This window comes from Melanerpes formicivorus, unplaced genomic scaffold, assembly GCF_026170545.1.
Source record: "Melanerpes formicivorus ecotype bairdi unplaced genomic scaffold, bMelFor1.0.p_v2 SCAF_2, whole genome shotgun sequence".
NCBI lineage: Eukaryota > Metazoa > Chordata > Aves > Piciformes > Picidae > Melanerpes > Melanerpes formicivorus.
Window position 1 is genome coordinate 19566277 of NW_027142354.1, and position 72089 is coordinate 19638365.

At 40.8% G+C, this 72089-nt stretch overlaps 1 protein-coding gene across 2 annotated transcripts; it reads left to right on the forward strand.

The window, feature by feature from the left end:
• The first annotated feature begins 1312 nt into the window (after positions 1–1312).
• On the forward strand, positions 1313–44809 carry EPM2A (EPM2A glucan phosphatase, laforin). Of its 2 annotated transcripts, none has more exons than XM_068152458.1 (4): positions 1313–1648; positions 18468–18642; positions 39829–40070; positions 42777–44809. In XM_068152458.1, exons 1-4 carry the CDS (start codon positions 1387–1389, stop codon positions 43055–43057), a joined length of 960 nt encoding a protein of 319 aa, XP_068008559.1. In that variant the 5' UTR covers positions 1313–1386; the 3' UTR covers positions 43058–44809. The 2 variants fall into 2 exon arrangements, with proteins under 2 accessions (XP_068008559.1, XP_068008569.1); XM_068152468.1 differs by lacking the exon at positions 1313–1648 and adding an exon at positions 15850–15933 and having other exon boundaries at positions 42777–44808.
• The last annotated feature ends 27280 nt before the right edge of the window (positions 44810–72089 follow it).

A 72089-nucleotide genomic window follows, 5' to 3' on the forward strand; every position in this document is an offset into this window, starting at 1 on the left:
CTTACCCAAAAGAGTCTGAGCTGAAAAGTTAAATCACTGAGTAGAATTAGTTCTATTCTAACTCAAACCACAACAGACCCCAGAGTTCATTGCTACATTATGTATTGCTCATAATACTACAATGAAGGTGTATGGTAAAGAGGTAGACATTTGAAAAAGTTATGAGATAGGTTATAGGTTACTTGACTGCAAGGTTGAGCAAAACCAAAGATTAAAATATAATGCTCTGATCATAATAGCAGCAATGCTACAGTGAGGACTGTGCCAGTAGAAACACATGGAAGAGCCAAAATTCCCTTAGCTTTGGCTATATCAGGCAAACTGGTGGCATGTCACTTACACAAGTTCAATAAGGATCAGTGAAAATGAGCTAAAGCACTCTTAAATTTGGCAGTACCTGCACTTCAGTGTGTCATCACCCCTGGACGCAAGAAACAAGCAGACATCTTTTGAGGCAGGATTTCTTTTGACTCATTGAAAGGCCTTCATCCCATTCCCAAAACCTGACCTAAATAAAACTACCACTTGCCTGTTTCTGTCTTTAAACGCTTCTGAAATGGATGTATTCACACAAGGACAGCTTTATAAATGGTTGGACTGCAGCCATTCTCTTGTCGTTGCCGTGAATATTGCTACATAGGAGCTGCCATGTTACATCCAGAAGGGCAAAACAGAATACCTGCAGTGCCTACCGAAGTTTTATAAAGTTTTCTAACATCCCCAAATATTTCACATTTCTGGTCTCACGACTGGCTGGCTGTCAGCTGAGAAGGCATAAACATCACGGACACTAAAGTGTTATTGGAGGTTAAACCTTGTTTGTAATGCTGCACGTATGGCAAGTACTTAATGATGTGTTCGCCACGCTAAATTAAGCCGGTACTCGCCATAGGAATTGCATTAGTTTCGTTTAACGAAGTAGTATTACTCACTTGCTAAATTCGGTATACATAACGTGCAGCCTTTCGCAACCTGGGCACATACTATTTACCTGCAGAGATAATTCTCCATGCCAGTCCTAATTTTAGGAGGCTATCTGGGGTAGGTATTGTTTGAACACCCAGCTGGTATTTTCGCAGGGAAGTCCCTTCAGCTACATGCGTGCAGACAGGCAGGCAAGCACCGAAAACACTCACCGTGGGCAAAGCCCCGGCGGAACGAATCGCTGCCCGGCCCCCAACAGCCCATGCCGCTACTGCTGAGCCGCAGGCTGCTGGCAGCTGCGACGCACCGGGCGGGGACAGAGGCCCATGCACGGCGTCCTTCTCCCGGCCCCGGCCGGAAGTGGTGGCTAGAAGCGGACCCCTATCAGCGGCGCGACCTAGCGGGCAGGGCTCGCCTGGAGAGGACGCCGGTGCCCGACGCGCCCCACGGCCGCTTCTCGCCATGCTCTTCCGTTTCGGCGTGGTGCTGCCGGCCCGGATGACGGAGGGCGGCGGCGAGCTGCTGCTGGCGGGCTCGCGGCCGGAGCTGGGCCAGTGGGACCCGCAGCGCGCCGTGCCCATGAAGCCAGCGCGCCCGACAGCCCCGCTGCCATCCCAGGAGCCTGCGCTGTGGCTGGCGGAGGTGGTGCTGCCAGACGAGGACACCTCCAGCCCTTTCTGGTACAAATTTCTCCGGCGGCAGGGTGGCGACCTACTCTGGGAAGGTAACGCAAACACAGACACGCGGCAGAGGCCCATCGCCCTGCCCCGCACTCCCGGGCCACTCACACGTACTCCTGCTGCCCCGGCCGCGCCGCGGCTGCTGGGCAGGGCCCTGCCTTTGCTCCGCCCTCCCTGGCTGGAGGGAGCGGCAGCCCGCGGGACGCTGGGTGGCTGCCGCGGGCGGTCGCTGTAGTCGCGCTGTGGGGTGGCGGCTGTCGTTGTGCAGGCAGGAGCGGCCCGACGCCGGGCGGTGGGCTGCAGTGGGGTCGGCGGGTGGAGGAGCTACTCTGCGGCGACTGGGCAGAACTCTCCTCTTTGAGGGATTGCTTGCCTGGCTGGCGGTTCCAATAGCTTCACCTCTTGCCCGGTACTGCGGAGCATCGTTCGGGAACCGAGAGGGGAGTCCCGGTCAAAGGAGCCGTACCCTGAATTTGATGCTTCCGGGCGTTGGCCGCTTTCTATACAGGGAGCCTAAGTCACGTTTGCAGGTAGAGCCTCCTAGGCTGTCGTGACATGGCATCAGCACTCGCTAACAAAAATAGCATTTAACTGTCATGTAGGAGAGTGAATGCAGAAGGAAGCTGCACTTCTAGGTTTCTAGGTTGCTGAAAATTCTTTGAAACAGTTCCACTGGGATTTTTTTGTGGTCTTACTTTTCCCATCCACTATCCTGATGTCTTGTCTTTCTTTTCCCAGATGTAAAGAACTCCGAATTTCCTACTTATGCCTTAAAGTGTGATTTGTTACTTTATTTCAGTCATGGAATGAAATGTCATGATGGCATTTTCAGGCTGGTAAATTTTACTAATTAAAACAAAACAAAACAAAAACTTAAAAATTGGGAAAAGGTCTATCAGAGCTATTTGAGTGTTCTTGCTTCTTTCAGTAGTAATTGCACTGTATTTTTTTCCATATCCTGTGCTAGCGTATTTAAGTCTCTTAAAGTGAACACTCATACAATTGTATGCTGAGTCAAATAAGGCTCTAAATAAACCTCTTGTCACTGAGGAATGGATCAGACTTAGTGAAAGGATGACAGATGACTAGGTAATTTGTGTTTGGGGTTTTTTTTTAACTTACAGTTTTATAATCCATATACTGAAATAGCACGTTGTAGAGCAGTTGCTCATTATCCGTTTTAGGAATACATAGCACACTTTTAAACAGCCATTCTGTCACACAGACTAAAACATATGTGTCATCATAACTCTTGCACTTTTGGGGTTTTCTTTATGCTAATAAAAGAATCCATGTTAATAGTACATTGATGGAAGTTTAGATCATGAAGTGCTTTCTACACCATGTTGATAGGTTGGACTCGATGATCCTCGAGGTCCTTTCCAACCTAAGTGATACTGTGATACTGTAATAGGAATTTTTTTATTTGGCAGCTAAAATGAGTACTATATATTGCCTCTTTTAACCATGTTTTTATTTTGCAGAAATGCAGGGAATAAAAATCTGTGCATCTGTCCAAGGAAGCAAAATTTGGTCTCTTTCGGAGGTGTCAAGCTGTACATAATATACCAGTATCCTGAGGTCCTCACCACTCAGAATGTAGGAATAATAATAGTGTTCCAGTCTATAGAGAGTCTAGACTTGTAAAATGACGGTTACTGCCCAGTTGGGAAATAATGATGTCTCAAGGTGTTTGTCAGTACTGGGAGTGCAGATGTACTCTGAGCAATAAAGATTCTCAGTTTTGGCAGTAATGCTGCTGATACAGTTTTAGGATTAACCTGTGTGGGATTTTGTTCTTGTTGTTTTGAACGCTCAGCAGTTTGAACTTCCCTGCTTAACTACAGTGATAGAAAGCAAAAGGGCATATCAGTTAAATGGAGAGGGGGTTTTTAAATTAGTCAGGTTTTTTTCTCAACTGAAATTTACAAGAAGGAACTACATTTGATTAAGCCTTGAATTTTATTATTCCCCATGTATTAAATGAAGGGAGCTTAAGAATGTTTTTCTATCCAATAATTAAGACATTATCTTGCAGTCCTTTTTAATATAATTTGTATTTTGGGTTTTTTTTTGAGTTTGAGTTGAGGCATCTGTAACCCAAGAAACATCTGTGTAGTTATGGATATCAGATGTTTACATATATTGGATGTGAAATGATGTGCCACATTTTTGAAGATTTCTTCTGATTTGTTTTTTGTCAGTGGACTTTGAGAATTTTGCTAGTAATGTACATGTTTGCTACAGTACATGTCACATCATGTGATTCAAGTGTGAATGTAGCTCACACATTGTAGTTACAGCCATTCCAATGCAATCCAGAAATGGGAAGCTAAAGTGGGGTTATTTGTTTCTGTAGGCCAGAAGAGTCAAACTCACAGACCAGTGTTCTGTGGCAGTTGGGTTCTGCCAGGTGATCTGGTGAGAAGCCTTCAGGGAAGGCTTAGTCTGTGGGAGGGTTCCTGGCTTGTTGCTTGTGCCTAGAGGGAAATAGTTCCCCATGAGGAGAATGATGTGGAAGAGTAGACTGCTCCTGAAAGGTCAGATGCTGTCCCAGGGTGATGATGCTGGCATGCATACAGGGCCTGTCACTTAAAGCTATTGGGCTTTTCTACCTTTTTGGTTTTTTTGTTTTTCTTTTTTAAACAACTGCATCTTATGTGTCTCTCTGTGTAATCTGTTTTTGATGTAGATTCTTCAGAACTGAGATTATGCCTCTCTTTAAGCTCGGAAAGCAAAAGTATGCTGTGCCTACTGTCAAAACTAAATAAATACATAATGAAGCTTATGCTTGAGTGTTGTTCTGTTATGTTTTTTAGCTTATCTTTGAACACATATCTATGCCTTTATCCCCTTTATCCTGGTCTAAGTAAACCATAGGTGCTAGAAAATATAAATGTCCTGTAATAAGACAGTGGAGTTACAAAGGACATGCCCCAAATTGTGTCTTGAGAGAATAGAATTCAGTCTGTTGACACCTTATGTCATGAAAAGGAGGGGGCAGAAACAAACAAACAAATAAATAAATAGTATAAACTTACATTCTGAAATGTTTATCCATTTTCACATAGCCATTAGTTTGATGTAGACTGTGCTTGCTTGAAGCTTGACAGATACAATATTGCCAGTTAAAGCTGAAAAGTCCAATCAACCTACCCTGTAGTAATTTGTGCAGGTCAGCAGAGGTGTATTCCTTCCAAACCCCCCATCTCTTTTTTTGAAGAGAGAAGAGAAGGTGTCTTGTTTGCACTTACCTGCTGCTGTTGTCCTCTGTGGTCTATTGTGGGCCCAAAGCAATACCACATAGTTTTATTTGGAAACAGTCCGGTTACACAGCCTGTGGCTTAGTATGTTGGCTGTCCAGTATTTCCAGTTCATTTCACTGTGGGTTTGTTAGTCACAGTATAAGCCATCTGATGGATGATATGCATGTCTGATGATAGTTCAAAAAGATAGGTACAGTTAGGGAGTAATAAAGGTTTTCATAATACTGTAATACAATGAGTGAAAATACCGTAAGTAAAATCTGCACATAGCTTTAAAAAGTAGAACACTTGATTGACTGAAAACCATGATAGTAAGACACAATAAAATCCTGTTTTTAGGGTGGCAATGTGTTGAAACCTTAAAAACTCAGATCTTGGACTTAGTTCCATGAAAAAAACCCAGTTATTGTTTCTTACTTTGAAAGGGGAGATTCTTTAAAGTCTGTATGGGAAAGTAATACCTAGTTGCCATTTGTGTCAGAGAGACTGTAACAGAGTGAAAAATATTTGGGGCTAAGCCATAGTGGAATAAAGCAAAGTAAAAATTATTTCAGGCCATTCTGGAGTACAGTTTTTTACAAGGTTATTTTTCTGTACCTGCAATACATCTCTTTTTCTTTCTTTTCCAAAGCTAATCTAGAGATCTCCAAGTGAGGTAGCAGTTCTACTACTAAAAAAGAAAAACCCCAATCCTGGAGTCTATTTCTTCAAGCCTCTCTTAATGCAATTTTATGTGGTATTGTTCCCACTGGGTGTCGCCATTTTACTTGTGTATAACCCGCAGCTGCCTTGCTCCTTGCAGCTACTTTTCATCAGTATTTAGTGTGATCTGGTCTGCTTTTGAAAGCAATCCAGGGCTTTACTCGTTTCCCCCATCCTGCTTTTGTTCTGAAAAAGGTGGTGACTAGGAAGGAACTAGTTGCTGATAGTTGAATAATGGTGCATAATATGCATTTTGTTCATGAAAAGCTATTGCTTCCTGGACAGTGCCTTAGTATCTTTCAGGTCCTCTGAAAGAGGATAACTTTTAATTCTACATCCTCTTTGATGAATGGTGAGAAACTTTTCTTTACAAAGTGTGATAGCTCCTGGTGTTTTGTCCCTCAGTCCCCTCAAGAAATATACTTCACGTGAGTTATGGTATAAGTAATTGGTGGCAAGTTTTTCATTGCTTCCTATCTGTGTGTCAGCACTAACCAATTTATGATACTGAGTGTATGTGAGCATACTGCTGGAGATCAATAAAGCAATGGAGTGTTGCCCATAAATCTGCAAAATGAGAAAAGTAAAAATAAGTATGTACGCATGCATTCCTCTGAATTTAGCAGATTTGTATCTTTCCTCACCTCCCTGGTGATAATCAGGGGCTGTCTCTGGCTGCTGTGGGAGCCTAATTAAAGCATTTGTGGTTATATTGGTAAAGTTGTAATAAATTAATTGTCTATGCCAATACTCTATACTGTTTTTCTCATCTCCCACTTTACCGCCTGCTTTCACTTCCAAGAGACAGCAGCATGCAATATGGGACAATAATTTATTTTCAGTGGCAAGAAGTACTGAGAAGTGATTAGTAACTGGGATGGTAACTTTGATCAAGATTTTGCCATGGTTACTATTCTGTTGTAACATGTTTCCTGCCTATAGTTCAGTGGTCTTCTGGTGTGGTAGAAAGTAACTATCAGTCATTTGCAATACAATGCCACAGAGAGTTTTGAAGCAGTTAGGAAGATTGTATTACATTATACATTTTGTTGCTATCAGCTGTTACTCTATTATCTGCATCTCATTTGTAGTTTCTACCATCTGTTTGAGAACTTTATTTTTACATGAGTTGAATTCCCTTTTAGTTGCCTTTCTCACATTTAATCTACATCATTACACAGGGTATTTGGTTAAAAACTCTTTGTATGGTAGCAGTTAACACTGAGAAACACCTATGAAGAGAGAAATAAAACACATTTTTGAAAGTTGCCTTTGAAAATTCTTACTTTCTTGTTTCAGATGTAAAAACCCAGAAACAGACAAACAAAAAAAAAATCCCACAAAAGCCAAAACAAACCAACCAACTAACCAACAAAAAAACCATAAACAAACAAAACTGAGGAGGACTTTCTTGTAAACTCTTTAGTTCTAACTCTGGCATAATCAGAAAAAAAAACAAAGCATAACCCAAACTTTCTTAGGAGTAGACTGATGGACCAAAAAACCCCAAAGCAAACGTAGAAACAAACAAATAAAGCCTCCAACCTGTATTTTCATAGATTTAAAACTTGGCTCCTTGATTATATGTATCAGCCATACCAATTGAGAAACTAGAGCAATCTGCTTTAAATCTGACAAAAGATACCTGGCTTTGAATACCTCTTTTGGGATGGCAAATGCAAGGAATTGCCATGGATTAGTTGTTTAGGTGGGTTGGATTGGTTGATGGGTTGGACGCGATGATCTTGAAGGTCTCTTCCAACCTGGTTTGGTTTATTCTATTCTGAAACATTTCTGAAAATCAAACCAGTCATGAAGGAGTTAGTGAACTAGGTGTGGCAAATTAACAGTTTTGTCATCTTACTATGTTGTGTATTTCAAGTAATAAAATCAATTAATCTACTGCTTTCATAATCTAAAGGTAAGTATACTTTTATTAATCATAGGAGTAAGGATTAGTATATAACATACAAAATTCAAATGTTATTTGTCAGAGGTGTAAAAACAAAGGGCAGGGGCTTTGCTGAGATTTCAGGAAGGGGGACTCCAGTCTAGGAGCTGTTGTAGACTCAAACTGTCAAAATACCTGACCTCACTCAGTGCCAGTGAAGGAAATTCATCCTCTCCTACATCTGCTTTCTAACAATCAACAGAAATTCAACCTTGGTGGGATTGAGACAGATCCCATTTCAAGACATCTGAATTCTGTTCAGACAGTCAGCAGTGAGATTTTCATGACAGAGCATGGTGTATAGGGTACGTGAATTTGAATATTTTAAGTGTAGCGAAGGAAGTGCAGTTAGAGTAATGCCTGATAAGGGCATCATGCAGTAGCATTTTCAGATACTGAGGCTTTTCTTTGTTGTAATATTGATGTGAAAGATAAGGAAGCTAGCAAATACTTCTAACTCCTGCATTTTAGATTTAGTTTATTTGTTTCCTTTACTTCCTGTTGTCCCATTACTTTTTTTCTTTTTAATCAATGCTTCAAACCCTCCCCATTCCTTTGCCCCCAGTACCATGTTACTAAAACTCATCCAGGGGAATCTCTAACTATCAACTGAAGATGTTAATTTACCTTGTTAAAGAACCTCATTTAATATTACAAATGTAATTACTAACTATTTAGACATACTTAAAATTTTGACTTCGCGTTTAAAGCCTACTGGCTCATGCAAAATTGATTACAAAGATTTACAAAGTACATCTTTGCTCTTACTGATTTGTAAGTAGCTGATCTGAAAATTGCCTGGCTGCTTGCTGTTTGTATTTATTAGTTGTTATTGAAGCTTATGTGCTTATACAAGGTCCTCTAAGTACACCTGTGGTTTTTCAAGGATAGCAGTGAACTGGGAAATATGTTAACCTTGCTGGGGTTTAGAGGCTTGGAAGTTTTACACCTGTGTAGAGTCTGACTGCGACAGGCATGAGATGCACAGCACCTCTACAGCTGTTGCTGTGCCCCTGAATTTCTGCATACCTTCCCTCACACAGCAAAAGATAGAAAAAAATTAAAACTTCGAGCAAGTTATGTAACAAGCATCTGGGAGAGCTGTGGCTGAGCAGAACACTAAGTAGCTTTGCTGCAAGGAGCTCTGTGGAGATGGTGGAAGAGGCAATCAGGTTTTAAAATTCATTCATGGGTTTTTTTGTTCACTATATTTAATTGTGCTCAGAAATCTAATTGGCTGAGAATTTGCTTGTTATCTTTTAAGATCAAGCTGATAATTTCAGCAGTGTGACACTTCCAGAACATTATGCAATCTGTGTGCAGTTGTCATCTGCATTGAGATGAGTCTGTCCTATGGGCAGATTGTTTGATTATACTTTTTTCATCCTTGCAGTCAAGTTGTAATAAAATAGTAAAAAAAGCTTTAGTTTGCATCATTACTTTATGTGGCTTGATCAAATTTCAGAAGATCCTCTTCTGGTCTCCACTTTTGTTCTTCAGTCCTTGATCTTTGGACAATTTTTCTTACTTACTATATCTTTGTCTGGTTTTGCTTTGTTTTGTTCTTGTTTCCATCTTTTACTGGTACCATTTATCAATTACGTGGAAATCTTTGAGTTTAATCTTTTGTTTGGTGTTTGTTCCTTCATGTGCCACTTTGATGTCCTTCATATACATTAAACTAAGAGCCATATATGCAGTCATGCAGATTTTGAAAGAGCTCTTTATAAGGCTTTATCTAAGTGAAGCTGCTGGTTACTTTATTCTCCAGCAGTTCCCTACCTGCATCAGTAGATTTCACTGCGCAGCTATCTGCAGTAGAGAGAGCATCAGCTGGGGCATGGGTCAAAAAAGCAATACGAAACTTTAATGCCTAGAAACTTGTTCTTAAATTTCTCTTTTAGGTAAGCATTTTTGCTTTGAAAACTCACAAAGACAGAATTTATGCAGAATTGTTCTGGACCTTAGTGAGGGAAATGGAGCACTACCTTATAGCTTGAAATAGGACCTGTATAATCTAGTACATTCTTTCAAATTCCTTTTGTTCTTTAACTGGGGAAGTGTACATGGTCAATTAGCAGGATGATTAGTACTGTTCAGATATTAAATCTACCCTTTTTTGGGTTGAATTTTACATGTTTTCAAACAATTCTGTATGTGTGTCCCCAAAATAAAAAATTAAACTGATGTTTTGTCACTTGGAACAATATGAATAATAACAAGATTAAGACAAATATTAATTTAGAAGTGGTTTGGGCTGCAAAAACGTGTTTCCTATTGTGCATTGCCCTTTCTCAAAGGGCAATTTGTGCTTCTCTGCAAAGAGGAGCAGGTGAGGACAGAAATGAAGTTATTTTCTTTGCTTTATTACTGTGGTGGTAGGGCCAAACGGGCTCAGCACAAACCCAGACAGGCCCTGATATGTCTAGACACGGTCCCCATCTCCCCTGTCCTTCCTGGAGATGTCAGGGTAATGCGGGAAAACGAATAATGGACAGGACCTAATGTGTCTGGGTAAACACACTGGGGATAAAAGCACATGTGCTGCCCACTGCTTCTCCCTGAGCAGGCCTATGTTTCTGCCTTTTACGGCCACAGCCTGGCAGAATCCCTTTTCATTGTTCCTATTGTTCCAATTGAATCTTGGGCAAGATATATAAGCAGGCTGATTTCTAGTTGCCTTAGCCTTGCTTGGACCTGCCTTGCCTTTACCTCGCCTGCTTGAAGCTGCCTTGCTTGAAGCTGCCTTGTCTCAAGTTGTCCTGTCTTGAGTTGCCTGGTCCAAAGCCTGGGATAGAAGCCAGGAGCCTACTCACTGCAAGCTAGAGAAGCCATGAGCCTTAGGAGCCGGAGCAAAGCCTTGCTTCTCCTCTTGTCATAGTCTGCCCACCGTCCTGCTGGAGCCAGACCAGCCCCAAGACTGCGTGGCATCCCTGCTGGCAACCTGCCAAGCTTGGCACACGAGAGTGCCCCAGAAAAACCTCAACAGCTAATACACAGCAGCAGCACTCCCCAGCTGGGTGGAATCAGCTGTGAGTAATTAATTCATTGCCTCTTTGGCTTAACAGTTCTTACTGAGTTTCTTTCCCTGTGGTTGAGTGCCATTTGCTCTTGGGGATTCTCTTTCCCTGATATTCCTCCCAGTTTGCATAAAATTGTTAAAATTGTTATATTTGCCTAAATACTGTACATTCCCACTGTAAATATATATTTCAACTGTACATCAAACCTATTTATTAAGTTTTGGGGATTTTTTTGTATTAATAAAAAGTTATTAATATTTTTATTAATAGCCATATTTGACATATCTTAATTATAAATTCTTAAATTCCTTAGCAATTACTGGGTGTGGGAGCAGAAAAATTAAAATGCTCTTAAAATGCCCTCACATCTTTGAGGGTGTTCAGTGTTTTCTTGACTATATATATTTTTTTCTTTCACCCAAATAATTGTTTATTTCTTATTAAAACTACCTGGAAGCCTACCCAATTGTCTGGTGTGATGTGCTGTGAGCAGCATCTGAGTTTCAAGACCAGTGCTCTTTTGTGACCGTTTGAGGCTGTGCCTTTAAGAAAGGGACAGCACTATGGCTGAATGTTTTGTAAACAAAGGTCAGGTCTAAACGGATTTCATTGCTGGATTGGTAGAGTGCAGCTTTAAGTTTGAATGCGACTGAGGCTTTCCTCAGTTTTGATTCTGCCCTCCTCCCTTTCCAGCTGGTCTGCTCCTGGGCTCTCTGCCAGACTGACCTTGGACAGATAAGGCCTCTACTAACATATTCTGCTTTAATTAACAATTGCTCTTTTTCTCTCTTTCTAACCCTCTTTGGGGAAAAAGGGGAGAAAAGGGGGGGAACCCTCCTCAGCAGAGAAGGGAATTTCGTTCTTGTATTACTTTGCTGTATATATTTCTGTGTATATATTGTAAATACTGTAAATTGTGTATATATATACCCTGCATTCCCTAAAACTGCTTGTAAATATAGCATTTTTCCTTTTTTTGCTTCTCCGGCTGTGGCTAGCTGTGATTTCTTTTCATTTTTTTTTCCCTTCACTTACAGGGGGGGAGAAGGCTGAGGCCTTCCCCTCAACCCTCAACATCTTTGCTCCCTTGCAAATGCTGGGGAGGAAGCACACAACTGCGGGGCTTGAGCTGAATGTTTCAATAGGAGTTGTGATGAATTTCCACTGTGGAGACTAGTGGGGATGTGGGGGTTTTCTTCAAAATATCTTGAAGTCTTCATACAAGGTTTGGGTCAGCCTGGGGAGCCTAGTCAGTATAAGAGAACAGATGTATTTACATTTTCTTAGGCAGGCTTCTCAGAGTTTGATGAAGTCTTGTAACTCTACCACAGATTAGACACAAGGAAGACGAGACTAAAGCATGTTTTGCTTAGATGTACCTCATACCATGAAGTTGATGCACCTTGCTTCAAACGGGGGGAACTTGTAGGGAAAGATTTAACAATGGGTAGAAAAGTAAGAACTGAGGATTATGCAACTAATGATTTCTGCTCATCACCCGAGCTGTGCCCATTTTCCTAGCTGTATACATTCTGTAACTATGTAAGTGAACACGTAAGTGATGCTAATTGTTTTCTATTTAAAACATGTTTTATGATCAGTTACCTTGACAAAAGCTGGTTTCACTGAATGACTTCAAGGTTTGTGTTAAATGACTGTGGAAGATAAAAGTTGAGAGAATTGAGTCTGTAGCCCTTTTATAGCAGCTCCAAATTCAAAGAGGTCTACATTATTCTTCCAGACTTGTCATCTGGATCTATTTCTGAAACAGTTTCCTTGCATTCTTTTGTGGCATCCAAAGTATAATGGTTTTCCTGTGACAAACTGTGCAAGCAGAAGCATGGGGTGGACTGATAAAACAATTTTTTGAAACTTTTTTGTTAAATGTGTCTTGTGAAGCAAACTGTGGTGAGAAGCACTTTTGTGTCATTTAGATATTACCTGGGTAGTGAGATTCAGATCATTTGTGGTAATTGCCTTCATTCATGACTCTTGCAAGGGGAACAGAGTATTTATCGTCCTGAACACAGTTCAGTGATCATACCGTTCTCTAAATTAGTATTTCTTGGAGATGCTGGCACTCCTCCCTTCCTGTCTGAAATGATATCACTGTGTGTGCTGAATATATATTCAGCAAATATGTGAATATATATGTATATGTTAAATATATTTTTCATAATCATTCTTTTACACAGACATCATATTTCAGTAAGGGGGTTGTTAATTCATAGTTCTGTATATAATGTAAAGAGTTGTGCTATTTTCATGAAAAATGTTGCAAATGCAAGCTGCTCTTTCTCACCTGAGTGTTACAATCAAATGGAAATACCGTGGCTTGGACGGGTGCACTCTGTGCTGGGTTAGGAACTGGCTGAAGGGCCGAGCCCAGGGAGTGGTGGTGAATGGTGCAACATCCAGCTGGCAGCCAGTTACTAGTGGTGTCCCCCAGGGATCAGTGCTGGGCCCCTATCCTGTTTAAAGCTATATTGATGATCTGGACGAGGGGATTGAGTCCATCATCAGTAAATTTGCAGATGACACCAAGCTGGGGGCAGGTGTTGTTCTGTTAGAGTGTAGGAGAGCTCTGCAGAGGGACCTTGACAGGCTGGGCAGATGGGTAGAATCCAACGGCATGAGATTTAACAGATCCAAGCACCAGGTTCTACACATTGGCCACAACAACCCCATGCAGTGCTACAGGCTGGGAACAGAGTGGCTGGAGAGCGGCCAGGCAGAAAGGGACCTGGGGGTACTGGTTGACAGCTGGCTGAACATGAGCCAGCAGTATGCCCAGGTGGCCAATGGCATCCTGGCCTGTATAAGAAACAGTGTGGCTAGCAGGATCAGGGAAGTCCTTCTGCTCCTGTACTCAGCACTGGTTAGGCCACACCTTGAGTACTGTGTCCAGTTCTGGGCCCCTCAGTTCAAGAAAGATGTTGAGTTGCTGGATCGTGTCCAGAAAAGGGCAACGAAGCTGGTGAGGGGTTTGGAGCACAAGCCCTATGAGGAGAGACTGAGGGAGCTGGGGTTGCTTAGCCTGGAGCAGAGGAGGTTCAGGTGAGACCTTATTGCCATCTACAACTCCCTGAAGGGAGGTTGTAGCCAGGTGGGGGTTGGTCTCTTCTTCCAGGCAAACTGTGACAGAATGAGAGGACACAGTCTCAAGCTGTGCCAGGGGAGGTTTAGGCTGGATGTTAGGAAGAAGTTCTTCACAGAAAGAGTGATTGTCCATTGGAATGGGCTGCCCAAGGAGGTGATGGAGTCACCATCACTGGAAGTGTTTAAAAAGAGACTGGATGAAGCACTTAGTGCCACAGTTTAGTTGATTAGCTGGTGTTGGGTGATAGGTTGGACTCGATGATCTCGAAGGTCTTTTCCAACCTGGTTAATTCTGTATCTAATTCTGTACCTTTTGAGATTCTAGTTTGGCAAAGCAAAACCTATTTAAGGGAACAAACGAAACAAATATCTTGTGACAATTAACTCTTGGCCCTGCTTTTGTGTGTGACTAGGTAAGAGAATGAATGATAGTGAAGGCAAAAAGGTTACAGGGCAAGGAGGTTACTGCCTTTTATGAAGGATGATGAAAGAAAAAAGAGACAAGGAGAAAAACTGACAAATGACAGAAGTACATGCATCTCAAGCAGCAGCAGCTGAAAATGGCAAAGCAGAAAGTGTATAGTGGTGTAACTGATACCATGATGACAAAGAAGAGTGAGGCTTTATTGTCTTGCAGGACTGACTAGCACCTCAAAGTAAGAAAAAATTAAGCAGGAAGGAGAGATTATATGTTGTGGTTGCAAAAATTCATGGAGAAACCATGGTGAGAGAGGAGGAACAGCTATGAGCAATGACAGAGCAGTCCTTGAGTCAGAGTGGGTACAAGGGCACCTGTGTACAAGGATAGGCAGAGTTTAGAGTAGCAAAAGAGTCAGAGATCCTGAGAATGTGGTTCAATACTGCCAGATTGCAGTGAGGCCTGATAACTCTTTGGGAGCTGTGGTGAAGGCACATTATGCCCAGGTACTGAATCTTGTCCCAGCATGTGGACAGGTTCCTCCTCCTCCAGGAGGAAGACAAAAGCCAAGGCATTAGCCAGGCTTGCACGCACCCAGTGCATGCAGTGCTCGTGCTGACACCAAGTATGGGCATAATTCTAGCTTCACCCTTTCTATAGACTAGACTGAGGCCAGTTGTTTATGAGAGTGCCCATTGGTCAAGCCCAGCCTCGAGGAATCTATAAGTATCACTCCAGTTGGTAAACAAGTTGCCCCCTCATTCACTTTGTCTCTGTGCTTGCTCGAGAGAGCGACTCTCGAGCTGCAGCCTTTGCCATTGAGCTTATTGTTGTTAGCTTCTGTTATACATGCACTCATACTGAAAGCCTCTGCATCGTGAGAAGCACAGAGGGAGGACCTTAGCGACTGACGTTGAGGAGCCCAGCGTTGCTACAGCCAGTCGTACCGACTGGGAGAGCCCACCGTGCCACTGGAGGACTGGACCGACCCCCAAGGGTAAGATCTGCCCAGTTGCCGGGGAGAAGGGACTTGATCGATACTGAGTCCACGTATGCCTAGCCCCGCCGTAGCGGGAGAGGAGCCGCCACACGTGCCGCTCTGAGCCCTGTGAACCTCAGGGAAGACTAAGGCATTGTTTGTGCCTATACTGCACTGAACCCGGGACCACTCTGAGCGTCCCGCTATTCCTTTAAGCTCAGTAAACGAGAATCCGCCGCCTAACGCAGCCGCATTCTCTCCCCGAGGCTGTTTGCATCAGCCCCGAGAATTGCCGTGGTTGGGCCGACCCCGTAGCTTTGCCTGCTGCCACGTTGTCTGAGCCCACCTACCGGCAACCGTCGTCCCGCCCTGCTGTGCGAGCCGACTTTGAGGGCTGACCCCATGGGCCGACCCTGACCAGGACCGATCCCTGTTGTCTGGAGGGAATCGAATATCTTCCACGTGTTTTCCATCCACTAGCACTCAGTTCAAAGTATCCGCGTCTAGCAGAGTAAGCGCTGACGCATAGAAAGATTATAATATTGCTGTGTAGAGCCAGAAGCCGCCCGCGTCCCGCCGAGTCGCCATCTAGTGGCCAACCGGCGGAACCGCACCCTTCGTTACATAAATATAGAAATAATCTGTAACTAGTTCAATTAAGTTCTAATCATAACATTAAGCCACTTGTGGAATGTATTTCACGAACGTGCACTAGAGCATGTATATAAGTTGGTGATTCATCGGTTATTAATAGTTTGATAATTAATACAAATAATATTTTCATAATTCATATTTCATATTAATATATTTAATGACCTCTTCACCACAGGAGCTTCAGGGACACCTCATGGTCCTGGCAACTGCGGGGCACCAGGGCAGTCCCAGCCCCAGGTATCTGTCTCCCTGGGGATGGGTCTGAGACTGGGACAGGGTGTCTGCCCGTGGGTGGATGAGGATCAAGATCAGACAGCCTTGTGATAGCAGGGCCATAGTGATGCTGTTGTATTTGTTGATGTATACTGCTGCCTTCAAATATTATTTAAAAATGGTCAGTATGTGTGAAAAATTGGAAATGTGAGATAAAAATATAGTTGCAAGATTTGTAACTTCAGGAGATATATACCGATGCTGGTCACTTTATTTGTCAAAAGCCATGTCCTACCATAGTATATGATGCATAATGGTTCAGCACTATAGAAAGAGAAAGTACTTTTCTGTCTAGTATTTTCTTTTTGGTAAATAATACTTCATAATTATGATAAAACCATGCTGCATGTTATCTGGAAATAAGGAGATTGTTTGAGCTTTAGTATTAATGTTAGTCTTATTCTCTAATCATTACATTAATGCATCCTCCAAAATGCTCTTTCTCTAGCAAATTTCCCTAAATGTGGTCATGCATTTAAATGCAGTGTGAAACTGAAGGTATTCTTTGGGGCATATTTTTACTCAGAAATGTTCTAATATCTTTAATACTGTATAAGTCCAATGGACTTACATTAAGAAAAACCATAGGCATGGTCACTTCTAATCTGATAAAAAATTCCTACATGGCAATTAGTATTCTAATAAGCATGTAAAAATTGTGTGTGTGTGTGTGTGTATGTACAAGTACTGATTTTGTGGAGGCTAAATAACATTTTGATTGATGACACATCCTGGTTCAATTCAAGTTGCTTACTCTGGCATGGTATTAAAAATTGTTTTTTTCTACTAAAGCTCACACTATTGAAGTAAGAGAAGAAGGGGTAATGGATATTAGATATGGAGGGATAGATGGATAGTGAAAAATCCTAAGAAAAACTTACTTTAGACAGGGCCATTTTAGGTAATGTTGATCACTTGCCGTTGCAGATATGACCACTGGGTCACTTCAGGCACCTTTTACTGCATATGAACAGACTCTGAAATTGAGATGTGCATCTGAAGAGTACAAAATGTTTTTTATCAGTTAGCAAACTGATCAGGTAGCATTTAAGGAGCTGCTAAACAAGTCATTGATATGCATCCTGTCCCTGGCAGGGCTCATCAAAGGGTCTTGCTGGCCAGGAATCTATGAGTGAGGTGGAGGAAGGCCACCCTCCTCTGCTTCCTGAAACAGGTCTTAGTTCCTGCTGGGTTGCTGTTTGCCACTTGCTTGCTTTTCTTTGGGATTTGCTGCTTTTCATGTTGGTGTTTTCCCTCTTGAATCCTTAAGCTGGTAACAGATCCAGTATTACCAGTCCTGCCTTTGTTTGTGTTTTTGCCTTTCTAGTCTCGCATGGCTGTACTCTTTGTTTTCTGCAGGATCTTTCATCACAGTATCACAGTATAACTAAGGTTGGAAGAGACCTCAAGGATCATCGAGTCCAACCTATCAACACAGACCTCAGGACTAGACCATGGCACCAAGTGCCAAGTCCAATCTCCTCTTGAATGCCTCCAGGGACGGTGACTCCACCACCTCCCTGGGCAGCCCATTCCAATGACGAACAAGTGGCTTGGTGAAGAACTTTCTCTTCATCTCGAGTCTAAGCCTCCCCTGGCGCAGCTTGAGACTGTGTCCCCTTGTTCTGGTGCTGGTTGCCTGGGAGAAGAGACCAACCCCTTCCTGGCTACAACCACCTTTCATGTAGTTGTAGAGGGCAATGAGGTCACCCCTGAGCCTCCTCTTCTCCAGGCTAAACAATCCCAGCTCCCTCAGCCTCTCCTCATAGGGCTTGTGTTCAAGGCCTCTCACCAGCCTTGTTGCCCTTCTCTGGACACGTTCAAGTGTTTCAATGTCCTTCCTAAACTGAGGGGCCCAGAACTGGACACAGTACTCAAGGTGTGGCCTAACCAATGCAGAGTACAGGGGCACAATGACCTCCCTGCTCCTGCTGGCTACACTATTCCTAATGCAGGCCAGGATGCCATTGGCCTTCTTGGCCCTGTGGGCACGCTGCTGGCTCATGTTCAGGCAGCTGTCGATCAGTACCCCCAGGTCCCTCTCTGTTTGGGAGCTCTCCAGCCACTCCAACCCCATGTAACTGGTCATCTTCCTTAGAATTAAACCTGAGGCAAGGTGACTCTGCTGTGCCATGTGAGAGCTAGACCTTAGGCCACAGAAACCTGGACCCCTGATAGGGAGGTCATACAGCAGACATGTTAAATGCTATGGTCACATAAATTAAATGAATGATTCTTGAAATTTTAAGTTAATTATTTGGGAGTCTTATAAAGCTTCTCTTTAATAACTTGCAAAAAATATTATGTCAATGCTGAACATTTGCTTTGTGACAACATTTCTGTTGCAACTATTTCAGATGATAATAAGGTGTTAGGAGAAATGCAGTTTGAACAGGCAGCAAACAGCACTCCTGGCCTTAAATACTTAATTCACATCTGCAAATCTTTCATAAGATTTTTCTAGATATAGTCTGCAGTTTTCCTTTCTTCTCTTCTAGGTAATGGGCCCCACCATGATCGAGGTTGTGTTTACAACCAGAGCAATGTAGTAGATGGAGTTTACTGCCTCCCAATAGCACACTGGATTGAAGTCTCTGGACATACTGATGAGATGAAACATACAACTGACTTCTACTTTAATATTGCAGGACATCAAGCTATCCATTACTCCAGGTAACAGACATGTGCAGGGCTTGGCTGGTGTCAAGTATTCACACAGAAAATCTGTTTTGACATAATGTCAGCAGACTTTGAATTTCAAGTGGTGAATGACAGTTTGTAAATAACAGTAAAGTTTAACAAAGATTCAACAGTTCTTTGCAATTAAATATCGCTTTTGGCATAAGAAGAAGAGATTCTGAGTTCAAGGATACCTGCTCCCTATGCAGGCATGTTAAGTTGTATCACATCTGAAAATTACTAATGTTAATTTATGGATGAATTTATGAGGAGCTATCATTTTCAAATGCTTGTCCAAACACACATGTAAATACACATGTATGTGCTTGGTTTGTGAATATTTGCTGAAGAACATCTCTTGGGAAACAAAAAATAATATATTCCAGCACCAGAACTTTAGGGTCATAAGTTATCACTGAATGTGTAGCTGCCACTGCAATTGGTGACAGCTGTTACAGATTAATTCTGCTTCTATGCATGCATTTTAAAAAAGTACTAAGATAAGTCATAAAATGTTTGTACTTTTGTGGTGGTCACTTGAGTCCACCAATGAAACATTCTGGCCTGAATTAGGAGACAATAAAGCCTCAACAGAAGAAGGCACCTACCCTTTAGGACTCCAGGTAAGGCAAAAATTGTATTTAGAACAGCAGCCTTAGCACTGGTGGTTAACAAAGTTGCATCAAGGAATTTTGAACCATTTGTAAGCTTCCCCCCATCTCTAGTCATGAATATGGCAACAAGTTTGTTGATTATCACAGTATCACCAAAGTTGGAAGAGACCTCAAAGATCATCGAGTCCAACCCATCAACACAGACCTACCATGGCACCAAGTGCCACATCCAATCCCCTCTTAAACACCTCGAGGGATGGTGACTCCACCACCTCCCTGGGTAGCACATTCCAATGACAAACGACTCTCTCAGTGAAGAACTTTCTCCTTACCTTGAGCCTAAACTCCCCCTGGCTCAGCTTGAGACTGTGTCCTCTTGTTCTGGTGCTGGTTGCCTGGGAGAAGAGACCAACCCCTTCCTGGCTACAACCACCCTTCAGGTACCTGTAGAGAGCAATGAGGTCTCCCCTGAGCCTCCTCTTCTCCAGGCTAAACAATCCCAGCTCCCTCAGCCTCTCCTCACAGAGCTTGTGCTCAAGGCCTCTCACCAGCCTTGTTGCCCTTCTCTGCACACGTTCAAGTATCTCGATGCCCTTCTTAAACTGGGGGGCCCAGAACTGGACACAGTACTCAAGGTGTGCCCTAACCAGGGCTGAGTACAGAGGCAGAATGGCTTCCCTGCTCCTGCTGGCTACACTATTCCTAATGCAGGCCAGGATGACATTGGCCTTCTTGGCCCCGTGGGCACACTGCTGGCTCATGTTTAGGCAGCTGTCTATCAGCATCCCAAGGTCCCTCTCTGTTTGGCAGCTCTCCAGCCACTCCGACCCCAGCCTGGAGTTGTTGTGGCCAAAGTGCAGCACCCGGCACTTGGATTTGTTGAATGTCATCATGTTGGACTCTGCCCATCTGTCCAGTCGGTCGAGGTCCCTCTGCAGAGCCCTTCTGCCCTCTAACACATCAACATCTGCTCCCAACTTCGTGTCATCTGCAAATTCTCTGATGACTGAATCAATCCCCTCATGGTTGCATCAATCCCCTTATGGTTGCACCAATGAGGGCAGCCCTGATATGCCATGCACAGCTGGTGTTGGTTAAAGAGCAGTTAATGATCCCTACAGGGTTTGTTATTTTTAAAGAAATCAAACCACATCATACTTTCATCAGGTCTTAGCATTGCTTTGTATTAGTTTTCCCAGATTACCTTTTCAGCTGCACCAACCTCACCATCTTGTCTCCTCTTTCTACTCTTTTGTCGCTACCCTCCCAGAAGGTAGAAGAATTGTCTTTTTCACATTAGAGTTGTGGTGTATGAGGGAAAAAGTTCCTTCTCTTGGTATCTTTTGGAATAGTATGGATTCATAAACACTCTTAGGTGTATACAGGTATTAGTGTGGCTTGGTACATTTTCCTTGAGACTTCCTTAACCTCTATAATACTCCTGGCCGACTTTACTGTGATCTGTATCTTAAGCATCCATTTCCAACACCCCATCAGAGAAAAGATCTTGTTTATTCTAAAGCACAGATTTGTCAGTCTCAAAGAATCTTTGTTTGGCAGTGGAAGTTTGTGAGAAAGAACAACTGTCAAAAGTGAATAAGTACCAAAGGCTAACTTATCTTCCTTTCCAGAGGCTGCAGTGATCCATTTAGTGCTGCCTTATCTACATGACTATATGTTTCCAAAATCAGGTAAAAAGCTAATGAATATTTGGAGAAAATTTTCTGAGTTTGTGTAGTCTTTTCCAGGTGAGGCTCTCCTCTGTTCCCCTCACACACACATACTTTCATTGCAAGGTAATTCTTATTTCTTAGAGCTATATTGAGAGAGCATATCCTGCAACAGTCCTGTCACAATATTATTTTTAGTACTTTGAAGATACGCAGCCTTAAATGACTGTTTAACTTTTAACAGTTGGGTGCAGAATCACCATTCTGCTGGCTCTAACAAAGCAACCCAAAAATACTGGCTAATTATTTTTTTGAGCGGCAGAGTAGCTGAAGTGAGCAGATAAAAATGCTGTTCTTTTGTAATGGATTTATTGATTTAGAAGAGTACTATGGAGATTTGTATCAATCCTCCCTAAAAAAACCCAACAAAACCAACAACATAACCCACCCTGTTCAAAACAGATGCAAAGAGCCAGTCCCTTTGCCTGTACAGCTGAAAACTCATTGTATGATCAGATCATGACACTATCCAGCTGAGATTACTTTTCCCCATGCTGTAACAGACCAATACTGTAAGGAGCTTTATGAGCACAAATTCTGAGTCCTGCCACCATCTGTAGAGTGTTTACAGAATGGTGGCATCTGGAAAGAGGTGTTTTAGCAATGAAAATTTGAAAGTGAGCCTGTCCTCTACATTGCTCCACTTAATAGGATTGTCATGCACAAATTAGCTGGAGAGGAAAGTTTATCTCTGTCAAAATGGCCTCCTACATGAGCCCTGGACTGATTTTATTTGCTGTTTATCTAATCACTACAATTTGAAACAGCTGCTCTGAGGTTCACTCCCACCTTGCTTCTTCATAACACGTGCTTCAACTTTAAATGAGCTACAGCAGGATGAGATGAGCCTGCTACCTGCTGTGGCCAAAAATCATTCTGAATAATGTGGAGGCTGATGGTAATGCTCTGAGGAATCAGATTTTTCTTACTTGATATAGATTGTATTCACTCATAAATCGGTGAATTTATGTTTAAACTTGTAGTTAGAGAACTCACTTTCTGTTGGTCATTCAGGTTGGAGAGCTTATGATGTGTTTTTCAAGCACAGCAGTATTTGGACTTTTTCAAGTGTGAAATGGAGCATGCCTACAGCTACAATATCATGACTGATACCTCTGGTGTTAGTGTTCACATGTTTTGGACATGTAATAGCATATATTACTGAAGTCTGATCCAGGAAAAAAATAACAGTTCCTTTCTCTTTGATGTTAGATATTACTGCAGTAAGATGCCTTCAAATTACAGCAGAGTTCTTTTAGGACACAGCAATTTTCCAAAGCAAAGTGAAATTACTGTAATCTTTTCTGGGAAAAGATGACTTCAGAAAACTTGTAAATCAGGAGCATGTTAGCCTCTCTAATTCTCAGAAGAAGGGCCTTGCATATGAGCACATGAGGGAGTGACACCTGAAATTACAAGATCCTTAGAGGATGCATTTGAGGCAGTGATGCTTGATAGCAGAATTAGGTGCTATGGGATTGAATATCACTGAGCAGAAAAGCCATCTAGTTACAGTTTTCCATTTTCATACTAATTTTAGGTTTCAAAAGGCACCTCTGATAAGTAGTGAGCTCCCATAGTTTTTTGCCTAGCCATTCAAATATGATGTCTGACTGCCACCTCTTCATTTCAGGGCATATACATTGATGCCATCTATAGTGTCATCTTAATAATAATTTGTGCTTTGAAATTGCTGTCTTCATAGCTGTAATTTTATTCATTGTGTGTGCTTTCTTTGGGTTGTATCTCCTAAAACTGATCAAGAAAAATATTTTTTACATGCTTTGCATGTAAAATGCATCTAAAATGGATTCTGTAAGTGAATTCCTCAGACAGATAGTTAATCTCTAACCAAAGTACTGTTACAGCTGCTAAACATTTTAAAGAAGAATACACAATAAGCTTTAAATGTGGAAGACTGCAATTGGGGAGTCACTACATGAGCATAACTGTGGATCCTGACAATTTTTTTCAGGTGCAGTAGAGTATCACAGTACATTAGAGGTTGGAAGGGACCTCAAGATGTCATCAGATCTAACCACCCCTGTCAAAGCAGGATCAAAGCAGTAGCTTTTTTGCACTTAGACATTAATGCCATTAAATATTAATATGTTGTGTTTCTAGAGCGGGTGGGATGTTCCTGTAACTGGATGTAGTCCAAGAAATTTGAAGTTGAAAAAAAGTGGTGTTGTCATCAGTGTTTATGTCCCTAGGTGTTTTTTTTTTCATAAGGCAAAGTAAAGCAAACCATGAAAACAAACCCTTGTGCTTGCAAACATTGTAATGCTTTGTAACTTGTTGGTAAGACAGCTTCCTTCAACACTGCCATAGTAATGTAGGTTATAACTTCAGTGTAAAGAAGGGATGATGAGGAGAGTAATATAAAATATGTGCTCCTGATTCGTGTTGAAACATTTATGTAGATAAGTGCACAGGGGAGGAACAATACAGGGCAAAATTCAGGTGCTTCTTACTTATCTTCTGGAGGCACTAAAGCAGAATTCTGCTGATGAACACTGTAGTCTTTTTGTCTGTAGTAATTCTCCTGTGAGGAACATGAGCATTTACTTGATTGACATGCATCTTTAATTGAGGTGAATAACAAGAAACTGGTTGAGTAAATTTTTGCATGAAAATCTCTGTAGAAGGAAAATAATGAAGCTCCTATTAACTTGTTTGGGTTGTACATGGCGCAGTTTTTCCTATTTGAGTGCTAGCACTCTGCTGGTATTGATGGATGTGCAGATATTCTTAAAGACATCCATGATGGGACTTAGCTTGAGATTAAGACCATATACAGCAATTCAACTCACTGGTAGTCACCAGTGCTTACTTTAAAATGAACTGGAGAACTGAATTGGTCTCCAGACTTTACTAATGAGGCTGATGTGATCTCTATTGATTTATAATGAGATGTTAAACATCCTATATGGTTGCTTGAATGTTGGTATCTAGTGTAATTTGAAAACTTCTAGTTTACTGCCTGGCTTCCAATTGTTGCTCTACAGGAACGTGGCTTCTTATAGCTCATTAGCCATATCCGAGTACCATCCAGGTGTTCCAGATGCTATAGGATGTCTCAGATGTCAGTGGGAAGCTGTCCTAAGATGATGCATTGAGGATTGCTATACCTGAAGGAATTTGTTTGTAGATAACCAGGGCCAGATTGTCATCTTTATTTTTTATCCCATTTCTAGACTATGCTAATGAATAATACCCATCTCAGTTCAGTATAGATTCAGAATTACCATTGAATTATGCAACTGGGGGGAAAATACAATAGGGAGTGCTTCTATTTAGCTTGACTAGTATTGGGAAATATTTGCTCTTTTCATAGGTGTGTGGCTGCACAAAATTATTTCCTTACTTCTTAAGAAAAACTTACATTTCTGTGTCATTCTGGGAGATAAAAACAGAAGGAAGATTGGGAATCCTCTATGAAAAAACCTTGAGGAGTAAATATACTTATTTTTCTGTTTATCTCTGTGAGATTATAACAGGCAAATGTTGATAGTCTAGTAAGTATGAATTTTATATGGGGCACTGTTAGGGAGCAAAAACTATAGTTTCTCATTTTTCATTCTGTTCTACTGTGCCTTCCTGTCCCTCGTCTGTATTTCTTTTGGAGGTCTTGAGCCCTTTTCCCTGCCTCTTTCCTCTGTAACATTCAGGCTGTCAGTAAGGGAGTAAAGTTTTGTCTCCACTGGAAAGCAATTTGCAGGTGTTACTGGCTGTGAGCGAAATTGACTGAGATTGTGAAATCCTGAGCAATTTAGCTCACAGCCGGGGTGACAGGGAAGGGGCAGCATTGCTCTGTCACCAAAAATGTTTCACTTGCCTCAGATACTTGTTTCCTCATAGCTTTTTTCTTGCATTTGTTAGGTGCCCACGCATCACTGGCATTTCTTAACATAGTTTATCTGAACATAGAGGAAGCTTTTTTTAAAAAGCAAAGATTGAATACTCAGCCATACTGCTGTTTTGTTTACCAGTAGGGAACAAATTCAGGTATTTGGTTGTTATTGGAAGAATTTAGCTAAGGGAACTCTGTGGTTTACAGCTGCTGAAACCGTCAAACCAGGGATTTGTGTTTGCAGTGTAGACCCTCTTTTGTCTACCCTTTTTTTTTCCAGGCACAGCTCCTAGGGTTGGTTAGCCCAGCTAGCCTGCAGGTGATTCTTACAGGATAAAAAAAAAAAAGCCTCAAAATGAAAGAGTTTTCAGTCCCCAAATGTGAAAGGTGACACCATCAGATAGTTTATTACCACTGACTGGTAAGGAAAGTTGAATGTAGCTCTAACTTACTTACAGTTTGTCTCAGAAACAGAAGTATTTTATTTCCCAAGAGTAAATATAGATTATCAAATCACTGGTGTATCTTCCCATACATAATTTTCTGTCTGCACAAAAAAAACAGCAAACAAAAAAAAAGCAAATAAATTAACTGTGTCTTCCCAGGGATCATATGAAGAGGCTGAACTGAAAATTTCTTGTTCCTTCCTTTTGGGAAACTTATTTTCAGAGAATCATTGCCAATTTATAAGAGGTATGGATTTCCTCTTGATTACTTCAAGACACTACAGTGTGGAAGTTTAAATGAAGCCTCTTTTTTCCTTTGATACCAAAAACTTAATAATAGAAAATATTGCTTTAAGCATTGAAGAAGGAGGGAAAAGGAGAAATACATATTTCAGTTTTAATACAGAGGCAAGAAAATGTAAAATATAAGTAAAATCAATAAAGAAGTAGAGACTTTCCCCCCTTTTCCCTCTTCTTTTTCATTTCTCCTTTTTTCCTCCTTTCCCTTTCCTTCTACCTATTTACCTATAAAATAATTGAGTGAAGAGCTGCAGGAATTGGATGGTGGCATTCATGAAAAAAGTCCATTCACCCACCATGGGCCAGCAGCAAGACTCTCTATGGCCCTGTCTTTCAGTTCAGGGGCTGGATGCTAGATGCTACATGTACATGTGTGGGTGTTGCTGTGCTTTTAGGACCTTTTTTATTTTAAAATCCTGTAGTTTATCTAGCTTCGCCAGGGTTGCTTTTCAAAAGCATGGAACGGTTATATCTAGTGCCTTCACTTCCCCAAAGTGAAGATCTGATAAGGATGATAAGCAACTTCCCTGAAAAAAATAATTACTGCAGTCTTGCTGCCAGCTTGAAGGCTTGGCCATGTGAACACGATTCCTAAACAGTGTTAACTACTGCTTACATTGCAGAAGACCATTGTTCAGCTCCATGTAATAGTGGGTTGCTTCCATTTTCAGAAAAAAATCTGGGGGAAAAAAAAAGAGGCAGTTTTAAAAATAGACGAACACTGGTAATTCTTTTCAATCTTTGGGCTCTAATAAAACCTCCAGCATTGCTTGTTCATCAAATGTAAGTCAAAACATTTTTTTTCCCTTTTGACATCTAAGACTTCTTCAAGAGATCCTACTAGACTTCGCAGTTTTGTCTTAAGAAGACTTATACAGTAGCTCTGTTACAGTCTCAGCCCCAACCTTTGAGATTGGCAACTCATCCAAACATCTTTATTGATGATCTGGATGAGGGCATTGAGTCTATCATCAGTAAATTTGCTGATGACACAAAGCTGGGGACAGGAGTTGATCTGCTAGAGGGCAGAGAGGCTCTGCAGAGAGACCTCGACAGGCTGGACAGATGGGCAGAGTCCAACGGCATGAGATTTAACACATCCAAGTGCTGGGTTCTGCACATTGGCCACAACAACCCCATGCAGTGCTACAGGCTGGGGTCAGAGTGGCTGGAGAGCAGCAAGGCAGAGAGGGACCTGGGGGTGCTGGTTGATGGTAGGCTGAACATGAGCCTGCAGTGTGCCCAGGCGGCCAGGAGGGCCAATGGCATCCTGGCCTGCATTAAGAACAGTGTGACCAGCAGGAGCAGGGAGGTCATTCTGCCCCTGTACACTGCACTGGTTAGGCCACACCTCGAGTACTGTGTCCAGTTCTGGGCCCCTCAGTTTAGGAAGGATGTTGACTTGCTGGAACGAGTCCAGAGAAGGGCAACGAAGTTGGTGAGGGGTTTGGAACACAAGCCCTATGAGGAGAGACTGAGGGAGCTGGAGCTGCTTAGCCTGGAGAAGAGGAGACTCAGGGGTGACCTTATTGCTCTCTACAACTACCTGAAGGGGGGTTGTAAACAGGCAGAGGTTGGTCTCTTCTCCCAGGCAGCCAGCACCAGAACAAGAGGACACAGTCTCAGGCTGCACCAGGGGAAGTTCAGGCTGGAGGTCAGGAGGAAGTTTTACACAGAGAGAGTGATTGCCCATTGGAATGGGCTGCCTGGGGAGGTGGTGGAGTCGCCGTCACTGGAGGTGTTCAGGAGGAGACTTGACAGGGTGCTTGGTTGCATGGGTTAGTTGATTAGGTGGTGTTGGATGATAGGTTGGACGCGATGATCTTGAAGGTCTCTTCCAACCTGGTTTATTCTATTCTATCCACCAGGTTTATGAACTTTATGTTTATAACGTAGTTACCAGGTACATTAGCTAAAATAATATTTTCTGTCAATTTTATTATGATAGCACCATGCAACTGTTGTCTCTTTGATTCGATTTTGTTGTGTGAACACATTCTTTTAGATATTTATGTGGCGGGCTGTGGTGATGCATTGATTCAGTTTTTCTCAATGTTTCCAAGATGTTGTTGCCCAGCCTGTGGTACTCTATAATGTGTCTATCCCTCTTTAAAATTAAGATGAATGAACTGATGTGAGTTTAGAAATTCTAGATAAATAACTTAATGGGAAGGAATATGGAAAGTTAAAGAACCTGTGAGGGCTGTTGCATTTGGTTGTTACCACAAGGGATAAAAATGCTTTTTCCTTTGATTGATGCAGTTCTGAGGGGACTCCAGCATTTCATACATGTGCATATTCTGCCATGTGGATCCAAAGACACCTTTCAATAAATTGTGTTTTGCATTTACATAATCACAATGATTATGTGCTTGTTTCTGAAGCATTGGAAAGCTTTCCATTGGATCTGAAAAGCTGCATTTTGAAAAGTGGCTTCATAATTTATGATTTTCACTGTTAGATTTCTAAGCAGCTGCTAAAAAGTAAACTCTGCAGGAAGACTAAAGATAATTTTACCAACAATTCCTGAAACTTCTTGAGCACTAACTTAAAGTTCATCTGTAGTGGTTTAAGTGAATTTAGTTAAGATACTTTATCTCAGAGGTGCCAGCAGCGACATCATTCCCAATGCTAAGTATTGATATTAGAAGTTCTCATTCCTATTGCCCAGAGATTCATGGCTCACTACAATCTGGCTTCATTTAGCAGCCTGTTGTTCTTGTGTTTCCCAAGTATTTGTTCTAATTCAAAACAAATGGGAATGTTGTCAACCTATGGGAGACATGTAGGAAGTAACCATTGGCAACCATGGCTGCATGAGACAAGATTCTATAACTGGAGTGTTTAATCCGCACAAGCCAATGGTAGAATCTTTTCCAGGTTGCTCAGTGCAAGCCTTGGAACCTGAATATCATCTCAGGCTGTAGTTTTTGTAATTGGCACGTTGTTTGCATCAGATAATGTTTAGATGAATGACAGTATGAGAAGCATCATTCCCTGCAAAGGCAAATTCCTGCTTTCTGATGCATACATTCTGCTGCATGCAGGCATCAGTAGAAGCCTTGTGTGTATGTTTGAAAATAAAGTCTGACTAAATCCTATGAGGCTTGATCTAGACACCCTGTCCTACAAGGTACTGGTGTGCTTATGAATAATTATTTTTTTATCTTCACAGTAGAATTACATAGTGAAATATGAAATAAGATAGTTCATTTTTAATACAGAAAAGATAAAGCACAATTCAGTTTTGGCCATGTATATAAAGTCTTGTATGGCTAAGTTATTTTAGTTATCTGTTTAGTTTGATCATACCTAGAGTAGAGATTAAATAGTTTACAAAAATATTTAAGATATAAATTAATTGGTGTTAAGCTTTTTTTAATAGAATGAGATAAATGAGAGGGGAGAAGAGTTTGTAGTGTGGGTTTTTTCCCTATATAGATTCAAATGCACTGCAAGTTTAACAAGAGCAATTCCATTGCATTTATTGGAACATGCACACTTATCCTAAAGACATTAGATAAATTTGATCTATTGTAGTGTCAGAAGAACAAAGATGATTTACAATCCCTTTTTGCACTTCCATTTCCCAAGGCAGGACAAATTTGGAACATGTTCTAGTCTTGGCGTTGAAGAGATCAGCTGTATCAGGGTGGTTTATCAGTGATTCCAGTGACATGTGGCGTCCCTCAGGGGTCAATACTGAGACCAGTGCTGTTTAACATCTCTGTCAGCGATATGGACAGTGGGACTGAGTGCACCCTCAGCAGGTTTGCAGGTGACACCAAGCTGTGTGGTCCCATTGACATGCTGGAGGGAAGGGATGCCATCCAGAGGGACTTGGACAGGCTGGAGAGCTGGGCCCAAGCCAACCTCATGATGTTCAACAAGACCAAATGCAGAGTCCTACACCTGGGTCGAGGTAATCCCAAACGCAAATATAGGCCGGGTGAGGAACGGCTCAAGAGAGCAGTCTCAAGGAGAAGGATTTGGGGGTGTTGGTTATGAAAAACTCAACATGAGCTAGCAATGTGCACTTGCAGCCCAGAAGGCCAACCGTATCCTGGGCTGAATCAAACGAAATGTGGCCAACAGGATGCTCTGCTCTCCTCTGCTCTTGTGAAACCCCACCTGGAGTACTGCATCCAATTCTAGTGCCCCCAGCCAAAGAAGGATGTGGAACTGCTGGAGCGGGTCCCGAATAGGACCTTGAAGATGATCAGAGGGCTGGAGCACCTCCCTTATGGGATAAAGTGGGCTAAGAGTTGGGGCTGTTCAGTGTGAAGAAGGCTCTGGGGAGACCTTACAGCATCCTTCCACAAGAAATCCAGAAAGGGACTTTCTACAAGGGCTTGTAGTGATAGGACAAGAGGGTACAGCTTTAAGCTTGAGGATATTAGGAAGAAATTCTTAACAATGTGGGTGCTGAGACACTGGAACAGGTTGTTTGGGGAGGTTGTGAATGCCTCCTCCCTGGAGGTGTTCAAAGCCAGGTTGGATGAGGCCTTGAACATCTGGTCTAGTGAAAGGTGTCCCTGCCCATGGCAGAGGGGCTGGAACTAGATAATCTTTAATGTGGCTTCCAACCTAACTATTCTATGAATCTATGAATTCACCTTTGAAGTTATGATGCGGTGCCTGTTAATAGGGATACACTTCTTCACAGGAACTTCCAAAGTTTCTTGTCAGGAGACCTTTGCATCCCCTTTGCACTATGGAGGAATGGGAACAGCAAATTTGGTTGTGCAAAACCATTTCAAATACAAAATGATGTAACACTCTTCTTTTGTTCCTGTTCCAGGGATTCCTCAACATAAAGCATGCCTTCATCTCAAACCACAGTTCAAAACACAGATACCTGAGCTAACTGGGAATGAATGAGGGAATTTTCTGCAGGCTGCGTAGCTTTTTTGACACTGAAGCTGGAGCAAAATAATTGGTTTGAAAGGAACTCTGTGCTACCATAGCTTGACTGCTTCTGGTGTCTGATACAGATAGCAGTTAAATGAAGGCTGAAAAAGAGGATATATTACTATTTGTAAAAGACATTCAGGAATTAGTACAAAGGAGGAAGAAAAATTCTTGAAATTGAACCTGCTTTAAGATCAAATGGATATTAATTGCTTCTGAATTAATTTAGAGGGTAAGTTAGAACAAGTTTTCTGACATCAAAGGAATGATATCTGAATTCTGGCATGACCTTTCAAATAGGGCAGGGAGGACAAGGAACCTAAATTATTTCAAGAGCTTGATAAATTAATATAGGTAGTGATCCCAGAGATGGAAATTAAAGTTTATGGTTATAGTATCATAGATCATAGGTTCAAAGAGACATCAAAAAACATCCAGTCCATTTTCTTGCTCTTAGTCTCAACTACATTTACATCATTCCAGGTTTATCCAGCCTGATCTTAAATTGGCAGTAGACTTGGAGATAAAATTAGTATCCTGCCTCTTTACAGCTCTCATATTCTTGGAAATGTCTATCCTTTTTCCCAGTATCACACAGCAATCAAGGCTAGCACATCTGACTATTTTCATTTTGATATTAACCCTTGGTTCTTTCAGTCTTTTCTCTGAAACCTCGTCTTCTGTTTCTCTGATTGTGCTAGTATTCTCTGCTGGGCTCTCCAGATGTTTCACTTCCTTCTTTCCATTATTCCTGATGACAGTCTTCTGGTACTGAATAGAACAGAAGGATTTTTTGTGACTTTTAGGCATAGTGCTACTGCTTGTTTATTCAGGTATTACTGTAATTTTTGCAAAGTGGGACATGATCTACTTCCCAGTTAACTAGTTGTGTTCATCAAATACATTCCCTGCTATGGCAGGATGTAGGATGTTAAAAATGCCCTTGATCTCTGCAGCTGTCCTTATGAGATGTTTTGATGAGTTTCTTCTAATAAAGCTCTTATGCTCCTTGTAAGTGAATGTTTGGGGTTGCTTTGGAAGAGAAAATGGGCCATAAACAGAAAGTTTTGTGGATTCACCTAGACTAAACATCTGTTAGATGACTGACTTTAATTCTATTCACATGGATTCTTTTTATCCTGTGTCCCTAGTGCATTCAAAGATAGGACAATCCATAAAGCAAACATAGCCTACAGGCCTCCCCAGAGTCAGAATCCATGAGAAGATTATGAATGAGGAGGAGAGCTGTGCTGTGCTTAAGTTTTAGCATGGTCACCCTTTGTCTTATAACCAGAAGAGTGCACCATACCACCTGCTGTAAACGCATATTGGTGGCTGAAGAGGGGTCATCTAAGCCCTTTTGTGCCATCAAGCTGATGCTACTATACCTCCACCTAAACAGCAGAATGTGGAGGCACTGTACCACTGGAACTACTTTTAACTGAAAGTCTGGGTAACCTTATATTTCAGTTACCAGTTTGATATTATTCTTACCTGGTTTTTGTTTGGGGTCAAGTCTTAATGACTTACTTGCTCTGCATATCAGCAAATGAGGTAGTTTGATGCCACATTCGTGCATAAATTTGTGAAAATAGAATAAATAGGATACTATTAATCCTAACACTCAGAATTCAAGGGCTTGAGAAACTTTGCATATTGCTAAGCTGACAAAGTGTTGTTCTAAAGTGATAAACGCAGGTGTTTCGTTTTAGTTGCCAAGTCTGTTCCCATGTGAGAGGCTAGATAAGTAGTCCAAATTGCATCTAAGAAGAAAATTTGCCAGAGCTTAATTACTTTTCATCACAGTGCCAAATAATAAGAAAAACCCCACCTTGGAAGTACACTGTAGTCTGTTTAATTCTCCTAATTTAAAGCCTTGAGGTGGAATTCTTAACTTCACAATAAACTGCACTCTTTCAGCAGTAAAGCAGAACAAATTTGTAAGTGATGCTTTCTACATGTGGCATTTAGGTTAAAGTAATTTTTGTGTTCAAAAATATAAGTAGTTTTTACAAGGTCTGCAGCTATGTTGTCCCAGTAGGAGGCTGTTGTATCATTAATCACCACTTTTCTCTGATGACTTCTGCTAAGGTCATGGCCATTTAATCTACCTTTATTGACAAGCACAATCTTAGTAAATGTGCCTGTTAGACCTTGGTGTTCTGTGAATTAGACCATAGTATCATCAAACCTTGATGTCCTGCTCTGGCCAGTCGTACTTGTCTGTATGCTGGGCAATTGAGTGCATCAGACTGTGTTCAGTCAACCCTTCTAAAGTCAAGCACCTTATCACAAAGGGTCTGTCAGCTTGGCTTCTGCAAGGAGACTTCATTAGTAAGTCAGCAACAGAAAGCACTAAGACCACAGCCACTTATCCACGTGCCTTGTACTATCTGCAATGAAATATTAGTGTCATAATTCCTCAGTTCCACATTATTATTTCATTGATGAAGAGGTATTTTACTGAGAGACCTCTTTGTCCTTTACTTAAGATAATATAATGAAAACAGAATCCTTGTACAAGACCAAACCAGCAAGTCCTCTGTTTTGATATCTACCTACATTGTCAGTATTTTGGAGGAAGATGTAAGAATAACAAAAAGGATTAAAAAAAATCTGTTTTTCTCATATCTTAGTAGTTGTTTTGTAGGTAAAACCATATGGAAGTAGAAATTATTTACCTCTTTTATGTAGATAAGGCCAGTTGATTTGCGTCTCCTATATATTTTACATAGTCATTCAATTAACTCTTAAAATATGTTGCAACCTTAGTGTACCTTCATATGAAAAGTATTTTCACAAGAACTAGCTGATGTCTCCTGTATTTTTGTCTTCATTGTCTGTAATATTTTTGGTACAATAAAACAGTTAATATACAAGCACTATTGATTTTTAAAAAAGGTCACTATACATTTTCTATTATTTTTAGTTCATTTTTATGTACAGGCTAATAGTACCACTTTGACCTCTCTGGAAAGCAATACCAACCATCACTGAAAGCATGCACTGTTTCCCTTTCTAATTGATTGCAGTTAATTTATAATCCAGTGATGTGTGTGAGTGCCTGAGATTATTTATTCCATGATTATTTAATCTCTCCTTGGGTAGGCTCATCTCTTGTGAGAGATCTTAATTCACAAACAGAATTCCATGTTGAATATAGGTTAACAGCATCACGCTGTAAAAGGACAGTCAGGGAACTATAAACAGGCATATAGTCTTTGAGGCATAAGAAGTAACTGATAGTCAGTTCTGCTCAGATATGGTGAGACTTCTTTCCAGTGCTTCACATAATAACTGAAGAAAGATGTTGACCAGCTGGAGAATCCAAAAGCAAATAAACACCATCAGATGTTTTGAATAGATGACAAGCATTTGTGTGTGTGAAGAATACAAGGCTTTGTGGGATATTATAGTAATTTTCATGTGGATAAAAGGATTTTGCAGAATTGAAAGGAATAATCTGTTCTTTGTGTCCATTATGGACGCAAGAAGATGCCATCGTGACCTGTGACTGAACTGTTCATATCAGACATCAGGAAAATATTTCTGAAGGTGAGGATGGTCATCAGTGTGCTTTCTACATATTAAACAATATTTGACAGCTTTTAGATATTCCACTGGAGAGCAGAATTTGGTAATTTCAAACTATTTTCTATTTGTAAATGCATTTCAGAATATTAGATAATAATCTAAGTAATGTTTCTAGAGTGCTCTGACAAAAGTACAGGAAGTACATCTGATTTCTAACAAGTGTGCTTATTAATTTCAATGTCATGGGTTCAGAAGAAGTGAACAATGAAGGCCCAGAAGTGCGCTGTTGAATTTTTTAGTACTTCAGGAAACACATTAATGATCCTAAGAAGGTGGTAGAAGCCCTGTCCCTGGAGGTTTTTAAGGCCAGGCTGGATATGGCTCTGCGCAACCTGATCTAGTGTGAAGGGTCCCTGCCTATGGCAGGGGGGTTGGAACTAGATGGTTCTTCAGGTCCCTTCCAATCCTAACAATTCTATGATTCTAATAATAAGCTCCCATATGTTGTTAAAAAGATGTTAATGGCAAAAGAAGGAGCATGTACAGGATTATACCTCTGGGTCACCATAATCCATTGTTATCACCTTTTAAAGTGATGTGCCTTGTCACAAAGTAGAAGGTAGAGAAAAGATGAAAGAGCATCTCAGCTACAGATGGTAGGATTTCTTACCTCATTTTGATTATGCCTGAAGAAATACTTTTGAAAATCTCTTGTGTCAAATGATAGGGAAAAAGAGAGGTAGGATTTTTTTGTTGCCATTCTTCATTCTCCTTTTATTTCACACCAGACATTTGGTCTTTGAACTAGTTTAAATTTGGCTAAAATTAGAAAGTTTCAATGCAAGTTCAGAGATGTCATATTTTTGCATTACAAATTCACCTTATAAAAAATTTCTGAACCAGTTCCTACTCCAGTACCATCAGGAGAGGAAATAGGAATGCATTGTAATTGGAAGCAGACTCCAGTAGTTACAGTGCTTCAAAAAACATCTTTGAGTTGCACTTCAGGCCTACATTCCCCTTGGGCTTCTTGCTTGTAGTTGGTGTCAGGGTAATTGCAATATATCAATACAAAATCCACTCCATATGCATATAAACCTCACAAAATGCTGGGGGTTAATTGGATTATATATGTTCTTCTGGGAATGCAGAGTAAGTTTTGCTGCAAGTTACATGTAGCTGTAGTTGCATTCTACACCTTTAGGAAATGAAAATCTTAAGGGAGGACACAGTGACTTAATCACTATTTTGTTTGTAGTTTCAGTTAAATTGCTCCCACAGATGCTTAGTGGGATCCAAAGAAGACTGGTGCAGACAACTGAAGTGAATTGCAAGTTTTAACATCAGTCTGCATCTTGACCTGGTGCTGATGGATGAATCAATCTGTCTCTTGTCTTCTAAAATAATACACCGGACTTTGGTCAAAACAAATTACAGGGCTGATGGATCACTCTGTTGTCAATAACTGAAAGGGGCAAAGTCCCCTTTATCCTCCTGCCTATAGGATGTCAAGGATTTTAGATATTGAGGACAATCTTGGCTGTAGTGACCACAACATGTTGGAATTTAATATCATTAGACAAGAAGCAGGGTGATAAGTAAAGTCTCAACCCTGGACTTCAAGAGGGTTAATTTTACCTTCTTCAAAACTTTACTTAGAAATATCCAATGGGCTAGGGGTCTGGAAGGAAGGGGAGCCCAAGAGAGCTGGTTCATATTCAAACATTACCTTCTTGAAAAAAAAAAATCAGTTAAGGGAGGCAGGAGATCTGCATGGATAAGCAGGGAGCAGTGATGGCAGAATTGCTGAATGTCTTCTTTGCCTCAGTCCTTACTCCTAAGACCAGCTCTCAGGAGCCTCAGTCTCTGCAAGCAAGGGCGCAGAACTGGAGGGACGAGGACACTCCACTGGTCAGTCAGGACCGGGTTAGAGATCACTTGTACCAGCTGAAAACACACAAATTCATGAGTCCCAATGGGGTGCTTCCACATGTGCTGAGGGAGCTGCTGATACTGTGGCTGAGCCTCTCCATCATTTTTGAAAACTCATGGAGAACAGGAGAGGTGCCTGATGACTGGAAGACAGACAATGTGACTCCAGTCTTCAAAAAAGGCAAGAAGGAAGACCCAGGTAACTACAGACCAGTCAGCCTCACCTTCATCACAGGAAAGGTGATGGAGCAGCTCATTCTGTATGTTATCTCTAACCATGTGGAAGAAAAGAGTCATCAGGAGTAGCCAACATGGATTTACCAAGGAGAGATCCTGCTTGCCTAATCTGATAGCCTTCTATGAAATCATGACCAAATGGGTAGATGAAGGGAGAGCTGCGGATGTCATATACCTTGACTTCAGTAAGGCTTTTGATACAGTCTCCCATAACATCCTCATAGCAAAGATCAGGAAATGTGGCATAGATGATTGGTCCATGAGATGGATTGAAAACTACCTTGACAATAGAGTTTGGAGTGTTGTGATGGGTGGCACAGAGTCAAGTTGGAGGCCTGTGGCCAGTGGTATTCTCTAGGGATCAGTACTGGGTCCAGTTTTGTTCAGTATCTTTTTCAGGGACCTGGATGAGGGGATTGAGAGTACCCTCAGCAAGTTCACTGATGATACAAAACTGGTGGGTGAGGGCAACGTGGCTGACACCCTGTCAGGCTGTGCAGCCATCCAGCGAAATCTGGACAGGCTAGAGAGCTGGATGAAGGCAAACCTCCTGTAGTTCAATAAGGACAAGTGCAAGATCCTGCATCTGGGGAGGAATAACAGCAGGCACCAGTACAGGTTAGGGGTTGTCCTGCTGGAAAGCATCTCCACAGAGAAAGATTTTGGAGTCCTGGTGGACAGCAAGTTCTCCATGAGTCAGCTATGTGCCCTTGTGGCCAAGAGGGCCAATGGTATCCTGGGGTGCATCAAGAAAAGTGTGTCCAGCACATCTAGGGAGGTTCTCCCCCTCTCCTGTGCCCTGGTGAGACCACACCTGGAATACTGTGTCCAACTTTGGGCTCCCCCATTCAAGAGAGACAGGGATCTGCTGGAGAGAGTCAAGTGGAGAGCCATGAGGATGATTAGGTAACTTGAGCATCTCCCCGTGAAGAGAGACTGAGAGACCTGGGGCTGTTTAGTCTTGAGAAGACTGAGAGGGCATCTGATGTCTATAAATATCTGATGAGTATGTGCCAAGTGGATGGGGACAATCTCTTTTCAGTGGTGCACAGCAATAAGGATACAAACTTGAACATAGAAGGTTTCATCTCATCATGAAGAGAAACTTCTTTACAGTGAGGGTGATGGAGCACTGGAACAGGTTGCCCAGAGAGGCTGTGGGCTCTGAAGACTTTCAAAAACCCACCTGAATGCATTCCTGTACAGACTACCCTAGGTGATCCTGCTTTATGCAGGGCGGTTGGACTCGATGATCTCTGGAGGTCCCTTCCAACCCCTAACATTCTGTGATTCTGTGATTCTGTGATTGTACTAATAGATGTTAGGATGAAATGTGGTTCCCAAAGACTTGAATCTTACCCTTTTCTGTAAGAATTGTGAGTTCTAAGAAAGATTGGCTAATTTTAGGAGAGATTGTAAGATGCCTGTTCCTAGCACACCAATGATTGAACAAATCTGGATACAGCACCTGTGTTGTCCCAGCTCACAGATCAGTATTTAAAGGAAATTTGAATTTGATGCCCATTTAATCATTATTAATAAAAGTAACCCAGGAGCTTCTTAAGAAACAGCACAGACACCTGTATCATGGAGGAGGAACTGAGTGCTTGATGCAGTAACTTGATAAAATGTGATAAGTCACTCTCCCTGTATGTCAGATCCCTACAGTTACAGTTGCTGGGTGGCTTTGTACTATCTGTGAAAGGCATGTGTGCGTCATGTTTTGGGAACATTTCCTCTAGCTTGAAAATTGCAATCTGCACCATTGAAAAAAAGTATTAGAATGCTAATCTTTCGTTGCTTCAGACTCATTTTGTCCTTAAGGAGACTATTTGCACATGCATTGATTAAGCAGAATGCATTTGGTTTTCAGATGCATTCATAATGAATTGTAATAGCTTAATCAGGGCTGTGCAGGGTCCTGGGGGGAGGCAACCAAGTGCAATATATATCTGTGTTTCATTAAAAAATAATGTAATATGATGACAGATGGAAAATAACTGTACAAGTGATTTCATGGTGTTCCATATTTATTCCCTTATAATGATAAATTGTCCATTTTCTCAGTTCACAAGACAGGTTTTTAGCACATCAGCCTTCAGTCTGGGCTCTGTAAATCAAGTACTGAACAGACACCTGCCTAACATTTAGTCATTGTTACCACAAATTCAGTCTTCATTTATTCATTTAATCCCCTAAAGTGTCCTTAAGGTAGATAAAAATTTTCTCCATCTTAGTGATGAAGAACTGAAGTGTGGGGCAGGCTGAAAGTAACTTTACAGAAAGTGACTTTAAGGAAAAGGCTTTTAGGCAATCAGCGGGTCTTAATCTCACATGTTAGCTACATCTTTTTGACGTTATTCTGTGTGCTTTCTTGATTGATAAACTGACTGAATCAATAGTAACATAGCACAGTTTAATCATTGTCAATTACAGATCTTAATTAATTGCTAGTAAGCGCTTACTACTATGAAACTGGAATGCTATGCAATTATTTAAAGGTTGTTTATAGGCATAGCTGGTCCTGAATAAACATAAACTTTCCTTATCTGTCTCTAAGATTAAAATTCAAAACAAATCCTAAGAAATGCATAGCAGACATTTTACTTTGGATGATCTTGCTTTGTTGTAGATTGGCTTCAGTTTTTTTCCAGTTAATAACATTTGCAACCACAGAGATATTTTACGTAGTTTGTGGATTTCAGGGTCAAAATAGAAATTTATGCAAACAAAAAAAAAAAATTGTTAAGTAGATCACTAATAATGTGTGCATGTAAGTAATTGTAGAGATCATCAGTTTAATTGCATGCACAGGTTAAAAATCCTTACTTGAAAATAATATTCAGTTATATATATGTCAAAATATTTTGAGACATATAATAGTTTAATGATAATTCACAATGGGAACAACCACAGAAATCTTAAGGTTTGTTTTATATAGCTACCAGAAATATGAATGTTTATCCATCCCACACCACTCAAGTTTTCTTGCAAAATTTCAGGCTCTTCAGGCCTTGAGGGAAACCAGGCATGTACTGTAATTCTGCATTTGTTTCCCACTAGACTCCAGAAGAAAAAAAGGAGAGAAATATTGCTCATCCATTTTTGAGTTTCCTCACAGAAGAGTAATTTAAGTTGGGTGATTTTTTTTCTGTCTACTTTCCTCATTATAGTGGCAACTATAAAGCTCTAGGAATTCTCTGTTTTTAACATTACTGAAGTAATTCAGATCTGGATCCCATGAATCTTTTAGGACTCTTTTTTTTGTGCAAATTTCATGAATCTTCAGAGTTTTCTTATTCTAATCTGTGATGTTAGTAAGCTTCTGCTGCAAGCGTAATGATAGATGCCTTGGAGACCTGTGCTAGTAATTATGCTTTGAATTTTTCCTCAGACTGTCTGGCTCTTTGTGGTAGGTTAGGAACTTGGTCCCCAGCATCAAACAGTACCAGCTCAACTGTAATGAAATAAGAAGCTGCTTACTGCATGACATGAAAAGGCTATGCTTAGCAGTGCTTGTGTGATGATGATAAGCAGGTTTGAAGCTGGAACACCACTGAACTAGGCAGTTTCCTTTTAAAGACATTTAAATCAATCCCACTGCAATGTTTTCTTAATACTAGAATTCTGCCAAACCTCTGGCTGGGAAGTTGCCCTCGACAGCTGGAGCATGTGACTGTCAAGCTGAAGCATGAGCTGGGTGTTACAGCTGTGATGAACTTCCAGACTGAATGGGACATCGTTCAGAATTCCTGGGGTTGCAACCGATACCCAGAACCCATGAGCCCTGAAATCCTCATGAAACTGTATAAAGAGGAAGGTATAGCCTATGTCTGGATGCCAACCCCAGATATGAGCACAGAAGGTAATGGTCAGGCCACTCTTGCTGTAAATTAATAGTAACAAACCTCTTGAGTTACTAATATTTTATGTTCATGACTGGGGTTTTTTGTGTGTAAATTTTGTGTAAAAATATGGCTAACACTCAGGATATAATTGTGTGTTATCACTAACAAATTATTCTTATTATCAGCAGAGAGGCCATCTACAGAACTTTGTGTCTGGCAGTGTATGTATGTTTGAATTTAAAGCCCTCTAATATTGATAACTGCTTGACTGTTTTTGCTTTCAGCTTGAGTTCAGCCTGTATAATGAAAATACACTGTGTAGGTGGAAGGCTGCAGGCTTGCACAATAGAACAGCTTGCCATTCACACTGGATAAACATGGAGAGAGTGCTATTTGTTCTTCTCTGCTATTTCTTTTCCCCAGCAAATAGTTTTTCTTTGACTATCGTATCCCAGTCTGATGAAGCTCCATAGAGTTATTTATATAATTATTTGTAATTAATTTAGAATACCTGTAGCACCTGATGTGGTAACATAAGTTATTGTTATTTTTTATTCCTCCATTAAGAAACTCAATTCAAAATCTTGTTTCCAAACAGCAGGTTGGAAAGTGTGCATGTTTGCAAGTGAGTAGCCTACCAGCAGAAGAGAATGCTTTCAGCAGAGGGAAATACTGCTGCCACAAATAGAGAACTGTCATATCAGTAACAGGACATCAGGGAGGACAGGAGACCTTAAAACAGGGAATTAGAATAAACCTTTAGAATTTAGAATAAACCAAACCATGTTGGAAGAGACCTTCAAGATCATCGCGTCCAACCCATCAACCAATCCAACCCACCCAAACAGCTAACCCATGGCACCAAGCACCCCATCAAGTCTCCTCCTGAAAACCTCCAATGACGGCGACTCCACCACCTCCTTGGGCAGCCCATTCCAATGGGCAATCACTCTCTCTGTGTAGAACTTCTTCCTAACATCCAATCTAAACCTCCCCTGGCGCAGCCTAAGACTGTGTCCTCTTGTTCTGGTACTGGGTGCCTGGGAGAAGAGACCATCATCCGCCTGTCTACAACCCCCCTTCAGGTAGTTGTAGAGAGCAATAAGGTCACCCCTGAGTCTCCTCTTCTCCAGGCTAAGCAATCCCAGCTCCCTCAGTCTTTCCTCATAGGGCTCATGTTCCAAACCCCTCACCAACTTCGTTGCCCTTCTCTGGACTCGTTCCAGCAAGTCAACATCGTTCCTAAACTGAGGGGCCCAGAACTGGACACAGTACTCGAGGTGTGGCCTAACCAGTGCAGTGTACAGGGGCAGAATGACCTCCCTGCTCCTGCTGGTCACACTGTTCTTGATGCAGGCCAGGATGCCATTGGCCCTCTTGGCTGCCTGGGCACACTGCAGGCTCATGTGCAGCCTACCATCGACCAGTACCCCCAGGTCCCTCTCTACCTGGCCGCTCTCCAGCCACTCTGACCCCAGCCTGTAGCTCTGCATGGGGTTGTTGTAGCCAGTGTGGCCAATTTTAAAGGGCTCAGTGTCAGTGCTTGACCCTGCTGTGAGGAAAAGTTAGGTTTTGATGTTTGCAGCTTCAGTTCCCAGAGCTACAGGGAGAAAGGTGTCAGGAAATACAGTATAAGCATCCCCTTGAAAGTGAGAAAGGCTGTTCTGTGGTGTTTAACCATATTCTTAGTACTTGATTGTAGTTAAGTTGTGCAGAAAAATACTTGTCCACTTTCCCTCCATCCATTGTTATTGATGTGATGGTCTTCACGACAATGTTTTTGAATGCAGCACTATGCAGCTTCACAAACTTCTGGTACTAAAGCATTTAGTTTTTGGCTTGCTAAATTTAACGCTAAGTAAGGTGTGCTATTTGATGTAATTTGCTGTCTTCTCTTAATCTCTGTGAAAAAAGAATATACCCCTCATATCCAGTGTTAATCACAGCGTATATTTAGGGATGACTTGGAACATTTTACAGACGTTGAATGGTCTGAATCTATGCTGCAAGAAAAAACAAAGTTAGGGTACAGGATAATTGGGGATGGGGGTGGGGAAGGCGGTTTGAAGGAAAAGGAAAAGGAAAAAAAAAATCCTAAGTATGTCAGGTTTGCCATTAAGACTCACAGTTCATCCAGGCATTGTCCTGGTTTTGAACCACGAACTGTCCAGGGCAAAAGGACAGAAAAGATATTTTACCCCTTCCCAAGGAGTAAAATGAAAATGCTCCACACTGGATTGGAAGTTTAAATGGAAATTCTACTTACAAATATATACAAAAGGTGTTCAGGTAAAAGGAATACATTCACAAATTAGGTTCAGTTTTTCACCTGGGCCAAAACCTTCCAGAGCCTTCCAAACTCCTCAATCCCACTCAGCTTCAGCAGGCCCAATGGCATAGCTGGAAATTCACAGGAGAGAGCCTCTGCCCCTGAAACCATGAAGATAATGGCTCATGCATGTACTGAGATGGAGAGAGGAGAGAATTGGCTGTACACCTCCTTAAATAGAGGGATACAGGAAAACTGATTAGAATGACAGATTAAGATACCCTGGGACAAGCTGCCCATCCTCCTGGGATTCTCTAGCCTCTGGAGGACTTTTCTATTTGGTTATACCAATAAACTCTTAGTTTCCCTTAACCTACAACAGGTGTACCGGTAATCTCAACCAGCAACTTAGCTTTCTCAAATGCAAATGAATGTTCCTTGTTTTTAACCTTAGGAAGAATACAGATGTTGCCACAAGCTGTTTGCCTCTTGCATGGGCTTCTGGAGAACGGACACACTGTCTATGTTCATTGCAACGCTGGTGTTGGCAGGTCTACAGCTGCTGTCAGTGGCTGGTTGAAGTACGTGATGGGATGGAGCCTGCGGAAAGTGCAGTACTTTTTGGCTTCCAGGAGACCAGCTGTCTACATAGATGAAGAAGCACTGAATCGTGCAGAAGATGATTTCTACCAGAAATTTGGGCATCTTCGTTCCTCATACAAAATACAAGAGTAGAAAAGTAGAAGAAGAAAAGGAAGGTGAAGAGGAATTCCTATATTTGAAACCCAAAGACTTAGAAATCATGAGCCAGACACCTGCCTGTCTTCAGATTATAAGATTGTCATAAAAATAATGACCAATTTGTTTTAAAAGTGCTTTTGAGTGTGTTTATTTGCTTTCTTTAAACTGGTATGATTCATGATTTCAAGCCTTTTCCTGCAATTATGAGACCTAGAAAGTGTGAAATGGGAAACTAATATTTTCTTCTAGTTGCCTACAGGAAGTGAGGTTTTAGGGTAGACAATAAGACCTGAGGTTGGCAATATTTCAGTGACGAAAAAGAGAAGGCGTTCTCAGAAAAGCAGATACCAAGGCTGACTGGATTACAGTTCAGGATAGGATGGAGTTGATTATTGTCAAAGTTGCTCAGTTATTTTAGATGGAGTGTACATTATTGAAGTGTTTTCTAGTAATTTTGTGAACAAATGGTAATAATGAGAAAGACCAGGAAGAAAGTGATTTTTCATCTCAGTTTCTTAAACAAAATTTAGTCTGCTTATATAGTTGATATTGAACATTATGATGTACATCTATGTACTTTTATGACACTGGGGTTATGCTGGGATGTGACTTGAAGAGAAGAAACAGCTCCACTTACTGCAGTCTTACTCAAGTATTTATTACATTATTCTAGGCCATGAGATCTCAAAGTTAAAGATGCATTTTGCTCTTCTGGTCCACACAGTGCTGCACAGTGGGCTCTCTAGGTTCCAGGTCAGTCTAAGAAGTAACCACTGGGCTACCACAGGAACTGTGTGGTAAGCCTCTGCACATGATTGACACCACAGCCTCTGTGTTGTTGCCCTAGATTAAATTCTTCACTCTCATAAGTCTGTCCTTATGCAAGCAGTGTCTGGATGTGTACAGACACTAGATTTAGCCAACTGAAACTAATACCAGTCTGTTCTGGGGTGAATGAACTGAATTCATTCCTCTATAGGAGTAAAAAGCAGCTCTGAGGAGGGTTTCTCAGGAGCTGAGACTCAGTAGGCTATTGTTGGTTTTATGGATGATCCCTAATGCTTTCCAGTGTTTATTACTCCTGTTTGCTAAAATAAGCAGTGGAACCAGCAGATTCTGGCCTTTCTCAGGTAAAACAGATTTGCTCTAGGTTAGTTCAAGAAAGCATTACCTAAGGTACATAGGATTAAGGATGCAAAAACATTAAGAAATCTTATTTCTATAGGTTTATTCTTTAGAGAAATCTCATTTTTCCAGTCAGTTTGTTCCTCTAAAGACCCAGTCAGTGCCAGATTGGTTTATCTGGTGTATATTGATTATCTGAATAGTTAATGGAGAAACTATTAGATACTGTTTATGGAGAATGTTCAGAATAATGGAATACAGTTTTTTTATCCTATGCTTCAATCATCTTCAAAAGGAAAAAATATTTAAGTTATTCTATATATGTGGTTTTCATCATTACTTTGTTTCAGATTTTTTGAAATAACATTGTCTGTTTAGAAAATGTATGAGAAAAGTTATCTGTTAAATAAATATAATGACAGTTCCAGAAGCCCATTTTTTATGTGTTTGGCTCCAAATGTAATGAGTAGCAAAAAGGGTCATGACTGCTCTATTTGTATAGGCATAGGACCAGCTATTTTAATGGTAACTACCCATTTCTTGTCCACTATCCTGTGCCAGTTCTGATGGGCTTTTGATGGGGAAATCTCAAAAAACAGCACAGCAAAGATACAGGGATGGTATGGCACCTCTGGTACCTCCAAAGACAAAAAAAAAAGGAGAATTTTTCTCCTAGCCTGATGTAGAGAGCTGTGGGAGTGTGTGTCATAGTTATGCTTATTAATTTATTAAATAATAATAATAGTTATTATTATTAACCTTGTAACAGTATATATATGCAGATTCTAGTATACAATTGTGGATATAGTCCCATAAACTGGTACAGTTTAACATTTTTGAACCAGATCAGAAAATACAGAAGTTATGCAGTAAAACAACTAGGAGCAATTTTCCGCTTGTCCACCAGGGGACGACTCAACAAAACGCCTGGGGGCTGTATACAGCGGTGAGCCTAGGTGTCAGGCACATCCAATTTTAAAGGAGTCTTTCAAAGAGATTTAAACGAGTTTTCACTCACGAATCATAACTGTGGGCATTATTGGGCTGCTGCAGGTAATCCACAAGTTACAATACCACGCGGGCTACAGCGCAGTGACTTTAAACAGAACCAAAACTGGCGAAAGCTCATTGCTAAGCTGGTTGCTAAACTGGTCGCTGCCGAAGGCTCCGAATGTGGTCCCTTCCGGATGCAGTGGAGGCAGCTTTCTCCCGCGGCCACGGGATTGCAACGTGGGCTCCATGGGGGTGCGCTGGATACTGGTTCACTTGGAACAGGCTCTTGGGCGGTCCCCTCAGTGCAGCGGCACTGTGGAGTTTCCAGCACGCTGTGGCTGTCCCGGACAGTCACAGGCGGTCTCAGCAGGGCACAGATGGTGCTTTTGAGTCACCCTGGCATTTAGCTCTCAGCGTGGGGCACCGGGCGGCTCCTTCTCCCACGACTCAGCAGCCAGCGCACAGGGGCTGCTGGGCATGGCTCTGGCTTTGCAAGCAGCACACGGAGGGCCGTTTTGGCTCTCAGGTCTGCAGCTTCGTGCTCACGGCAGACACTTAGAACTGCCGAAAAGGATTCGGTCAAGTTCTCCCTGGCTAGCGAGGCTTTGCCAACAGGGACCCTTCAGGTCATGGTTATGCAACTCCTTCCTATGGGCATGACTGGGGTATGACGCAAAACTAGCTGTAGTTCAGAGCAGCTTATGCGAAGGACTCTGCTGGTTTCCAGGTGAAGTGAGGCACGATGGCTTTTCCCAGGTAGCTAGAGCAATAGAGCAAGAGCTTAATAACAAAAAGCAAAAGAGTATGTTGTTTACATATGGATAATATTGGTGCCATGGTTTAGTGGGTTGGATTGGTTGATGGGCTGGACACGATGATCTTGAAGGTCTCTTCCAACCTGGTATTATTATTATTATTATTATTATTATTATTATTATTATTATTATTATTATTATTATTATTATCATCTCGAGGCTTGGATTTAGCCAATAGTCAAACTTGGCCCACACTTGATTAGCCAATAGCAGAGCATATGGTCAGAAGATGCTCAAACTTGGAAGAAGCGCAAGCACGGCACAAGCATTGCACAAGATGGGTGAGTGCACTTGTTTACCCCAATAAGGGCAGGTTGAGTTGTTTTCCCTGACCTGTTGACCTGGCCCTTCGCTTACTCAGATCTGTCTGAGTACCCACTCCAGAAAGGAGGGGGAAGGGGGATTTGAGCAAAACATGCAAGGACATATTGTGGCAATATTTGGGGCATAATTCTGGGCATATGCAGCCTTTACCACAATGTGTTCTGCTATGTGGCTGTTTGGCTCTCGTGCAAACATGCAGAGTTACAGCTGACTGCCCAGGAGTTACCTTGTTTTGACTGAGTTTTATGTAAAATTGTGTGCTTTTGCTACTGTGTGCCTCTGAAAATCATACACTGAAAGAAGAATGGCATGAGAAATAGAGAGTAGAACCCACTTAAATTGCGCATTTCAAGATATATTTGAAAGCTCAAGCTTGAAATGTGTTTCCAAGTGTCCCCAACAGACAGTCAAATGCAACTTGTGATATGTGTTGGGACAAGCACTTACGGTTTAGTTCCTGTTTCACAGCTAACTGTATTTCTCCTTTAAGGTTCTTGGGACTGAACAGTGTCTAACATGGTGCAAATAAGCAGGTGTATGACTAAGTAAGTATAGCTATACTGTATCAGTTGTTTCCTAATTCTGATTTTTATCAGCAATGGAAGCAGATTGGTGCTTCATTTGTAGGGCAGGAATTCAAATGATAAAGAAGCTGCAGACTCAAGGAAACCTTAACAAGAGGTTCTTAATTCACTGTTTATTGTCATTTCAGCAGTTTTCACCAGGGTGTCGCTGATTCATTGACATTTTAGTTTCCTTGTCTGTTGTCCTACTGAGGGATTATATCATATACAGATTGCATTAACAGATAAATTGCATGAAAACAACTTGCCAACATCATGCTAACAAAGAACACAAAGAGATCCCATGTCTTGCAGTCCCTTTGTGCCTATTTGTGGCGCACTTTTTTCCCGTAATTGCCACGTTCCTCACTGAAGGCCACCCTGTTGAGTAACATTCACTCAAAACATTGTTGAATGCAACTAGGAGTTTATGCTAAAGAGCTCAGTGCAAGAGGCCACAGGAACAGAAAAAGGAATCATACAAAAGTACTCCATTTCTCTAACTGTATAATTCCATGATAAATTGGCACCTACAGATTATCAGAATTCCAGTTTGTAATATGTTTTTATACTGATTGGATCATTAACTCTTTCCACAGACTAGCCTTTTGATATAATCTGGATTAAAGGATGAAGGAAGTCTGTTGTTTATATATTTGTATATTTCCTTATTACTTTAGCCATAGAAGTGCTACAAAATTTGGAGCACAGCTCCTATGGAAAGAATTAGAAACAGACAAACACTAATGGTTATTTTAAAGTGGCCCCAAGAAACCAGACTTGTATACAAACAATAATAGGAAACAAACAGAACTATTTTGATGACTTGTCACTGAAGAGCATCAGCTGGGGGGAAATGATTTTCAGCTAGTACTAGCATCAGTATTCTCTACCCTGTTACATCCAGGTATTTTTCTGTTGAATTAAAGAAGAAAGTAGATTTTTTTTGCATGAAATGGGAACATTTGTAATTCCAGGTACTTAGGGATATCTCGATGTCATTATTAGGCCAAGCAGCAGTATATATTCTTTCCCAGAGCTCTGTATGTGAAAGAGCTAAAGCAATCCTTGACCTTACAAGTAGTTTTGTAATAAGTACAGCACCTGAGGGCTGGGTTGGGCTTTGAGTGGCATAGTTTTGTGAATATTTTTCATTTTGATGTCAGAAAAGTACTAATGAGAATCTTCTGTATGACATTTTTAGGTAGGCAGTGCAGCCTGGTGAAGGGAGATTGAGCTGACCTGCACAACTGTTGAATACCTTACTTTTCCCCTTACTCCTTGTGTTCTTTCACACTTTGAACTTTGGTCCTTTTGGCACATGTCTGCTCTAGTTGCTTAGGTTGCAAGTTTATGGTCTTCCCTCTGTACAGCACCAAGCACTGTAAAGCTCTTGATGTGGCCAGGACTGTGGGTTTTATATCAGGCTGTACTCTGATGCAGTTGGAAAGTGTCACATATGGCAGCAGAGTTGTATGTGCTGCACAAAAATGTGCAAAACAATGTCTCTGCTTTGGGGTGGGGCACAGATGATAGGTAAAGGTTGTAGGTTGTGTAGGAGCAGGTAATAAAATCCTTATTTTAAAAAAAAAGAATGCAGAAAGTCTTTTTTGAGTTCTAATTTTTTAAACTCCCTGACTTTACTGCTATGTAATTGAGAAAGAGAAATTTGATTCAAAGTAGACATTTGCCGTAGCTGTATTACCCAGTTGCTTATTTTATTCTTCGGCATTAAATTGCAGTACAAGGGGTTTAAACCAATGATAAAGTTAAAAAAAAAATTAATGATTCTTTAAAAATGGGACTGTGCAACAGTGAACTATGAAGCAATGTTGAGAAGCATAATAACTACCTCAAGAACATATCTTTGGCCAACAAGCTCTAACTTCTTGAAGGATAATGAACATCAGACTGCCCTCAGCTGAAATGAAATTGGATTAATGTAGCAGAGGACAGGATATGGATGACTGTCTCCAACACTAACTGTTTGCATTCTCAGTGGTAAATCAACACCTCTGCAGTTATTTTTTTTTAAATATTCTGTTAGAAACTGTCATGGTTCATTTTCCACATGTATATAGCTTAAAGGGAAAGGGGCTGTTCTGAGGGAGCAGACTTTGGAATGGTGGAAGTATAAAACAATTAATCATTTTTCTGTTGCTCGGCAGCACAGAATCACAGAATGTTAGGTGTTGAAAGGCACTTCAAAAGATCCTTAGTCCAATCCCCATGCCAGAGCAGGATCACCTAGAATATGTCACATAAGAATACATCCAGGTGGGTTTTGAATGTATACAGAGAAGGAGATTCCAAAGCCTCTCTGGGCAACCTGATCCAGTGTTCTGTAACCTTTACACTGAAAAAGCATTACCTTATATAAGTTCACATAGAACCTCCTATGCTTCAGCTTACACCTGTTACCCCTTGCTCTATCATTTGACATCAATGAGAAGAGCCTGGCCCCATCCTCATGATACCTCCCCTTGACATATTTATAGACATTAATGAGGTCACCCCTTAGTCTCCTCCAAGCTAAAGAGACCCAGCTTCCTCAGACTTTCCTCATAAGGGAGATGTTCCACTTAATCATTTTTGTGGCTCTGTGTTGGACTCTTTCAAGCACTCCCTGTCCTTCTTGAACTGGAGGGCCCAGAAATGGACACAATATTCCAGATGTGGCCTCACCAGGGCAGATTAAAGGGGGAGGACAACCTCTCTTGACTTACTATCCACTCCCCTTCTAATACACAGCAGGATTCCATTTGCATTCATGGCCGCAAGGGCATACTGCTAGCGCACAATGTTTCTTCTGTCCACCAGGACCCCAAGGTCCCTTTTCCCTAGGCCGCTCTCCAACAGGTCTGTCTCCAACCTATACTGATACATGGGACTGTTCTTTCCTAGATGCATTTGTCCAAGTTGTATTTCATTGAAAACACACCACTAACAGCAAAACCAAACATTATAGCTTATTTTCTTCTCAAATTGACAGAAGAAAACAATTTTTTCAAAGACAGTGACATTACCTTTTATTAGCATAATGGCATGATTGTGATATAAGTAACCAAAACACATGTTGTTGGGTTGATAACAGTGAGCAGTGAACCTATAGGGTATTCATTCTCAATTAGGCTTATTTTCATTTTGCTCTGCCTTTTCACCTCAGGATACTTCATTCCAATCTTTACTGGTTTTGAATAGCTTTGTGGCTAAAAACTTTCATATTTCTACAGATAAATAATAAATATATTATTAAAACTTTCTAACATACCAAGGCTTGTCTGTAAACCAAGGATGGTGACATTATGAACCTTAGCCCTATATAATTAAACTTCTTTGTGCTCAAATGTGTCCTGTTTGGGAGACTGAGTTCATAAAGAACAGAGGGTAATGACTGTGATTTGATAATTACTTCAGTGCTGATGTTGTTATATTTACATAAAGGAAAATAGAAGGTCTGTTTATTCATGAGCTTGTAAAATATTAAAAGATACATCTTTCTTGATTTAGGTGATGTAAGAAAGAAGGATAAAACAGCTGCTAAGGGAAAATTACTAATGCTGGTCTTTACTTAATGTCATTATAATAGAATTTGGTCTGTGATAATGCAGTTTCAGCAGGGAAATAATTAAGTGAGGCCACCATCCAAGGGTAGCAGCCATGGCTATGTTTGGCAGCCATCCCAAAGTCAGAAGAACAAATCAAATGCTGAAAATTAATCCAATCTTTAACATTTCAATCAAGCACATAAGGTTAATAAATGAATATAAAGATTATATTTGGAGAAAAGCAAAAATATATTAAGTACAATCCTAGCTAACATCAAAGTGAAAAAAAAATTTGTAGTGGGGTAGCAAACACCACAACTCACTTTAAAACATAATCAATATGTTAGATTGAAATATAGTTGGTATTTAAAATTCACTGACCAGTTAAAGGGGTACTACAAAAATATGTAGGCATAAAATCCAGTTAGAATACATACCTCTGTAAAGGAAGAAACTGTGGAAGAGGAAGCTTTGATACCCTCTCTTGGGCACCTAAGTCATGCAGCATATGTAAGCTGGTGAAGCTTTATGAACACAAAAATGGTTGCTGGTGGACTGTGGTTTGTCAGTCACATAAATCCCTTGCATAGACCTGTGTTATTCTGAAATATCACAGACCACAGAATGTTAGGGCCTGGAAGGGACCTCCTGCCAGAGGAGGACCACCTATACCAGATCACACTGGAACAGGTCCAGATGGGTCTTGAATATCTCCAGAGAGAGAGACTCCACAACCCCGCTGGCAGCCTGTTCCAGTGTTCTGTCACCCTCACAGTGAAAAATTTCTTCCTCATGTTCACATGGAACTTCCTATGCCTCAGCTTCCATCCATTGCCCCTTGTTCTGTCATTGGGCACCACCAAGAAGAGCCTGACTCCATCCTCCTGGCACTTACTCTTTATGTATTTATAAACATGAATGAGGTCACCCTTCAGTCTCCTCTTCTGCAAGCTGAAGAGCCCCAGCTCCCTCATCCTCTCCTTGTAAGGAACATGTTCCACTCCTTTAATAATTTTTGTGGCTCTGCACTGGACTACCTCATGCAGCTCCCTCTCTCTCTTGAACTGAGGCGCCCAGAACTGAGTACATTATCCCAGATGAGGCCTCACCAGGACAGAGAAGACCAGGAGGAGAACCTCTCTTGACATACTAGCCACAGCCCTTCTAATACACCCCAGAATGGCTTTGGCCCTCTTGGGCTCAAGAGCACACTGCTGGCTTATGGTCAACCTTCCATAACTAGGACCACCAGATCCTTTTCCCCTTCACTGCTCTCCAACAGGTCAGACCCCAGCCTATACTGATACATGGCTGATATGGCTATGCTTTAGAAGAACTAATGGGAAGGGGGCTTTTAAAATATGCTCAAATAATTGCTCCAGATGGAAGTCTAAACAAACATGTCTTGCTAAAGTCTTTCTCTTCACACAAGTCTTGCTGAAATGGTAAAGCCTCTTAGAGGATTTTTGCCCCACAATAACTGTGCTTATAGTTAGAGCACCACAATGGAAAGTTGTAAGGGGGGGCACTAGTGACCCTGATATCAGTTAGACTCTGCAGGTGAAATAGATTACTTAATCTCTTAACCTGATCTATTCTGTTTCTTAACATGACACAAAATATGCTTAACCTCAGTCTCCTAGCAGTAACTAGGTGGGACCACTGCTCTTCTCAGTGCCTCAGCCCACAATGTCTGTGTGGGGACCTGTGAGCACTTGATCAGACACTATTGCAAGTACTTTGCAAATCCATCTTAATGTAGTCTAAATGAATGGCTTAATTTTCATTGGGAGTTACTTGTCCATGTCCCAAATATACTTCCATGGCACATGTGTGATTATTCTAGTTTGATGACACTCACAGGGGTTATGCAGTCTAAGAATAAGAACCAGGGCTCTGATCTAATCTTCCCCAATAAGATACCTTACTCACCTGGAAAGAACAGTCAAAATTACTGTAGTTTTCTTTTGGCACTTTCCATCCAAGTGCAGTGATGGCTTAGGTTTTGGGCTTTTTGGTGGGGGGGTGATTGGTTGGTTGGTTTGGTTGGGATCTTCCACTCTTCCTAAATGCATTATTCTGGGGTAGCTTTCATGCAAAGGACTACACAATATTTCATAAGTCATTAACTAGATATACTAGGCTACCAGAGAAAGATTTAGAAGCCAGAGTAGGAAGCCCCTGAGATGAGGCAGAGCAAGTGGCCAAGTGGTCTGATGTAACATGGAAAGCAGCAGAGGAGAAAGTGAGGGCTAACAACACTGGCTGAAGATAGAAAGGGGAAGTCATCCAGGCAGAACTGTGTGAACTAGGAGTGATTGGGAAACTGAGGCAAAGATATTGTGGATTGAGCAGGACTTGCTCCCTAGAGTCAGCAATGTGACCGCTACAGTCACATCGTCACTCTAATTTCAGTGCACTTGGAAATATTGTGCGAGTAGCAGGCACAAGCACAGCAACTGGGCAAATGTGACAATGAGACAAAAGTATCTCTCAGCACCCAGCAATCACCAAATGCATAAAATATCCACAGAAACAGCAAATCCTGGCAAGTTAATTAGCAAAATCTGCCAAGATCATTATTTTTGAGAGGAAAAAATTTGATTAGGTGTCACTTGATTGCTGGAAACCTGACTCAAGTACACTATGGAAAATGCTGAGCTCTGTCATTTGTGTATTTCTGCTTATGGAACTGAAATCAGTAACTTAATTTTGGCTGTAAACTTGGTTTTATATTGCTTTCCTGAATAGCAGTAATTTCAAGGTGTCTTTCAGTGGCACACTGATTTAAAAACAAAGCAAAACCCCAAACCCTCAAAGGATTGTAGCAGAAATTAATATAATTGATATATATCTAGGATAATTTCTGTGCTTTTAATGATGATCATGTTGGTTTATTTGGGTATTGTTAAGCATAGAATGTGCAGTTGTCTTCTTTTGACTCAACTACTGTTCTATATTCCAGACTGAAATATATGCTCAGGTAGTGCAGAAAATATAAAGAATGGTTAAGTTTGAAACTTCCTGAAATGCTTATGGTTTTGTGTGGATGTGAAGATCCAGGGATCACCCTGTTAAGAATTGTGTTAAAACCCCCACAACCTGTAAAACGAATATTGGTGAGAAATGCAGTAGTTACCAGAATGCTTATCTTGCTATTGCCTTTTAATTTGACAACACATGAGAGAAAATGATTCACAAAAAGCTTTTAAGGTCAAATAGAAGACATTCTGTCACACACATCAACACATCAACATAACTTTCCTCCCTCTTTTCAGCAGTGGGTTTGTCAGGCCAATTCTCCTCCCCTTTCTCTGAAAGGCTCTGCTCAGGGCCGTCTCCTTTAGACAGGAATTGATATAACAAAGCGCTTACATCTTGTGGAAATTTAAGTGTGAGAGTAGTCCTGAGGATTTCAAGCTGAAAACTACAGTTGGTGCCTAAGTGCTTTGCTGCATTCTCCACCCTGATTTTCAGTAAGACAAATTCTTAACTGGTGCTTTGCTGCAACCAAAAAGCACATAGGAAATTCCACAAGTTATGAGCCCTTAGAAAAGGATAAGTACACTTGCTTGTAACATGACTCTGTGATTCAAACTGGGTAAGATGGTGATGTGAAATCACTTTATTTTTTGAGGGAATGAGTGATAACAGATGATTGAACTTCATTACAAACACATATCTGACAACTGTGTTTTGCATGCCTGTAGAGTTGTCTAAGCATTTGTGTTCATGTGCCACACAGTTGCCAGGAAAAGAAACAAAATTAAGAGCAAGCCTACCACAGAGCAGAAGAATGAATGAATGTGTAAGTGTCACATGTAATGACTGGAAATGGAAATGAGCTCTGCTGTGTCTTGGGGAGACCCTGCAGTTTTTAGCAATATTTCTGTTGTGGTATTTCTGTGAGTGTGATCTTCTCTAGTCTGTACACATTTCTCTAGCTTCTACAAATTTATTCTTGTACTTTTCTGCTTGCTTTTTAGCCCTATTTCTCTGCCCATTTGAAACAGACTCAAATACTACAGAAATTTATAGGAAAATTCATTGACTTGTGAAATTATTATTCTCTGTGGCATTCCTTACACCACCTTGGTAACTGCTTTTTCCAGATTTGCCAAACACCAGAGGAGTACTGTACCTGCTTCAGTGCTACAGCTCCTTCTTTTCATCTGTTACTTCACAGTTCTTGAACCCAGCTGAGAGAAGCACAGAAATGTGTAATGCTTCTGCATGGTTCTGCATTGTCTCCAAGAGGATGGATAGATAGATTAGATAGATAGAAAGAAAGATAGAAAGATAGAAAGATAGATAGATAGATAGATAGATAGATAGATAGATAGATAGATCAGTAAGTGGGTGGGTAGGTAGGTAGATCAATCAATCTACATCTGAGATCTCAGCCTTGGCTTTGCTGTGGTCACTGAGACAGGACCGGCACAGCATACAGTGCCATACATCTCTCCTCCCCTGAGCCTGCTTCTCTCATGTGAGAGGCAGCTGAAGCATGGGTGGAGACCCTGCTGCAGGGGGTGTTTTTATCACCCCAACGAAGTCAGCAGTGGTCATCACGATTATTCAGAGATTAAATTATTGGCCTAGAAAATGAAACTCTAGGCTTAACTCATTCCTCTGCCCAAAATGTTTCAAGGCCATGTCTCCCAGTATTGTGGCCCTAGACATCACTAAGCTCCTTGTCAGCCATGAGCATTCTGGTCTCCAGATCTTACCATCAACATCTCTGTTGTGCTTTCCCTCTCTCTGACCCAATGAAACTTCCAATCTGTAGTGCAATCTGGCAGAACTCTGGCATGACACCAGGGATAAGGGTGAGTGGAATCCCATCATACTGCAGCCTAGCCTAGAGCTTATTGATAAAGCAACTTGCAGATTTTATGCTCATTTCCAAAGAAAGTGTTTTTATGAGTAGGTTATGCCAAAGATCACAGTATCACAGTATAACTTAAGTTGGAAAGGACCTCGAGGATCATCGAGTCCAACCTATCAACACAGACCCCATGACTAGACCATGGCACCAAGTGCCACGTCCAATCTCCTCTTGAACGCCTCCAGGGACGATGACTCAACCACCTCCCTGGGCAGCCCGTTCCAATGACAAATGACTCGCTCGCTGAAGAACTTCCTCCTCACCTCGAGTCTAAACCTCCCCTGGCGCAGCTTGAGACTGTGTCCCCTTGTTCTGGTGCTGGTTGCCTGGGAGAAGAGACCAACCCCTTCCAGGCCACAACCACCCCTCAGGTAGTTGTAGAGGGCAATGAGGTCACCCCTGAGCCTCCTCTTCTCCAGGCTAAACAATCCCAGCTCCCTCAGCCTCTCCTCATAGGGCTTGTGCTCAAGGCCTCTCACCAGCCTTGTTGCCCTTCTCTGGACACGTTCAAGTGTCTCAATGTCCTTCTTAAACTGAGGGGCCCAGAACTGGACACAGTACTCAAGGTGTGGCCTAACCAATGCAGAGTACAGGGGCAGAATGACTTCCCTACTCCTGCTGGCCACACTATTCCTAATGCAGGCCAGGATGCCATTGGCCCTCTTGGCCCCCTGAATCGAAAGAAATGAGAGAAGTGGTGGCATATACTCACATCAGCATTTAAGATAGCCACAGCCTGTGAGTATTTGTGCTCTGAAGTCTAAACTCTCTAAAGTATCTACCATGTTTTAAGTCCTGTCCTTGGTGGCTGATGTATACAAGATGCAGAAGCACTCTGTGCTAGCATCACTGGTGTCTCAAAACCTAAGGATGTTTCTGGATCTCAGCTCCTTCTGAGGCTGTCATCTGTTGCAAAAGAGAAAAATGTGTGTATGTGTAATACCTATTTTATTCCATAGAAAGGAAAAAGAAAAAAAAGAAAAAAAAAAAAAGGAAGAGGGAAGATTGGGTGATACCTCACCAAATCAGAAATGTTTCCTTTCTTCCCATTCTTAATCCATACAAGATTTTCAATTATTCTGAATCATAGTTCAGAATGAAAAAAACCCATAGGTTTATAATGTAAAGAATTTGATTTATCTGTTGTCTTTTTCTTCCTTTTCCCAAATCCAAAGGAGAAAACTATATCTTTAGTTGTAGAGCAGTCATAGGAAACACCAACTTAATGTTGTTTTTCGAAAAACATTTTCTACTAAGAAAAGAAGAAAAGGAAAGGGAAAGGGTACATGTCTTTGCAGCCGTTCCCACACTTCATCTGCTGCCCTCAAACAGCTTGTGTCACAGTGGGGGAATTCTGAACTAGGCTGAAAAACCCTGAGGAAACACATTAATGAAAACAGGTCATACAAATCACGACCTGAAAGTAGATGTCAAGGTGAGGGATACTTTTTTGGTTGCTGTGGGATTTCATTCCAATCTGGGAGAGCTCTTCTGTGCACAGGCAGGTGCCCTCCTCGTGGGAAGTGCCTGTGTGCCAGAGGAGCAGATTTGAGGGCAGCCTCACATCAGAGACCAGCCTTCACCTCAGAGCCGTAAATGATCTTTAAATACCCCCAGCCTAAGCTGGTGAGTGCCCACTGCAGTGGAGTTGTGGGTGCTGGTAGCCAAGACTCACCTGGAGTACCTCTTCCCTTGGGGAGTAAAGTAGAGCAAAGCCAATGTAGGGAGTCCATTGCTTACCAGAGCATGTCCCTGCATTTGTCCACGCTGATTACTGTTAGGCAGGGTTTGTAGAAATGTCAATTGTTGCAGCCTGGCACAAAACAAGAGACAGGCTAATGCTTAAAAAGCCCACAAGAGCATTCTTATATGAGCAAGCTTTTGAGAATCATCACAAAATGTATTTGGGATATTGTGATGAAATCCCACTCAGCCTCTTGCCTGTGCATTTCAGAGGGCAGCAGAGAAATCCAGCCTCCTGCTGCCTGTCAAACCAGCCCACCAGAGACATGGAAAGCAAGGCAAAGTACATCAGAAGAAACTATACAAATAGCTGTGTGTCTGTGTGGTTTGGCAATGATATCAAAATGTTCCCACCATCCTCAAGAAAGTAAAGGGGGAAAGGCTCTGTCTCTGGTGTTTGTGGCATTCTAATGAAAAAGGCTGTCATACTCATATAAATCTGCTACCCAAACAGGAAATGTTGTTTCTTGCTTTTTAAAAATTTTCTGTGTCTTTCTAACTGAAAAATATACATGATACTGGGGAAATATAGAAATCCACAGAAGATCCTGGTTTTAATACTACCTTCTGCACTGATTACAGTTTGCCTTTGCTCTGGGTTTGTTCTTCTCTACTGTGTCATAATGCTTTTGTGCTTGGCAAAACCCAGCCACTTACCCTGCAAATACTCATAGTTGCCAAATTTCTTTAACTTCAGATATGTTCTCTCCAACTTCCCTGAGATATTCCTGAGAGAATAATGCATTCTCATATCACAACATTTCATGTAATAACATTTGTAAGTTACCACAAAAGGGAAGAGGGATGAACTTCCCCTACAGTTTGCCTAATTTCTCACATAATTTCTGTGATTAACTCTCCAATAGGAAACTCTTGACAACACAGCCCATGGGTCTTTGATAATATTTTGCAGGGAAAACACTGTGCTGTGGGAGGGGCAAATTCTCAGGATACTTACCTAAAAGAGTCTTCATCTTGATCTCATTTGACAGAAAAGACTGCGCCAAGGATACGTGTCCCTGAGGCACCATGTGTTTTGAAAGCAGGTTTCCTCCATCCTTGCTAGCTCTCTCTCCCTGTAGATTTCAGGTCACTGACCTCAGCAACAGAGGATTTGCTTACTTTGTTCCTCTTTGAAATTGAGTAAAAAATTGTACCTGTAGAAATTCAGATTTCCTTGTTTGGGGCAAGGACAAATCTTTCTCTGTCTACAGAGCAGGCAGTGCAATGAGCTCCTGTCGCTGGATGGAATGTTTGTAAAGCAGATGAGAATTGTGGTATATGGATGCTAAGTCTGTATCAGGTGCTTATGGAAATGTCCAAGCAAACTCCCCATAATCTGAAATATTGTTTCAGTCAATATTTGCCAAACTTGAATTCATCATTCCTAAGCATACTGCCCTTTATTTGTATCAATTTATAGCCAGCTGACAGACGAATGCCAAGCTATCTGAATGGAGACCTTTGCTGTAATATAAGCACAAAGGGCAGATCTGTAAACCTGACAGGGGAGCAGATCATCTCACAATTCATTGCTTCTGGCTCAGCTACAACTGATAATGTGAAGAGTTGTTCATCACTGTGATCAGGGGATTCATACCCTGCCACAGGTGGATCACAAAGATTAACACATGAAAAATCATGATATCCTGCTTTGTGGTCCAGGTTAAAAAGTTTCATTGTTCTCACAGGACTTAGCACTGCTTTGGGTGTGGAACATCTGGTCTGTAATGACTAGAAAACATTCATGTGAAACAGATACAGTGTAAAAAGCAAGAAGGACAAAGCTAATGGCACTGCTTTGCCAAAAGTACTATGGATTTCAATGTTGATCTGCACATCAGCACCTTCTTTCGTTACTGACTTATGTACAGGACTGGCAGTCCCAGAAGTTCTGTCATAACAGCATCCATATTCTTTTCTCAAAACATTCTCCAAGTTAACTTGACTTCATCCCTGTCTCCCCTTTCTCCTTCACTTCTCAAGTGTGCCCTTGCTGTGTGTTTACTGAATTTTTAAGTCACTGTAGTTCCTCTTGGCCTTTGAGAAAAAAAAAAATATGCTTCATCCACACATGAGTTTGAACAGCCTGAGTCATAAGGGCTTCATTTTTAAAGGATGTGATGGGTTTAGAAGGTTGTATTTGTGGGGCTGTTGAAGATTTTGTTTTTTTTCTTCACCTTCATGAGACTGTTGCTGTTTTCATGTTTTTAAAATGAATTTTCATTTTCATTTCTATTGCTTGGGGAAAATAAAACTGAGCACCTGGGAAGGTGACTTTCCTCATTCAGATTAGATTGGTGTAGTTTCTCATTAAAAAAAAAAAAAGGATTAAAAAAGATGATAAAAAAAAGATTAACTACTTGACAGTGCACCCATATCAGTCTTCCCAGATGTTCATTTCTGGGAGGACGAGGAGTTTCTCAGTGTCTTTTATCAGACTGTCAAGACATTATTTTCCCTTATAAAGTATAGGTTCTGCTTGCATTTCTGTGGCATCTTTGATCCTAAAAACCTGACAGCACTTCACCTCCTGTCCATCTGGTCTGTCTTCACCCTCTATTGAAGTACAGCTGCCACAGTCTCAGGAGCACAAATTGGAAGTGTGTTTAATTGTGTATAACAACACTGTCCCACAGTGAAGGACGGAAGCACAGTAGAAGCCAACAGAAACAGCAGAAGACCTTCAGGTAAAATTATAGCTAAAAATGAATATTCAACTAATATGATTTTATGAAAATAAATCTCGCTTCATCTCATCTCTTCACCATTTTAAGCTTATTTGTATTTGGAAGGTATCTAGTCTAACCTGTCACACCCTATAGCTAGTATTTTTGTAAAAACCAACTGATTTCTAGTTGCTTCTGAATTTGCTTAGGTAGGATATGCTTTCTGAGTCTCAAAGGTGCTCATGTCTTGGAAGAAAATCAGTGGGTACTGATGGAGCCCAAATCACGTACTTATCCCACCCAAACACACACTTCCTAGAAAGTCATGAATGTCAAATGAATGCTTGTTGCAGAAAATTTTGATCATAACTGCAGTACCCTGATAACACACAAAGGACACATTGGAAAAATGGTTAGGATCAGACCAGCCTCTTCTAGCTAGTAATGGGGTTCAGAACTTGAAATCTATTTGTCCACGTGAACCTGGAGCAGGTCCAGAGGAGGGCCACAAAAAAATAGACTGTTGAGCTTGGAGAAGAGAGGGCTCCAGGAATACCTTATTGCATCCTTTTGAGTCTTAGAGGGAGCCTGTAAGAAAGATGGGGGCAATCTGTTTGACAGGGCCTGTTGCAGGACAGGCAGCAGGACAAAGAGTAATGTTTTAAATTAAAAGAGGGTAGATTCATACTAGCTATAAGGAAGACATTTTTTATAATGAGGGTGGTGAAACACAGGAACAGGTTTCCCAGAGAGGTGGTAGACGCTTCATCCCTGAAACATTCAAGGTCAGGTTGAACAGTAACTCAAGTAACTTGATCTAATTGATGTTACTGCTCAGTGCAGGGAGAGTTGGACTAGATGGCCTTTAAAAGTTGCTTCCAACCCAAACACCATTCTATGGTGACCACAGGCATTCAGAGTTTACAGGTGCTATAAACAATGGCATTTGTAATGGCATAATAGCAAGAGTATTCTGGAATGTCAACAACTGGATGGTCGGTGATATAATTCTGTCTAGCTTCTGCATTGCTGTCTGCAAGAAAATAGGGCATACTTTTGATGTGTTCATTTTTCTTGGATTGAGGCTATTGTCATGGTGAAGGGAGGAAAACAGAGCAGTGGTGTGCTGATGAGCACAGGCAGGACTTCTTGGCAAACAACCCTCAGAGTAAATGGCTTGTTACATGGAAAGGTTTCAGCTTCAATTAGCTGAAATTGTAGGGAAGAATTTTTAGCTAGTAAAAAAGAGTTTGAACAGAAATATGAAGTCATTGAAATGTTGTTTGTTTAAGGCAAATGAGAGCAGTAAGGTCATTGCTGTAAATAGCTTTTCACCAAGATTATGCTGATTTAATAACATGCCACATCTCCATGCTGAAGCCATGTGTGTGGCAGTGTGTGCTCTAGAGTCTTTAGCATTGACCATTTTTCTAATCATTCCTGAACATGATTTGTAGGTGAGTGGGTCTGCTGAGAAGGTTTAGTATTCATGGTAGCATTTTCCTTCCCTACCTTCTAGTCATCTTAAAGGAGTCATTTGGTGATGTCTATCACATGCAGTTATGTTGGAAACCCATTAATTAATTGATACTAGTTGGTAGTGGTTATGCATTTAATTGCATTTGAAAGAATATGAAATTGAGCAAATAACTTCAGAGTGTTGAGTCTTATTTGGCAAGCTAATACAGCTCATCCTGCCCAATTACGCTGATAAGATTTTAAACTAATTGAGCTCACCGCGTGCCTCTCCATTACCTGGAATTCACCAGTATACAGAGAAGATTAAAGGGATTCAGGGGATGGTGTGCTTGTAAAACCAGGAATAGTCACCCCTGGTTCTCATTTAGGCATAAATACATAATAATTCACAACTGAACAATACTTTGTATAGAGGTTGCCATAGAGATGAGCATTTTGAGAAGCTTGGGATTATTTTTGCTGGCATTTCAGGTTAAAAATAATGACTCAGATTATTCAGGACCTCATTACACAATGGCAGGAACATATCCTGCAATCCAGCTGGGTGCTCACCATGGCACTGCAGGAGCAGAGAGCTCGCCATACTGGATTAAATAATTTGTTTGTTCTAACATGACATTTTGCCTTTTGTACTCATATTCTTGAAGAATGTGGAAGGCTTCCTTAATGTCTATTACCTATTCAATTATGCTGTGTGGTGTGCAGGGAAGAAACATCCTTCCAGAGCCCTGAGGGCAATTAGCTTACACCCAGAAGCACGATATTCAATTATGCTTATTATTGCAGCACTCCAAGCAGCAAGAGATGGCTAATGAATGCATGAAATTTTCCAGCCTTTAAAAAAAATCTCCTCAAAGTTACCAGAACCTTAGATCACATGCCATCAAAACCCATATGAGGTCCACTAGCAGCAGTAAAACTGAAGGAAGGTAAGTGACAAATTCACTTGAAAGGCAAAATCTGTCTCTTTGAGCTTCTTGTTTATATTAATGGAATCAGTCCTGAGGGACATTTTACAGGATGATGATGTTCATCCAGAAGCAAATCTATTACTTTCCTCTATTGAAGCTCTTGGCTTTTTGTTTGCTGTACAGAAATGGTTGTTTTTCATGGAAGGTTTTTGGCTGATGAACTCTCAGTTGCTGTTGCAGCACTTTGAATTCAGAAGTTGCTGTTGACTATATCCATGGTGTGGTGATATCTTCTGTCAGTGACCAGACTCCCTGAAAATGTCCCCATGATAATGAGGGGGAACTGATAAAATCCTTACATGCTGTGAAGAATTGTTTTTGGAGGATTAATTTTCTTTTTCACTGAATGGAAATGGGATGATGAACTAATTCCAGATTAACTCCTTGGAGAACAAAACTAAGTTCCTGAGTTGGAACAAACTAGACACTGAAAACTGACTTATCTTTCAAAACCTGTCTTTTTCAAAACTTTGCAGTAGAGTTTGCACTTGAACAGCTGTTTCTATTGTCATGGAAAACTGGGGACAAGTATCCCCAGCTCCATATAAATTCTATAAGAATACAGTATAAAAACATTCTCATTGATCAATAGTGGCTGGGTACCATATCAGATTACACAAGAACTGAGGTAATAAATAATGAGTATAAATGGTGTAAGTAGTTCTATGTGGGACACCTATTTAAACCAGACAGATATCTGGGCTGAAAACATTATGCCCTTCAGAGAAAGTATAAGGGAGACGACAACAAAATGACTCTGCATTTTTGACAAACAAGTGCTGAACTTCATCAAACTGACATTACAAATGGGCTGCAGGTGAAATTTCACAAAACCTTCAGTCTCTGAAGGACATACACTCTGATTAAGATGTATTGAGTCATTACTTATTCAGTAAGAATAAGTTAAGTTCTTCCTGCTAAAAATTCAAGCAAAAAGCTTTATCTTTAAGGCTAAAAGAAATCAACTTTCTTTTGAGTGTAAAACCATCTGCTAAAACTAGAGGTGGAGGGAAAGGCACCTCTTACGACTACGGATTGTCCAAGTTGTTAGTGTTAGGGTGTCAGCTAAAATGCAGTTTTGTAATTTTCACCACTACTGATTGGATCAAATTTATGTTCTGTACACATGTATCTCTCCAATGATGTCCATGGCACTGCCTCTTTATTTAGGCCTGTTTCACATTTACTAACAAATAATTTAATTTTACAGCCTTTATGCAAGAAAAGACTATTTAAATAAATGGACAGTAAAATTGGACTAATTAGAGAGTATCTCTAAAGTGGGCAATGGTGTTTTGGGCACAGTCTTGAGGTGACGTAATTTGTATTCTTCAGTGATAGACCTATTGCTTCTGGCCTCCTCATGGCTCACAGTGAGTACACAAAAGAAAAATATCACTTTGCCAAACACATTTGATTGTTACAAAATTCTTTTTCCCTAATGCCTCTATTTTCCTGGAGCAAGTGATAGGAAAAAGTGAAACTAATCAGGTAAAACTGCTTGAAGGATTAAAATATCAAGGTACGTTATCAATTCAAATATTCTTGAATACCTACAACTGCAACTGTGTAAACAAACTAGAGAAATGGGTGGGTTTACTTCTCTCATTAATCAGAGGAATAAATTGCATTATGATGTTGATGTTTTTCTGGAACAGAAAACAAATGATTCTGTGAAAGACATATAGGAAATAACACTGAGCTCCTTCAAGTCTTCTGGCAACTGCTGTCAAGAGCCGCAAACATCAGAGGTAAATGAATAATCACCAGCAGAGCAGAACAGCCATTAGACATAATGATAGAAAACTCCCTTTCACCCTCACAGACATCAACCTTGCTGTGCAATTACAAGTTGGCAGAAGAAAACAATTGGCTTTAAAACAAGATAAAGAGCTATGAAAATAACCTAGCTTTTTTCTTCAAGTAAGTGGACTGTGAGTGAATTCATCTGCTGTGATTGGAAAAGGGAACAAATGAGAACATATTCTTTGGAACACTTCAAAGAAAATTCAATGTAAGGAAAAAAAAAACCTACACTATTTTTAATTCTTGCATCTTAATAAACTGGTCAAGAACTACCCACAATGTCCAGCTCTTCTGCAAGTCTTTCAAAGCAGAGCTAGCAAGACCTCTCAAGAGAGGCTTTAGATTATGTCTCAAGAGGAATGCAGAAATTCAGGGGTGGGGTGTGTATATGTATGACTAGCTGGTGAAGAGCATGAACAAGGGGGAACACGAAAACTGTGTCTTCGACCATGGTGTATAAATTACTTTGTTGGAGTGCTATTGACTTCTTATACATCACTTATACCAGAGAATTCATTTCATGTCCTCTGTGTGGCCCAAAATACTTCAAGCACTATTCAGCTCAGTATTTCACAACAAGCTGGTTTTAGTTTGTGAAGGAAGTTTCCAAAGAATACGGAGGATGTTATTCGGGGGGCAGGTAGTGACTAAAGAATGAACAATTTAGAAAGAGAGGAAGTGTGCTGTGGACAGAGCACTATTGATCTGCTCAGTGTCACAGAACTGAAAAAAGATAATGTGACTGATGTGTGATTTCCCTGTGGATGCTTTTCTTACTGTGTGAATTTGGGAGTTTGAGATGCAGAACTGTAGGTTTCATTTTTGCTATTGTTCTAAATTTCTACTAAATTCTAATTTCCACATCCTCAATTCCTCCAACACCAAATGGATAGAAGTATTTAACTGATCACCAACTGACTCCAGCTAATTCATGCTGAGAAAACTACAAACCATATATTTTGTCACTGATTGAGAAGACTCAGGGCTGCATATCCTCTGTGCTCTTGGATGTTTTATTTTTACACGGAAGAAGATAAACATTTAACTGAAGCTCTTCCCACAAAAATGAGAATTTCTGGCATTTTAGAATAGAAGAAAATAAGTTACGTGGGACCCTTCAGAAACAGTTTCTGATTTTGGCCATTCCAAGTTGAAATGATGGTAATTGCATTGTTAGACATTTTAATGAAAACTGTAAGATAAGTTGAAATTTCAGAGATAAAATTTATCATTATAAAGCTCCTGTGTCATAAAAAGTTTCCTAAAGAATAAGTAACAAGTCTGTGGGCTCTCAGATGTCAGGCTATTCCATGAATTGCAATGAAAAAGAAGATATTTTTTAATATTTTAAATGTGGCCACACCAACCCCTTGCAGCACTACAGGCTGGGGACAGAGCGGCTGGAGAGCAGCCAGGCAGAAAGGGACCTGGGGGTACTGGTTGACAGCTGGCTGAACATGAGCCAGCAGTGTGCCCAGGTGCCCAAGAAGGCCAATGGTATCCTGGCCTGCATCAGAAATAGTGTGGCCAGCAAGAGCAAGGAAGTCCTTCTGCCCCTGTACTCAGCACTGGTGAGTACACACCTTGAATACTGTGTCCAGTTCTGGGCCACTCAATTTAAGAAGGATATTGAGACACTTGAACATGTCCAGGGAAGGGCAACGAGGAACTATGAAGAGAGGATGAGGGAGCTGGGATTGTTTAGCCTGGAGAAGAGGAGGCTCAGGGGAATCCTTATTGCTCCCTACAAATACCTAAAAGGAGGTTGTAGCCAGGTTGGTCTCTTCTCCCAGGCAACCAATGGCAGAACGAGAGGACACAGTCTCAAGCTGCACCAGGGGAAGTTTAGGCTCAAGGTGAGGACAAAATTCTTCACAGAAAGAGTAATTGGCCAGTGGAATGGGCTGCCCAGGGAGGTGGTGGAGTCACCATCCCTGGAGGTGTTCAAAAAAGAATTGGATGTGGCACTTGAAGCCATGGCTTAGTTATCATACAATATTAAGTATTAGGTAACAGGTTAGACTTGATCTCTGAGGTCTTTTCCAGCCTGGTCAACTCTATGATTCTATTTTGATCCTCCTTGCTTATTTTAAGCTGCATGCTAATCTTTCTTAAACAAACAGAAAACTTACCATATCATAGAGATAGAAAACATTTGTTCCATGTTGAAACACAGCATACCGGGTTTCAGTTCAGAAATAATATTTTTCATCTCAGTTTCAGGAAAAAAAAAGAAGTTAGTTGTTGTCTGCTACAGGATTGTCTTATTACAAATAAATTAATTCTTTTGGAATTCAGAGCATTGTGGTGTGCTGAAGGTTTAATTTCAGGTCTATCATAAAATGTTAGGTTGACCAGAGGTTTTTCAGTCACTAGTTGCATAGTAATGCACAACTGCACATCCTAGGAAGTCAACAAGATAGTGTACGTAAATGAAGCGAAATATGACACTTGGTTATGTGTAATGGCTTTTTAGGTAATCACCTTCAAGGTTATCTAAGGCTTCAGGTGAATTTACAATAACCTAAAAATTGTTTTCAAAAGAAGTGTCAGTGTGACACAGATGAAATGAAAAAAAAATGTAAGAAGTATTTCTGAAGCACTGACAGAATAGGCTAAAACAAACCAAACTTGTTATAGGCAACTGAATGAAAAATAATCATGCCTGAAATGGTTTTGTGTGTTGAACTACATCTTTGCCTGATGTTTCTGATGGCTTTGCTAACAAAAAGTTGTTGCCTATCAGGAAAGGGGTCATTTTCATTTCCATTTCATGTCTAAACAGATCTAAACATGGTCTTTGCTAAATGTATGCAATAAGAAGCTGCCAGAGGGTGTGCTGACAAATGTTTTTTAAAGTGCTGTCAGTCCTGGTGTGAATGGAATATCTGTGTATCTTCATCTTGAGTATGCAAGGTAAAAAAGTGATTTATGAGTTTCTAAATTATGTATGTGGTTTTATATACGTATATATGCATGATTTAATGGGCATGTGGCCCTTCCAATTAACTGGACTGTGCTGTCACCCTGGGCACCAGTGCCTGTAAAAGGTGATAGTTTGTTCCCAAGCTCTGAACAGCCCTAAAGTTATACTTAAGATCTTTTCTGGAAACCATGGTGCGTTGGTTCCTTCGAAGGTCTGTTTCCCTGAGAATGCATATTCCATACATAATACACAATCCCTATGAATTAATGGAAGTAGAGTTGCATATTTTGCCCAGATGGGTACATGAAATTAAAGAACAGTGGCAAAATAATTAAGACACCCTGAGGGGATACATGTATACAGATGTACTTCTGATTATTTACTTTTGTCATCTCCAATTCTATTTTCCCAAGGAAAGCTCTTAATCAATATGTTCTCTCTTTCCTGCATCCTGCTTGAGCCCTGGATGAAATGTAGTTTGATCATTTTCCTTATGAATTTCTTGGGTTGCTCACCTTAGTATTTGAACACGTCATATACTTATGGGCATAACAACTGGGCAAAATTGTCTACTGTTTTCATCCTCCATTTACAACCTGGATAGTGAAGTAAAAAGTACTTTAAGTCAAATTTACCAGGGCAGCTAGCAACTATGTAAGGCCTTAGCAATGAAGGGCCCTGGAGACACCTGGGAACAAGTTTTCAAGAGTCAGTCTTTAGAGCTCATTGTTTGCTACCCCTCCTGCTGCTGTGCAGCAGCATTACCCACTCCTGTCATCTTTCACATATTGCTTTGTTTCCTGGCTGCTGCAAGAATTTCCTTCCTAATTTTAAGCTGACTGCAAAGGATGCAGTTTGATAACTTTACGTAAATTAAAGTGCTTCTTAGTCCAGGCAATTCTATTGACTTCAGTAATAGTATTGGACTTCATATTTTAATAAACAAGAGAAATAAATAAAGGAATCAGAAATGTATTTTGTATTGCAGCTTGGCTGTGAAACAACTGTGCATTTTCAAGTAGACAATTCATATTATATTGACTATTAAAACAAATATATCAGATGAAAAGACCCGCACAGGGACTCATATTTGCAGGCAATAAATCAAAGCAGGAAGTAAAGAACTGTGCATTCCTGTTTCAAGAAAACACAATGATCACACAGTCTCAGAGCTTGCTGTTGCATTAAACCCACAAGTTCTGTAAGAATAAGGCATTTCTTGGTTCCAGAATTATTCTTTTGGTCTTGTTATTTATTTGTATATTTTATGTGCTGAGCTGGGCAGACAGTAAGGGAATGATGAACCAGGAAGGATTTGCCAGCAGGAGCCTTCTGAAGCTCAGTTGCTCTACTCTTTGGATGTGACACTTCAAGAGCATAAAGCTTTGGTGTCTTGCTTGACTGGCTATATCCTAAATGAAGGACTGGATACAAACTCTGCAACAGAAACTTGAAATAGGTGGAAGGGGAAGGTCCATGCCTTATTTGACCTGTTTTTTATAACTTCTCCCTAAGCATTTTCTATTTCTCACTGCTAGAGTTGGGGTAATTCACTAAGTGGACTCTTCATCATATAATGAATTAGGAAAGAGGTGAGGTCCAAGTCTTATTTTTAGCTCATCCAAAACTCAAAAGCTACTTCCATCTTTTTATAGCTAAATTAAAAATATTAAAGCAAAAGTTAAAGTTTCCATATCCTTTATAGACAGTTTTACCAAAACTACTTGAGTCCAACGTTAGACCTTTTGACAAGTGTGAAAAGGCATTACCAATGTAATGGCAGAACTGTATGCCACAATGTCCTTAAGCAACAAAAGGGATTTTGCTTCCCTCCAGACTTGCATGATTGAGTTAAAATTTAATAGGAAATATCGGTCTCATGCTTCAAGACACAGACTTTTTGTGGCCAACTATGGCTAATGACCGCAGTGATCAAGACAGAATTCTCTATTGAATATCCATCTATTCTGATGTTCTGCACTGCAGGAAGGGGAAAATTTCTCCTTTTAAACTTTTCTCCTTTTAAACTTTTCTCCTTATAAATTTTTCAGTAGTGTGTCAATGTCTTGGATATCTTAGTGTTAGGTGAAAATGTTTTGCTGTTGTTGCTTTCTAGTCAGGTAGCCCTATAAGAGACTTGGTTTGGCTGCATTTTAAGAGCTTTGATCAGGTAGGGATTCTAACTTTTTATTTCCATAATTGTAACTCCAAAAAGACGTACTGTTTTCATTTTTAATGACCATGTAAAATTCAGTGCTGTATGCAATTCAACCCTGTGAATTTACACTCAGTTCAAATATAACTATTCTCCTTTTTAAAAAAACAGCTGTAGGTAGGTAAACAGTTCAGCATTCAAATGAGAGAAAAGTATCTATTGCTTCCAAGAGAAAAAGAAAGTGATTAGCAGGAGGAAATGAGAAAAGGAGGAAGAGAAGGTGAAGAAAGGTTGTTGTATGAAATGGCACTACCTGAAGAGAAGATATAGCAGAATTGCTCTAGGGCTTTATGGGGTTTAGTAGTTTATCATTAAACTGTTCAGGGCTTAAGTCTGTGTATTGCCAGGCCGGACTCCTGCCTTAACTACCTTGGCGTGTATTTGTGCTCCAGACAGAAGCCTTGGTATGCTCTCTCAGAATCTTTCTGCTTGATGCCAAACAAGATAGCTTGTGTTTCCCTTTGCAGGCCAAGATTAGCCATCCAAAGCCAACATCAGCCTCTGGCATGCAGTAATGCATCATTACAGGGTTGTTAAACTGCCCATGGATCTGGCAGCAAGATAGTCACAGCTTCTGATATTATTCAAAGCTATAGAAATATTTTTCCACTCTAGGAATAAACCGTCTGGCTATACACTTTACTCTTAAACATGGGGAATCTTAGACCAGCTTTGGTGGAAACTGCTTTAGAGGAGATGTGGCTGAACTTGGCATCTTTGCAATCTTAGGTACTTTCAGATAACACTTGGCACTTCATGAAATTAATTTTGCTGGGAGACTTCACAGGAGTGAAGGGTTAGACTTCGATCTTTCTTTTCTAAGGTCACATAGACCACTAACATCACACATTAAAACATCATTTTTATATCTCTGGTTCAGAAAAAACCACCTTGGATAATTGCTTATTTCCAGGTGTAATATATAATAATATATACAATAATATATATAATATTAACTTCTGCATCTATTTATATTTGGAAGATGCTGATAGCAACAGGAAGGTCTAGAACTAAAAGAAAAATGATAAAGGAAAATCATGCTAAAAAATGTAAATCTCATTCCTTCAGGAAAAAGCTTGGTTTGCAAATGTAGGTACTACATAAACTGATGCAAATATTTACCATTTAAATGTGCTATTCTCATAATTCTGCATCACTCTGATCTTAACGCAAAATCATCTCAAATTCTGATAAAAACAATGCCAAATTAAACATGTAATAAATATTTTGGAGGGCATGCTTAAGAAGGTTTTTAATAGCATCCATCACTTGTTAAAAAGTCCTATTACACCACAGAAATGCATCATATTTTGAGTTGCATAAGCTCAGTGTGGAATAAGAGACAACAGTGAATACCAATGAGGCTGTTGAGGAAGCTCTTGCATGAACAGTTCTTACATATAAAGCTGGGGTCACATTTCAATAGCACAAACAAGATGATCAGGAAGAAAAGGTTGCCTTTTCAGGCTTAAAGACAGCCATGAGAAGCACTATGATTTTATTGAAGTTAGAAATATGTCCTGTGTCTTTTTCCTCTTAATCATTCAATTTTTAGTTCAGTCATTTAGTGGCTTGTTGAAACATGTCCTCAGTTATTAAAGGATCTCTGTCTGAAGATGTTTTAACAGCCCAAGGACTTGCCTTAAATACATACTTAATAAAATTGAAACAGAATATCTGCAACCCGTCCTTTTTATACTTAACGTGTACAAAGCATCACTTAAGTAAAAAGAAGCAAAGGGCTGAAGGGTGCTGATGGATCCTTTTGCTGCCATTGCTCTCCATTTTACACCTATACTGACCACATTATGCTTGCTTGCTTGCTCTGTGATATGCCAGAAAGCCATTTCAAAAACCTTGGAGAGAGCATATTTTCGCTGTAAAGATCAGGACAGGAAGCTGGTGACTGCAGAAGCTTAACAGGGATGCAGAAACCAGCATTTCTGTGTTCACATTCTAAATGAACAGTGCTTGCTCATGCAGTTGGCAGACTGTGGTCCTGTAGAACTAGAAAATGATGCATTCTGCTGCCTTCCGTATGGTTGTCTCCAAGAGCAGTGTTAAGTAAAGCTTTATACTGTTTCATGCATCTTGTTTAGCAGTAAATCCACAGCCATCTGCAAAATGATAGCTGATATGCAAAGTGAGGATAGCACACACCAAAACTGGGAATGGTGAGATCAATCTGCTCAAATGTGTCCCAGGTCAGCAGATGTGGCACACTTTGGACCTTTTGGACCAGTTAAAAGATGTCGCATAGAAAGCCATTGACAAGGTTGGGAAGAGCACACAAGTGATTTACTGAGCTTTCATCCCTTGAAGCACTGTCCCCTGTGTTCAAATGAAAGATTGCTTCTCAGGACACGATAGAGATAGATTCGTACCTTTTTCCATTTTGCACCTAGGTAGGACTTCATGCCATTGCTTTAAATGATGTAGTTTTCAGACAATGGAACAAGCACTGAGAGAAAATGGGCCCATTATCCCTTTGTTCACAGATGCACCTGAAAAATGCCCAGCCAGGAGGGATTTTCTGTGGCTTCAGAGTTATATAGAAAAATGAATTAAACTAGGTCCTGTAAGGGCTATGAACTTAGGGATGTTCTTGAAGAATTCAGGGTTTCTCTGTGGGTAATAGGGGTACAAAGGTATGATGCAAATTGCAATCATGGCAAATTTAGCTTTTATATTTGGCATATCTGTGTGATATCACCAAAGCAGTGATATCACTCGGCCCTGAAGTGGGGCGGCACTGTGCCTGGAAGAGACATTCTCTGTGTTCCACATTCTTGACATTGAGTCTATGTTCAACAGTGACTTAATTTCTTCACAATTTAGCAGGCAAACATTAAAATTTGTCTAAGTTCTTATTGTTTCATGATCTTATCTTTTGTTCTTGATATCATTTGCCTATTCTTTCCCTGCCTTGTATATCTTACTTTCCTTTTAATAGTTCTCTTC

Bases quoted from the DNA above. Each gene is read 5' to 3' on its own strand.
- EPM2A (XM_068152458.1), top strand. From the start codon at position 1,387: ATGCTCTTCCGTTTCGGCGTGGTGCTGCCGGCCCGGATGACGGAGGGC. The intron at 1,649-18,467 runs GTAACGCAAACA...CTTCTCTTCTAG, and splicing joins TGGCGACCTACTCTGGGAAG to GTAATGGGCCCCACCATGAT. The intron at 40,071-42,776 runs GTAATGGTCAGG...TTTTAACCTTAG, and splicing joins CCCAGATATGAGCACAGAAG to GAAGAATACAGATGTTGCCA.